Source organism: Equus caballus, chromosome 10 (genome assembly GCF_041296265.1).
Source record: "Equus caballus isolate H_3958 breed thoroughbred chromosome 10, TB-T2T, whole genome shotgun sequence".
NCBI classification, from domain to species: Eukaryota; Metazoa; Chordata; class Mammalia; order Perissodactyla; family Equidae; genus Equus; species Equus caballus.
The window spans coordinates 18,371,825-18,443,913 of NC_091693.1; the positions used below are offsets into that span (position 1 = coordinate 18,371,825).

Below are 72,089 nucleotides of genomic sequence, written 5' to 3' on the forward strand. Positions count from 1 at the left end.
AATAATGCTTGAAATCAGGGAGAGTGATGCCGCCAGCTTCGTTCTTCTTTCTCAAGGTTGCTTGGTCTATTCAGGGTCTTTGGTGATTTCATGTAAATTTAGGAAATTTTCTACTTCCAAAAAGATACCATTACAATTTTTATAAGAATTGAATTGAATCTGTAGATTACTTTGGATACAATGAGCATTTTCACAGTATTAACACTTCCAACCCAAAAACACAAGATATCTTTCCATTAATTTGTGTCTTCTCAATTTCTTTCATCAATGTCTTATAGTTTTCAGTATGTAAGTCTTTCACCTCCTTGGTTAAGTTGTTCCAAAGTATTTTATTCCTTTTGATGTGATTGTAAATGGGATTGCTTTCTTAATTTCTCTTTCAAGTGCTTCCTTGTTAGTGAATAGATACACAACTGTTTGGTAGTAGGGTAATGCTGGCTTCATAAAATGAGTTTTGGAGTGTTCTCCCCTCTTCAATGTTATCAAAGTTTAAAGGAATTGGTTTTAATTCTTTTAAAAATATTTGCTAGAATTTACCAGGAAATCATCTGGTCCTAGGCTTTTCTTTGTTGGGAGATTTTTGATTTCTGATTCAATCTCATTACCTGTTATTGATTATTCAGATTTCCTATTCCTTCATGATTCAGTCTTTCTGGTTGTACGTTTCTAGGAATTTATCCATTTCTTGTAGGTTATCCAAATTGTTACTGTATAATTTTTCATAGTAGTCTTTTATGATCCTTTGTATTTCTGTGGCAACAGCTGCATTGACTATCCTGTAATCTTTTATTTATTGGAGACTGTTCTGTTTTTTCTTAGTCTAGCTAAAGTTTGGTCGATTTTATCTTTTTAAAAAACTACCTCTTAATTTTGTTAATCTCTCCTGTTGCTTCTTGTGTCCATTTCATTTTTTTCTCTTTGTGATCTTTGCTATTTCCTTCCTTCTGCTAAATTTGAGCTTAGTATGTTCTTCTCATTCTTGTTCCTTGAGATGTGAATTTGAATTTTGTATCTGAGATCTTTTTTCCTTAATGTACACATGTATATCTATAATATTCCCTCTTAAAACTACTTTTGCTGCAACCCATAAGTTTTGATATGTTGTGCTTCCATTTTTCTTTGTTTCATGGTGTTTTTTTATTTCTGTTTTAATTTCCTCTGACTCAATGGCTGTTCTTTCCTCCAGGACTCACTTTATTTACTCATAAAGTCTAACTTAGACTAGTTCTCTCATGACAAAAGTGGTAAATCCTCTCAGCATTTTGTCTGAAAATGTCTTTCTTTTATGCTCATTCTTGAAAGATAGCATCACTAGGTAGAATTCTCAGTTGATAATAAACTTCCTGCTAGACTTTGGAGTTGAAAAAGCCTCAGGGATGGGAGACAGACATTAAAAATTATAAAAGAGTTAGTATATTGGAGATAGATTGAGAAGACTTGTCTCAGAAGAATATAATGTAAAATATAGAGAAAAACAGTTTTCAAGAAAACATGCCTGACACTTCCTGAATGGATACAATCTCAGTTTAAAAAACCACACCTAACCTCACAAAGAATTATTACAAATTAATCTTTGCCTAGTCTCTAGGAAAACTGTAGTAGAAAAAAGGAGAAGAATCTGAAATCAGAGGAAAGATAGATGATATCCAATGGAACAATAATTACAACAGCAACATGAAGGGAAGAAGACGGAAAACTATCTTCAAGGGCTGTGGAAAAGACACATCAAGCAAATTTATAAACACTAAAAAGATTAGAGGCAGCAAGAATACCATTCTTAAGGCCACATGGCTCTCTAGACAGGATTTTCTTAGAGACCCTTGAAAACTGGTACAGAGCCTGCTCCAAAGGAACAAGGCTTATTACAGGGTAAATGCATGAAGTTGGAGAATAGTTTTACATCTTTACTCTCATTCATTCAGCAAACAGTTAGGACAGGCCTAAATGTGCCAGACATTGTGCTATTAACTGTGCCCAAAGAGTGAACATAATAGATGGATTTTTGCTTTCATAGAGCTTGTAAAATACCTCTTCTTCCTACCTCCCCAATATGTAGTGGTATATGGATCCTGGTTTGATCACATTCATGGCTGGATGTCCATGAAAGGGAAGGAGAACTTCCTGATAGTGAGTTATGAAGAGCTGAAACAGGTAACTATGGTCCTTATGGTTAGCATGCAACCTCACAACCTCTCACCATCATCTTCACTCCTCTAACTTCCCTCCATTACTCTGTGTCTCTATTATACCTTCTCAGTCAAAGTTTAGCCTTGCAAAAGGTCATTAGGAGTTAGAACAGCTCCCTGTCTTCATTGCCCTGCGTCTGGTTGACACCGCAGAACCTCCATACTCTCTTTCTCCATATGTTCTGCTTTGTTTCATCTTACAGCATTTAAAGGTGTTTTTCCAGATGCACAATGGTTTGTGCTCACACTGGCAATGGTTCTAAAGTTTCGAGGTGTAGGACGCAAGATGCTGCTGATAACCTAGTGCTGGGAGGGGATTGAAGAAGAAGATAGGTTCAGGTGAGAAAAGTGTCATTCCAGAGATATGTCCAATTGCCTGACACCCAAGATTTACTGATAGAAGAAACTAAGTCATGAGATCAGTCTGTGTAATTATTCTGACAGGTCAAGTACTAGATTGAACAGTGATGGGCAGGAGAAGCAGTCAGATGATGCTCGAAACCAGGAAGGCGTATTAAACCATTGGAAGAAGAACTTTACCCATTAATGGTGTCCCAGAGAAAATGAAAAATAATGTAAACACAGGGTTTTGCTTCTGAGAAAAAATTATTTCCCATCCTCTTCCTCTGGCTACTTTTGTCCAATCCTCTGTGACCTCCATGTGAATTTCATTTTCATCAGGAAGCCTTCTGTAACAAGTTTAACTCCCTCAGGTACATTACACTTCAGTAATTATGCTTTCAAGCCACAAAATAAACCTGTATTGGAGTAATTTCTACAGTTGTGTGTCTTCTGCTTAGATCATTATGAGGGCTCATGGGATAAAGAAACATTTTAAAGCATTATATCTCTAAGAAGAAGGTCTATGACTCAAAGCAAAGCTTTCTGGTTATAAATCATTGCTTTTAATAATCTCCAAGGATCATGAGTCAAGTACTAATTACTGAGATGATATTGTGAAACTCTGTGTTATTCAAATGTTAGTTATGTAAAACGGTAAGAATTGATGGCACGGCCAGGATTTGAAGTCAATCCCATTGATCTTTGTCAAATTCTCCCCGAACCTCTCCTCAGTTAATCCTGATCATAATTGTCTAGAAGCCTTTCTGCAAGTCTCTTCAGAAAACTCAGGCCCTGTATTTAGTGTTAAGGCGTCCTGAAGCCAACTATACTGGGAAACCATGTGGATCCTGCATCGTTCTACCCTTGGTGCTCCTCCCTCTTTAAGTTTTCCCTTACTTCCTCCTAGTCACAACCAACCAATAGCTTCTTGCTTCTTAGATTGTTCCTGTCTTTCACCCCTGCCCCTTCTCCTCACATTGTTGTTTCTTCCTTCTCACCTCCTTTTCTATGTTCTCTCCCTTTCATGTCCTCTTTCTTGTTTTTTTTTTTTCTTCTAGGACACCAGAAGCATCGTAGAGAAGATCTGCCAATTCCTGGGCAAGAAATTAGAACCAGAAGAACTGAACTCCGTCCTCAAGAATAGCTCCTTTCAGGGCTGGCCCCGTGGCCGAGTGGTTAAGTCTGTGCGCTCCGCTACAGGCGGCCCAGTGTTTCGTTGGTTCGAATCCTGGGCACGGACATGGCACTGCTCATCAAGCCACGCTGAGGCGGCGTCCCACATGCCACAGCTACAAGGACCCACAACGAAGAATATACAACTATGTACTGGGGGGCTTTGGGGAGAAAAAGGAAAAAGTAAAATCTTTAAAAAAAAAAAAAAAAAAGAATAGCTCCTTTCAGGTCATGAAAGAAAACAAGATGTCCAATTATTCCCTCCTGCGTGGTCAGACTTTAGATGAGAAGAAAGGATCAATTATGAGAAAAGGTAGTAAGAAAATGCTGTGCCTTCCCAATATATCAGAATATATGGCGGACATACTGGTGATAACAGCAGGGCACTAACAGGTGGGACTAGGCAGTGTTTGAATTCATCAAGTCTAGTTGTTCACCATTCAGAGAGCTCCTCATGTGCCCTTATCACAAAGTCTCTTTTCACAGCATTGATGTGGGCTTCAGGCACTTGGAGGACGTTGACTAGGCTGCAGTGGTCATCTGACTTTTGAGAGGTCATTCAGATTCTCTCTCCTCAGAATTTGACATGGGGCATATTCATTCCACAAACACTGACCAGGCTAATTCACTACTCCTGCCAACTTGCCAGCTGGGATTGACCTGGGAAGTGAGGGCAGGATTGGAGATGGTCATGTTGGTGCTACCGCACTGGTGATTTAGCACAGAGAACTATCCTGAACAAAGAACTATATAAAGAATGAGTCAACTGAGGAAAAGAGAGGAGAGACTTTTCACTTAGCTGAGAGCCTGTCTTGCTATCAGACGATATCAGACCCTCTGTGAGGAAAGATTAATGGTGTCCGTATCCTTGGGCACAAGATGAATGAAGAGTGTCTACTGAATGGAATAGGAGCTTAATTTCCCAGAACGCCATAGTTCAAATACATCCAGGATGGTGATTCATGGAAGGAAGAAATTAAATTACTCAAAAGACCTCAATCAGGAGGCAGTTGCCACCGAGGGCAGGGGGGTTGGTTGGCCCCTCCACCCCAGTCGGCCAGGAGATCAGACCATCAACACCAAGAGGCTCATTTTTGACACTTAAAATCTTATGGAAGTTGTCTTGCTAGGGTTTGGAATTGCTTGGCACCTGTGATCTCTTTTTGCTTTCTGAGTTCTCCCTATTGGAACTGGAATATATATCCTATGCTCCTCCTACCATTGTATTTTGGAAGTAGGTAATTTGTTTGTTTCCCAGGTTCACAGCTGGAGAAGAATCTTGCCTCAGGATGAATCCTACCTCGATTCTGACCCATGCCTGATTTACATGATATTTAGCTGACTTTTGGGCTTAAAGTCGACATTAGAATGGGTTTGGACTTCCAGGCAGTTGGGATCCGTGGACGTATTTTACGTGTGAAAAGGACATGAATTGGTGTGTGGGGGCCAAAAGAAGAAGTATTATAGCCTGAATTATGTTTCCTCAAAATTCACATGTTGATTTCCTAATGCCTTGTTCCTCAGAATGTAACTGTATTTGGCAATAAGGTCTTTAACAATGTGATTAAGTCAAGGTGAGGTCTATAGGTTCCCCCTATTCCATAAAATGGTGTCTTTATAAGAAGAGAAAATTGGGACACAGGAACATGCTCACACAAAGAGAAGATCCTGTGAAGACAGCCATCTACACGCCAAGGAGAGAAGCCTGCAGAAGAAACCAATGCTGCTGACACCTGGATCCTGGACTTCTAAGCTCCAGATTGTGAGAAGATAAATTTGTGTCATTTATAAAATAATATCTCTAGCAATCCTGGCCTTTGACGCTTTACTAAACTTGAAGTAAACTGAATACCTAGCATAGAGAGATTGTCTATTCTTAGATTTCCTTTTATGCATCAGGGTTTGGCAGATTTTAAATTTTATATTTATGTACAATGCTTGTGAGAAATTGCTAAAAGGACAAAAGATGGTTGTTTAAGAGAGAAAGGCAATGGGAATTAACAACATAGATTTTTGGTAGGGATAAAATAGAGCGGATGCAATCAAATTTGGTGCATAATTCAATGACTACACCTTCCATTTCTTTTTGTCTAGGATGACTCCTCTGAAGGCAACCATACTGGATTTTAACCTTTCCAAATTACTCATGGATTTATTATATACCATAGAGAGTTGGGAGGAATAGATACAGTAATGATAAGAACAGTTAAAGCTACAGTGTGATTATTATTGCTAAGCTGGTGGTCTGACTCCACACGTGGCTTGTAATTGAGTCATCATGACAATCTCATGGGCTACTATTTTCCTCAGAAAAGTATAATAACTGATGCAGCTAGTAAGACACATATCCCTTTGATAGACGATCTCTGATGCTGGAGACTAAACATAACTTCCATGGGTAGGACTTCAATATTCTAGGACCAAGGAGACTAAGAATGGTTGAGTGGGTGAAAGAAAGAAAAAGAAAGCAAGAAAGAAAGGGATGGAAAGGAATAATATCCTGCTTCTGTGTCCCACATCTGATCTGTGTCCTTTCTTTCATCTGAAAGGCACATACAGGCCAAAGATTAATTTTTAAATAACTTATATCAATTATAATTCAATAATTTGTTATATAAATTATGACATAATGAAAAACCATATAAAATATTGGCTGTCTTTGGTCAAGGGCTATTCTGTTCCACCTACTTTCACGATGTTTGGGGTACTTTCGTGCTCAGGAAACAAGAAAAAGACTTTTATTGTCCCTCAAGGGCTACACTTAGGAGAGTCCTGGATGTTGAAGTCGCCATTACTGGAGATCGATCTGATTTTTAGGTAAAAGCAATAGTTTTCCCTAATCGACTGTGGTTATTATTATCCTTGATGATTTTCATTCTAAAGGATGATGACTGACAGGGGTTAGACGTTCTATGACTTTTGTTGAACAGAAGGAAGAATTAATTTTAAAAACAATATAATAATTAATTAAAGAAGTGTGGTATAAAGTGTAGTAAGCAACAAGCTGCTGACACTTTGGCCTCCCTGTTATGACATATCTAAACATATTACATGTCAGAATACGAGAATCATTGAAGTAGAGCTGTTAACACTAGAACAGTGAGCATCCTAAGGATAACCTGGAGCTCTAATGGACTTTACTCAAAACTTGACCTCGTTCAGCCATTATTAATACCTTGGAGCCTCACAGAATTTAGTTAAAGATGTCTTCATACCCAAGATGTTATGGGCCAAATTGTGTCCCCCCAAAATCCATATGTGAAGCACTAACGTCTAGTAACTCAGAAGGCGAGTATATTTGGACCGAGGGTCTTTACCGAAATAGTTAAGTTAAAATGACGTCATTAGAGTGGACCAGAATCCAACAGGACCGGGATCTTTAAAAGAAGAGGAAATTTGGACATGGACACATGCAGAGGAATGACGATGTGAACACATAAAAGAAGATCCCCATTTATAAGCCGAGGAGAGAGGCGTGGAACAGTTCTTTCCTCACAGCCTCAGAAGAAACCAACTCTGTCATAACCTTGCTCTTACTTCTGGTCCCCAGAATGGTGAGAAAATACATTTCTGGTGTCACAGCCTCCCAGTCTATGTTACCTGGTTACAGTAGCCCCCCCAAAACTGACACACAAGAGTTTGGGTGGATTCTTAAGAGACGAGGACTAAGGAGAGACATAAACAGAAATTGACATCAAAAAGTTTTCTAGCATTTTGAAAATGAGTGGAATGTAGAACTTGAGGACCCTTCATAGAATCATTCAATTCTCTCATCTGGACTGATGTTGAATAGGGGGCTGCCATATTGAATTCATAGGGACTCTGCTGCCTCCAGAGCTCTTTCTGGCTTCTCAAAGTCAGATGTGTTACGGATGATTCAGGAGCCTAAGAAATCAATAACCATAAAAATTGGTCTAAATATGAAGATAATGATGAGCATGACAGTAACAGTGGATGTCTATAGGGTACTAACTATTCATTAGACATTCTACTATATCATTTCTATGCATATATGTTACCAGTATATAATTCATTTTTAGGGATTAATTTATACATAATTATATATTATTCTCTTAGATCATAATTTAATGAATGTATTATTTGTTTAATATCGTAATATAACACAAGTGTTAATTTCTATGACATAGAAATAATAATATGATTGTACCATTAACAGGATGGCTTCTACTGATAAAATCTTTGGCTTCAAATCCACATCCTGCACTTTCTGACTGGGTAACTCTCTGAGTCTTTTTTTCCTCATCTGTAAAATGGAGATAATAATAGCACATGCCTCATTCTTTTAGTCATCCTTTCAACAAATATTTGAGTACATACTATGTGTCTATGACTCTTTGAAACACTAAGTCTTTGGCAATTTAAAAAGAAAAGCCTGTGACTTTCTAAAGCTTGCATATATTGGAAATACATGCCACACACACAAGGGAAATACATAGAGGAAATCATACACGATAAGTGTTATAAGTAAAATACAGCAAGGATGGGGCTTACAGATTTAAACTGGGTGGTGGGAGAGAACCTCACTGACAAGATGCATTGGAGTAAAGATGTCAAAGAAGGAAACAAGAAGACCATGAATGTGTCTGAGAGAACAGCCTTCCAGGAAGAAGGAGCAGGAAATGCAAATAGCCTCAGGAAGAGGAATGTCTGAGACAGAATCCGAAAACTCAATGTGAGGGGGTAGAGTGAGCAAGTGGGTGGTCATAGGAGATGGAGTCAGAGAAATGACGGGAGCAAACCACCTGAAGCCATGAGCCCTTTCACTGAGTGAATCCGGAAGTCCTCAGAGAATCTCAGCTGGAAGGGACATGACCTGGATTAGGTTCTCAAGGAACAAAGATGGCTGCCATGCTGAGATTAATTTATAGAGGAGAAAGACCAAAAACAGAGAGACTAGTGATAAAGCTAATACAATAACCCAGATGAGATGAGATTTTGGCTTGGGCCAAGGCGGTAGAAAGAGAGGTGGTGAGGACTGGCCAGATTCTGGATGTATCAGAGGCACAGGATTGCTGGTGATTGTATACAGGGTGTGTTCGGAGAGAGGAGGACAGAGAAAACCTTTCCGAGGCAGGTGGAAGTGTAAATGGGTATGATTGGCAGGGAGTATAAAAGCCTGCTGATGAGCCATTGCTCATAATGCTCGACTAGCTACAATTTCCATGTCAAATGGACAGAGGGAATAGATCCAGGAGGAGATGTGTTGGGCACCTGAGACCTAGTCCCAGATCTGATCTGAGTCTCTATTTCATGTTTGTAGGCACTTCCGGGGACTGGAAAAATCACTTCACGGTGGCCCAAGCTGAAGCTTTTGATAAAATATTTCAGGACAAAATGGCAGATCTTCCTCGAGAGTTGTTCCCGTGGCAATAATGTTCAGAAACTTCTAAATCTTATATGAATTTGATCTTTGTTTCCTGTCCTTGTACACGTGTATGACTCGAGTAATTGCATTGTTACCTCCATGTCTTGTCCCTGCTTTTCTGCCTCTGAAGGTGGAGCATCTCTCCCACCCACCCAGGGGCCCCAGCTCTTGAGCGGAGCTGTGTTGGTGCCCCCTGGTGGCTGAGATGCATCACAACAGGTATGTGGACACCCCGTCTCTCCCAGTCTCACGGGTGCCCTTGAATGAACCACATCTTCCATCAGACCCAACTGTCTCTCTAGGCACGCTGTTTGCTGTAACAACAATTGAAAACTGCACTAGTTTAAGGTTATTTCCTTGCATGCATTTTATTTAGAGGACTTTCAGGTAAAAAGTCACACAAAAATCATTTTTTCACTACCAAAATTACGGGCAAATACTGTATTCATTTAGTCTAAAAACAACCACCATTAAAAATCTTTGTTTTTATGGTACTTAACTTGTTTAGATGGATTTCTGTGAAAAGGACAGTCAGATACAGTAATTTTGAATTTTCTTTTAGTGAAATAAAAGCCTGCTGTGGTCTTAATAATGACAGCATCTATTACCTCTCTGAATGCTTCTACTCCTCAGCGGAGATGTGAGTGAGAGCGGTTCTCCAGCTTTGCCCTTTGGAATCTCCTGGGAGCTTTAAGACATACGGGTGCCAGGGTGTCACCCCCACAGACACGGCTTAAATGGACTGGTGAATAGGAATGTGAAAACTCCCAGGGGCTGTAATGGGTGGCAAAGTCTGAGAACCGCGACCTAGAGCCGTGGTTTTCAAAGTGTGGTTCGCAGACCAGCAGCATCAGCATCCTTTTGGAACTGAGAAATGTGAAGTCTCAGGCCCCACTCAGATGTGCTGAATCAGAGCCCAGGAACCTGCGATGACGCAGGGTGTGGACACCCAGAGGCCTCCCTGAGGTGAGCATCCTGCAGGGAACTGATTAGGCCCTAGTGGCCTGGGAGTTTGGGGAGCCAGGGAACTCATCTGGTTGGATGGAGGTGTCCTGTGAGCAGACTCCCCGTTAAGAAAGGTGAGGTGTCACACGCCCCACCTTCCCTCTAGCCAGGCTGAGGAGCCAGCACACCTGGGTCTCAGGTGATGATTCTGCCTGATTCAAATAGTGCTCCCTCCATTTCCCTGCTCAGAGACTCAGTTTGTCACTGCTGGAAACATGGGTCACCTCTTCTATTTTCTCCAATGCCATGTTTTCATCCTAGAAACAGAACTCCATAGAAACTAAAACCAAAAACTGTGACCACTCTCTGCCCTTCTCTCCAGACCCCTGGACAATGGTTCTACACTTTGTATCTTTTCTTCCACGCCTTGTTCATCCTGGACAATGGAAGATGCTGTATCTGTGGGCCCGAATATATCCCAAGCTATTTTCTGGAAATCTCAAAAAGGGTTTCTTCTTGACCTATTGATTCAGGGACCCCATCTGTTTGTTCTGGCAAATGGCCCCTCAGTCCAGATCTCTCCAGACTTCTGTTGGTCTTCCTTCTCCCCTCTCTCCAATCCTCACAAGGCAAAGACACTTCCACCCTCACCACCTCCATCTGCCTCCCAGAGCACCCAGGACAGAATTAAGCTTGAGCTTCACCTGTTTGTTGAAGGTACAGTGAACTCCCTTCACATACACCCTGAGTCCTTTTCCTGCATGTGCTGTGACTGAGTCTAAAAGCTTCACCATCTCCAGAGTAAAACACACAGTAGATTCTTATCTTTACCACAATGCCATGGGTACCAATGGACCCACAAGGGTCACCATGGAAACCACCAAGGATGGCTCACACTGGATCACAGGGATCGCCATGGGTCCCAACAGATCACCGGTGTTAACCATAGTCATACAATTGATGGTGCAACAGTTTTGTTTGTTTCTTTGCCATAGCTAAACAAATAAGGAGAGAGTCTTGCTCTGGTGCTATCCTGGGGGACACAGACATGGGGAAGTTTCAAGACCTGCTCTCAGGAAGTCGCCACCTCCCTCCTTCCTGAGCTGAGCAGAAGTCCAGATGCCTCCGCTGGGGATGGTCAGGACACAGCCCAGGATTGTGGGGAGAGGTGGGGCAGAGCTTCCTAGGTGATGGTAAAGATTCTCGATTCAGAAGGAGGTGGGGGTGCTGACACTGCCTGGGTAAGAGGTGAGATGGAATTGAGAAGATGAGGAGGGAGGAATCCTGTGCTCCTTAATCCATCACTTTCTATTCAGACAGTCAGGCAAATGCAAACCCCGTGTCCATTCAGTCAGCAAATTAACCCATTTACCATTCACTGGTGGCCCTTTGGTACCTGGAGGTCCTCAGGGGTACCATCCTCTTGACCCCTGCTCAGGGTCTGAGTCTGAATCGTAGCTCCAGAATGTCCGCAGGATGCCCAGAGGGACTCCTCCACCTCAGCTCCCTCTCCTGAGATAGATGGAATATTAGACTCCTCCCTGCACCCCCCCCCCCCCCACAGTGTCAGGGTCTGAGTGGGGTGGGGTTCCAGTGCTTGGTGTGTGTCCATCCTTACCAGGGTCTGTCAGATAAGCAGGAGGGGCTTTCATTATATCCTGGCTGTCCGTCTCCTCCTTCCCCCCAGCATTCCCCCCCACAGCCTGTGACTTGAGTGACCCCCTCCCACATATGATCGAATTCTCTCTGGTCTGCTGAGACTGGCCTGGCTAAAAGGATCAGAGCATTTGCTAAATAGGACCAGGACACGATCAGAAACCTGCTGTGGGGACACCAAGGTGACAGGACGGCCACCAGAGGGCAGCAGAGGAAGTGGGAGACTGGAGACAGAGGGGCAGTGAGAAGGGGGGAGGGGTCCCCTACAGTGTTGGGCTCTGTGGATACCAAAGGAGGGAATACACTCGCTGTCTCTGCAGGAAACAGTGCTTACGAGATGACCGTGAACTTTGCTAATGTTCAAATCGTCAAGCCCAATGTCCACATAAATTATTAGAATTTAAGAAATGGAGCCAGGTCCCTAGATACAAAATTAATATATGAACTGAATTCTTTATATAGCATAGACAAATTTTAAAATAAAATCAGAATACCATCTAAAATATCAAGCAATAATAAAGGTGAGGTACTAGACAGAAACCTACGGAAAGATGTACAGAAGACTTACGTGGTTCAATAGTAACACTTCCTAGAGAGCCTTGTAAACAGACAAATGAATGAATAAGTAAGTAGTAGACTTACGTTGGAAAGCTCAGTGTTGTAAAGATATCAATTAATCCCAAACCACTTATGGATTTAATGAGATCCCAATTAAATTGCTAATGAGGCAGGCCCTTTAGAAAGCTCTCAGGCAGCTTCCACCAAAGCAAAACACACACCACGAGCAGCAATTCCACTGCTAGACCTCGCATCTCACAGAAATGCCCACATGTCCTAAATAATGGGTTGGGGGCACTCACAGCACCCTGACACGTGATGGCTGCACAGTGAACAGCAAACACCCCTCTTCAAGTTGGATAAATGGAGGTGTATCCATGCTGCAGAGGAGTAGACAGCTGTGAAGACCAACCCGCCCCCGCTTCCCACACCCACGTGGGGGCCTGTGCAGACTGGTGACAACCTAGTCCCTTTGGAGCCCTGGGGCTTCTGCAGGACTTTTCAGGGACAGAATCCTTCATAAATTATGGAACCGCTCAGTGTCCAAGTTGTTCTCATCGTCAAAGTCATCTCTCTCTTGGGACCCACTCATGGAGCATGGGAACGGTCCTTGAAGGGGTCTTGGAGTGAGAGGAGCATTATGAAATCAAGGATTACAACACGGTCTGAAGACAAGTCTGAGGGATAGCACTCAGGAGGCTGAGCAGGGCCGAGGGCTAGAGCAGCTGGGACCATGACCTGGGCACCCTGCACAAGGTCACCAAGCCTGGCCAGGGCTGCACGCCACTGGGTCCTGCTGCTGGGAACATTCCTACAGCACTAGTGTAACCATGGGACCAGTTTCAACTGACCCCATCTTATCAACAGAATGCTGTTTTCCAGGAGCAGTGAGCCAAAAAGCTGCAAGTCATGTGGCCAGAGCATGCCCAGAGAGAAAATTGTGACCTGAAATAGCACCTGGAACCAAAGAGTCTCCCCCTACAGAACCAAAGGACAGGAACACGACTAGCACTGGAAAGCCAGACTCTCATCAGAAATGAGGGTCCATCGCGTGGGAAGATCCAGGTAAAGTCATTTCCACACATGACCATAAATGTTCAAAGACCCCCAATCAGAACCTGCCCCACCAGCATTTCTGCACACCAGCCTCTTCTCCCTAACGTCTCAAATTTGACCCAAGCCTGAATCAGGCGGATGGATTTGACAGCCTTGCCTCTTGTCTCCTTGCCTGTTGACCTCACAATCAAGCCTTTTCTTTTCTTAAATCCCAGTGCCACAATTGCTGGTGTTTGGGGTGCATCAGGTAGCATGCCCTTACTTGGCAACATGGGGCTGAGTAGGGGTGCTCAGAGAGCCCAGGGCCCACAGGGGCAGGGGCACGGGCTAGGGCTCCAGAGCTCATGGGCACAGCATGTGCTCCCCAGCATGGCCACCAGAGCAGTCATTGCAGACTAGAGCCTTTCCCAAGGTTCTTCAACCACACCTCCCCGGGAGGAAACAGGGAGGAAGACACACAGGGGACAGGGAGGAGGGGTGCAGTCTCAACACTGTTGCTTTGTAATCTGGGTTTTAGGTACTTCATTAGATGGTCTTAATGTGAGCTGACTGAAGCCCACAGGGACATGACACAATCCTAGATGTTTCTCTAAGTTCTCCTCCAGTAAAGAGTCTATATATTTGGTAGGCACCTCCCTTTTGTTTGTTGCATGAACATGTGAAGCCATGACCCTTAGAGTCTCACTGGGAAATAGAAGGGTGGGGCCAATGAAATAACGAAGAGTGTTCTGGATTTTCTGAGTGGGGGATACGAGAATTCTCTTAGCCAAGTCCCTAAAACTTGAAAGGACTTAATAAATTCTCAGAACGTTAATGATTAAATGGCAAGTGAGAACTGGATCCTGTAGTCCACTTATCGTTTAGTATGAATTCAACCCAACCTCTGTGGGAATTTAAAGTTTAAGAGAGGGAGCCGGCTCCATGGCCGAGTGGTTAAGTTCACATGCTCTGCTGTGGCGGCCCAGGGTTCAGATCCTGGGCGCGGACATGGCACTGCTCGTCAGGCCACGTTGAGGCGGTGTCCCACATCCCACAACTAGAAGGACCTGCAACTAAGATATACAACTTTGTACAGGGGGGGTTTGCGGAGAATAAGCAGAAAAAAAAAAAGAAAAAAAGATTGGCAACAGTTGTTAGCCCAGTTGCCAATCCACTAAAAAAAAAAAAGGAAGATTGGCAACAGTTGTTAGCCCAGGTGCCAATCTTTAAATATAAAATAAAATAAAATAAAATAAAATAAAATAAAATAAAAAGTTTAAGAGAGATTATTCTGTGTATATTTCCCAAGAACAAAGATATTTCCTATATAACCACAGTAAAATTATAGAAATCAGGAAATTTAGCATGAATTTAATATTATTATCTAAGCCAAATTGTATATTCAAATGTGGCCAATGGTCCTAACAATATAACAACAGCGTTTTTGTGGTTCAGAATCCACTCCAGGACTTAGTACACATGTTCCTTTAATCGGGAACTTAGCCTCAACTTTTCTTTCTGTTCATAAGAATTTCACAATTTGAAGAGTATCAGCCCATTATTTTGTAGAATATCCTTCCATTGGAGCTTATACAATGTGCACTCAGGAATACAAAGGACCAAGAGTGAAGAGTTGGTGTCAAGATGGCGGTGTAGGCGGACTCTGAACTCACCTCCTCCCATGAACACAACCAAACTACAACTAGTCTTGAAATAATTACCCCTGAGAGAGAACTGAAAACTGGATAAAAAGAACACCTGCAATAAGGGACAGTCCTGACTGAGGTGGAAAAGGCAGAGATTTATACTGGAGAGAGAAAAGCCACCTTCATGAGCTGCTTCCCTTCATGGCCTGGAAGAAGCAACACTAAGGTATGCAGACATTCCTGGAGGAGCGGGGAAGCTGAGCAGGAGAGAACGTTACCACTATAGGCATCCTTTAGATTCAGCACAGTTGAGAGGAGTGTCATAATATCCGGCTTTGCTGGCTATTAAATATAACAGGGAATAAACCCAGAAAAGCTATTGGACATTAGCAGAAAACGCCCAGCTCCTAAAGGGGTCATACACAAAATCACCCATCTCAGAAAGCAACCTAAAATGACCAGAAAGAAAGGAGAACAGTCCTTTGGTGAAAAGAGACTCACTTGATAGGCTATGGGTGCATCTTGGTGAGAGGTGAGACCTCACCAGGGACTGAGACATTGGCGGCAGCCGTTATTGTGGCCTAATACAGGTGTACTGACGCAGATGTTGGCAGACACCGTTGGAGTTCTTCCCTGGCCTGTTAGCCCAGGGACAACCCTGCCCAGTAGAGCACTGATTTAATCCAGCTCAGCCAGTGTAGGCAGCCTGCCCTAGGTACTAGCCCCACCCAACAGCAAACCCTCGGGCAGCTTGTCAGCCTGCACAGACTGGGTACCTGGATCCTCTGCAGGGAGGCAGTGGGTCTGCCTTTGTGGGGCAGGGCATGCATGAGAGGTGGGTGAAGTGGGTGCGGCACTGGTGGAGTGGGTGGGGGCCTCTGCAGCAGGGTGAGTGGGTGTGCTCCAGGGGATTGGGACATGTGCATGGGCCAGGGCTGTGTTGGTGGTGTATATGGATCTGTGGGCTGTGGGGCTTATCAGAGACAGAAGACTAGCTACATCCCACCCCACCTTCCAAAGCCTGAGACAACTGGGTGCTCCCATGCCTGGGGCCAGCCCCACTCAGCTGCAATCCTGAGAGACATGAAAACAGCTTTGCAGGCTGTGGGTTTACAGCAGTTATAAGCCCCTGAACCCAGCAACCAGTCATGCTGGGGGCCTACTCGCTTAACAGAGAAACTGCAACAGGAATGTGCTACTAGACCTTGCAGCCAACCCTGCTGGGGCGTCCCAGGCCCAGTAAAGTGACTGACAGGTCCACAGAAGCCACACACAGCTTAACTCCACAACCAGCCACTCAGGGGGACAGCCCACACTCCCAGGGCACCTGCAGCAAGATCAAACTTGACACAACAGAAGGACACATGTAGCCCACACAGGGGTCTCTCCTGGAACATTTGGAACTGGTGACAAGAGGGAGTACACTGCAGGGCCTCAAAAGACATCTCTTATATAAGGCAAATTCTCCAAGACCAGAAGACGTAGCTGACCCACCTAATACATAGATAGAAGAACAGAGAAAGAGGCAAAACAAGGAGATAAAGGAAGACATTCCAAGCAAGGGAACAGGACAAAACCGCAGAAAAAGAACTAAATGAAACAAAAATTTAAAATCTACCTAATAAAGAATTCAAACAAAAAGTCATAATGATGCTCTCTGATCTTGGGATAAGACTGGAAGAACACACTGAGAACATCAATGAAGGATTGGAAAATATACAAAAGAAACAATCACAAATGAAGAACACAATACTGGAAAGGCAAAATTCACTCAAGGCACTCAACAGCAGAGTAGATGATACAGAAGAATGGATCAGTGAGCTGGACAAAAGACTAGAGAAAATCACCCAAGCTGAACAGATAAAGGAAAAAAAGAACTAAAAAGAATGAGAATCGTCTAAGGAAACTCTGGGACAACATCAAGTCCACTAACATTCGTAATATAGGTGTCCCAGAAGGAGAAGAGAGAGACAAAGGGGAAGAGAACCTATTTGAAGAAATAATAACTGAAAACTTTCCTAACCTAAAGAAGGAAACAGACATCCAAGTACAGGAAGCACAGAGAAGACCAAATAAGACAAACCCAAAGAGGCCCACACCATGACACCTTATAATTAAAACGTCTAAAATTAAAGATAAAAAGAGAATCCTAAAAGCTACAAGTGAAAGGCAACATGTGACATACAAAGGCAACACCATATGGCTATCAGCTGACTTCTGAGCAGAAGCTTTACAGGCTGGAGAGAACGGCATGAAATATTTAAAGTGCCAAAAGGAAAAAACTTGCAGCTAAGAATGCTCTACCTGGCAAGGTTATCACTTAGAATGGAAGGAGAGGTAAAGCCCAAACAGGCAAAAACGAAAGGAGTTGATCACTAAGAAACCAGTTTTAGAAGAAATGCTAAAGGGAATTATTAAGTGGGAAAGAGAAGACCACAAATAGGAATAAGAAAATTATCCAAAAAAGAGGCAAGAAAATCACTTGCAAAGGCAAAAATACAGTAAAGATAGCATAGCAACCGCCTATGAAGATAAGATGGAGGTCAAAAGAAAAAGTGTTAACATTACCTATTTCAATGATAAGACAATAAGGGATACATACATGCAAAATAAGAGGTTTGATATGATGTCAAAAATATAAAGTGTGGAAGGAGGGGAGCAAAGAGTAGAGCATTTAGACAGAGGTCAAACTAAAGGGACCATCAACTCAATACAGATTGCTATATGCCTAGATTATTATATATGAACCTCACGGTAATCACAAACCAGAAACCTACAATAAATACACAAGTAATTAAGAGAAAGGAACCCAAACATCATACTAAAAGAAGCCATCAAACCACAAGGGAAGACAGCAAGAGAAGAAGAAAGGAAAAGAGAAGAACTACTAAAACAGAACAGAAAAAAATAACAAAGTGGCAATAAGTACATCCTTATCAATAGCTACTTTAAATGTCATTGGACTAAAGGCTCCAATCAAAAGACATACAGTGGCCGATTGGATAAACAAACAAGACTCATATATATGCTGCATATACTTCACACTTCAGAACTAAGGACACTCAAAAACTGACAGTAAAGGGATGGGAAAAGATACTCCAAGCAATTGGCAAAGAATAGAAAGCTGGGGTAGCAATATTTACATCAGGCAAAATAGACTTTAAAACAAAAATTGTAACAAGACACAAAGAAGGACACTACATAATGAGAAAGGGAACAATCCAACAACAGCATATAACACTTGTAAATATCTATGCACCCAACATAGGAGCCCCTAAATATAGAAGCAATTATTAACAGACATAAAAGGAGAAATAGAAAGTAACACAATAATAGTAGGGGATTTAACACTCCACTCACACCAATGGATAGATCATCCAAACAGAAGATCAATAAGGAAACATTGGCCTTAAATGATGCAATAGACCAGATGGATTTAGTAGATGTGCATACAACATTCCATCCAAAAACCACAGAATACACATTATTTTCAAATGCACACGGAAAATTCTCCAAGGCTGATCACATATTAGGCCACAAAACAACTCTCAATAAATTTTAGGAAGATTGAAATAATAACAAGAATCTTTTCAGACCATGAAGGTGTGAAACTAGAAGTCAACTAAAGGAAGAAAATCAGAAAACCACAAATATGTGAAGATTAAACGGAATGCTACTGAACAACAATTGGATCAATGAACAAATCAAGGAGAAAGCAAAAGATACCTGGAGACAAAAGAAAATGAAAGTACAACATGCCAAAATCCATGGGTTTCAGCAAAAGTGGTCTGAGGCAAGTTTATACTAACTCAGGCCTAACTCAACAAACAAGAAAAATCCCAAACAAACGGTCTAACAGTGCAGCTAAAGGAACTGAAGAGAAGAACAAACAAAGCCCAAAATCAGTAGAAGGAAGGAAAATCAGAGCAGAAATCAATGAAATAGAGACTAAAACAACAATAGAAAAAATACAAGAAAGCAAGAGCTGGTTCTTTGCAAAGATAAACAAAATTGACAAACCTCTAGCTACACTCACCAAGAAAAAAAGAGAAAAGGCTCAAGTAAATAAAATCAGAAATGAAAGAGGAGAAATTCCAATGGACATCTCAGAAATACAAAAGATAATAAGAGAATACGATGATAAGCTATACGCCAACAAATTGGATAATCTAGAAGAAATGGACAAACTCTTAGAATCATACAACCTTCTAAAACTGAGTCAAGAAGAAATAGAGAAATGGAATAGGCCAATCACCAGTAAAGAAATCATAACAGAAATCGAAAACCTCCCAAAAACTGAAAGTCCAGGACCTGATGGCTTCCTTGGTGAATTCTAACAAAGATTCAGAGTTAATACCTATCCTTCTCAAACTTTTCCAAAAAATTGAAGAGGAGGGGAAGCTTCCTAACTCAGTCTATTAGGCCAACATTACCCTGATACCAAAACCAGACAAGGACACCACAAAAAAAGAAAATTACAGGCCAATATAACTGATGAACATCAATGCAAAAATCCTGAACAAAATACTCGCAAATCGAATACAACAATACATTAAGATCATACAGCATGAACAAGTGGGACTTATTCCAGGGATGCAGGGATGGTTCAACATCCACAAATCAATCAACATGATACACCACATTAACAAAATGAAGAATAAGAATCACATGATCATTTCAACTGATGCAGAGAAAGCATTTGACAAGATACAGCATCCATTTATGATAAAAACTCTAAATAAAATGAGTATAGAAGGAAAATACCTCAACATATATGACAAACCCACAGCTAATATCATTCTTAATGGAGAAAAACTGAAAGGTATCCCTCTAAGAACAGTAACCAGACAAGGATGCCCACTTTCACCACTCTTATTTAACATAGTATTTGAAGTCTTAGCCAGAGCAATCAGGCAAGAAAAAGAAATAAGAGGGATCCAAATTGTAAAGGAAGAAGGGAAACTGTCACTATTTCCAGGTGACATGATATTATATAATAGAAAATCCTAAAGAATTCACCAAAAAATGTTTTAGAAATTATGAATGAATATGGTCAAGATGCAGGATACAAAATCAACATACAAAAATCAGTTGTGTTTCTATACGCTAACAATGATTTAGCAGAAAGAAAAATTAAGAATACAATGCCATTTACAATTGCAGCAAAAGAATAAAATATCTAGGGATAAACTTAATCAAAGAAGTGAAATATCTGTACACTGAAAACTATAAAACATTGTTGAATGAAATTGAGGAAGACAAAAAAATGGAAAGATGTTCGGTGCTCTTGGATTGGAAGAATTAACATAGTTAAAATGTCCATACTTCCTAAAGCAATCTACATATTCAACGCAATCCCTATCAAAGTTCCCACAACAATTTTCACAGAAATAGAACAAAGAACCCTAAAATTTATATGGAACAACAAAAGACCCCGAATAACCAAAGGAATCCTGAGAAAAAAACACAGCTGGAGGTATCACACTCCCAGATTTCAAAATATACTACAAAGCCATAGTAACCATAACAGCATGGTACTGGCACAAAAACAGACACACAGATCAACGGAACAGAATCAAGAGCCCAGAAATAAACCTACACATCTACAGACAGCTAATTTTTGACAAGGGAGCCAAGAGCATACAATGGAGAAAGGAAAGTCTCTTCAATAAATGGTGTTGGGAAAACTAGACAGCCACATGCGAAAGAATGAAAGTAGACCATTATCTTACACCATACACAAAAATTAACTCAAAATGGATTGAATGTAAGACTTGAATGTAAGACCTGAAGCCATTATACTTCTAGAAGAAAACATAGGCAGTACACTCTTCAACATTGGTCTTAGCAGCATATTTTCAAGTACCATCTATGACAGGGCAAGGGAAACAATAGAAAAAATAAACAAATGGGACTACATCAAACCAAAAATCTTCTGACAGCAAAGGAAACCATCAACAATATGAAAAGACAACCTAACAATTGGGAGAAGATATTTGCAAACCATATATCTGATAAGGGGCTAATATCCAAAATTACAAAGAACTCATACATCTCAACAACAAAAAAACTAAGAACCCCATTAAAAAATGGGCAAGAGGTCTGAGCAGATTTCTCCAAAGAAGACAGATGGCCAACAGGCACATGAAAAGATGTTCAACATCATTAACGATCAGGGAAATGCAAATCAAAACTACAATGAGATAATCATCTCACTCCAGTCAGAATGGCTATAATTAAGGGAGCAACAAGTGTTGGAGAGGATGTGGAAAGAAGGGAACACTCATACACTGCTGGTGGGAGAGCAAAGTGGTGCAGCCATTATGGAAAATAGTACGGAGATTCCTCAAAAAATTAAGAGTAGATCTATCATATGATCCAGCTATTCTACTGCTGGGTATTTATCCAAAGAACTTGAAAACACAAATGCATAAAGATACATTCCCTCGCCCCCCCCGCCCCCGACCCCTGGTTCATCACAGCATTATTCACAATAGCCAAGACTTGGAAGCATCCTAGGTGCCCATCGAGGGACAAATGGATAAAGAAGGTGTGGTATATATACACGATGGAATACTACTCAGCCATAAGAAATGATGAAATCCAGCCATTTGCGGCAACATGGATGGGACTCGAGGGTGTTATGCTAAGTGAAATAGGTCAGAGGGAGAAAGTCAAATACCATATGAGCTCATTCGTAAGTAGAAGATAAAAACAACGACAACAAACACATAGAAACAAACATTGGTTTGGTGGTTATCAGAGGGAAAGGGGAGAGCGAGGAGAGCAAAAGGGGTGACAGGGCACATGTGTGTGGTAATGGATTCTACTGAGTCTTTGGGTGGTGAAAGTGTGGTAATCTACACACAAATCAAATTACATGATGATGTACACCTGAAATTTATATGATATTATAAACCAATGTTACCACAATAAAAATAATGATAAAAGTAATAAAACAAAATAAAAAGACCCAGAGTTCATGTTGCAAATATGCCCACATAGAAAGGGGGGACAGTAAACACACAGTAGAGAAATCTGACAAATGTTGCCTCAGCCACGTGATCAAGGTCAACATCAACAGTGATAGTCACGTGGACTGCAAGTACCCCTGAAATGTTGTGCTGAAAATGGTGTTTTATTTCCATGATCTTCCTCCTCAAAACCCATAAGCCCAGTCTAATCATGAGAAAAACCCCATCAAACCCCAAAAGAGAAACTTCGCTGAAATACCTGACCAGTGCTCCTAGAAACTGTTAACGTCATGAAAAACAAAGAAAGTCTGAGAAACTGTCTCAGCCAAGAGGAGCCTGAGGAGACATGACGACTCAGTGTGATGTGGCCTCTGGATGGGATCCTGGCACGAAGAAAGGACATTAGGGAAAAACGAAGGAAATCCTGATAAATAGGGACTATGGGAACTCTCTCTACTGTCTTTGCAATTTCTCTAAAATTCTAAAACTGTTCTAAAAATTAAAGCTTATGAAAAATGTTTTTAAAATTTGCCCGCATTTCTACATGATTGGGCTTGTTATTGAATTCCTGGTGCCCTTTCATGAATTCAAGCTCAGATTACCCCAGAATGTCTTGGAATAACTTCATGGTTGCTCAATACGATCGACCTTTGGACTCTCTATCAAGATCCACTTTTCTTTATCAGCAGGCACCTCCTCAATAAACTGGGAGAGATTAAGAATTGTTTCAGCTTTGTGTAAAAGCTGGTCTCCCAGAAGCTGCCACAACCTCCAACAGCGGCTACAGCTGAAACTCGAACACCTGGAACAAAGAGCTCATCACAATGTCAGATGGGTATGTGTGGTTTGAAGGGATACCTTTCCCTTCCATGGGTTACAAACCAGAAGTCCTGAGAGAAGCACGGGAGAGTTTTGCGTTGAAGGATGAAGATGTCTTGATACTGACTTACCCCAAATCAGGTAAGGAAGCTGGATCAGATGCTGGGGCAGGGTCTGGCCATGTGCCTCATTCACTCAGTAGACCAGTGGAGTGATTTTCGTATGTCAGACAATGAGTGATGCTCTGGGGGAATAGAGCTGGGCCCTGACGCCATTTACATTCAGACAAAAGGCTTCCTCCAGGCAGTTACACAGTAAGATGAGTGTCCAGAAGGGTAATCTCAGGTATCAGGGGAACCAACCGGAGAGACTCCTAAGGCAAAGTCTGGTGTTTGTACAGAGGAGTGGAGGAGGATGACAAGTGAAGAAATAGGAAAAAAAAAATGTAATTATGAGATAATAGATACGTTAATTAGCTTGATTGTAGTCATCATTTCACAATGTATACACAGTTTTTCTTTGCGAGTTATACCTCAATAAAACTGGGGACGGACTAATAAAGCAACTGTCACCGCCAAAAAAAAAGCAGAAGAAAAAGCATCTAAATTGAGATGAAACAATGAATGTGAAACTATTTAGTGAAAAGGGGTATTTTCAGGTAAAGATATCAGCATGGACAATGGTCAGGAAGTGGAAAAGAGCCTGGAAAATTCAAGGGGCTGAAAGGATGTGGATCACATTATATGAGGGGAGATGGGGTGAGGGACTGAAAATGGGGCAAGCACTGAGGCTGAAGACATTGGAAGTGTCCTGGTGGTGAAAAGTCAAGGGCAGTGGGAGTAGGTTAAAAGGATTTAAGCAAATAGCCAAAATTTAGAAGCAACCGAAACACCACTGACAGATGAATGGATAAACAACATGTAGTATATACACATAATGGAATATTTTTCAGCCTTAAAAATGAAGTCCTGACACACGCTACAACGTGGTGAACTGTGAGGACATTGTGATGAGTGAAATAAGCAAGGCACAGAAGGACAAATATGGCATGATTTCACTTCAGTGAGGTGTCCAGAGAAATCAACTTATCAAATTAGAAAGTAGAATGGTGGTAGCCAAGGACTGGAGGGAGGGGAAACTGGAGAGCTGTTGCTGAGTGGGGACAGAGTTTCAGTTCTTCAAGATGGTTGCACCACAACGGGAATTTACTTCACACTGCTGAACTGTGCACTTGAAAATGGTTAAGATGGTGCACTTTATGTTGTGTATGTTTTATCACAATTTTTTGAAAAGTCAGGTTAAAATGAGTGACCATCATTTTTCCTTCTTTATCCAGGAACAAACTGGTTGATTGAAATTGTCTGCCTGGTTTACTCCAAGGGGGATCCCAAGTGGATACAATCTGTGCCCATTTTGAAACGCTCACCCTGGGTAGAAGTTGAGTATGGGTATAATTTACTTAAGGATAAGGAAGGCCCCCGCCTCATCACCTCCCACCTCCCCATCCAGCTCATCCCAAAGTCTCTCTTCAACTCCAAGGCCAAGGTCAGTGTTCAATGGTCAAGATAAGTTTGATGAATGCTTTCCAAACACTAATGTACCTGGGAATCCCCTGGAGATTTCGTTGAAATGCAGCCTCATTCAGTAGATCTGGGGTGGGCCTGAGATCCTGCATTGGGTGTTCCAGGGTCCATACTTGAGTACAAGGGTATAGACCCCTCCGCAGGTTATACCACCCAGATTTAAACCAGAGGCAAAGTGAAATGATAATGCCAGAATCTTAGAAAACCACGTTTTACACCCAACCTTAATTTATAACTGTGTTGTACACAAGATAACCCCACTCTGTGGCTCTAAAAATAATTAGCCAATCTTCATTAAGTAAATGCCTTCCACCACTTGGGTAGAAGCACCAGACATCGAGTTGCCCAGGTGGGAAGCAGCCCATTCATAAATCAATGCCTAAATCCAGGGAGATTGTTCTGGCACCGTGTCTGGTTTTTCTAACCACTATGTCTCCCCATATACAACTAACTATTGAGCTCGGCAGCCACACGAACCTCTCATGGTGCCGACAGATGGTGCCCAGGAGGGACCATGTACACCCAGGATCTAGCATATCTCAGACTGTTTTTAGAAACAGATGTTCCTGGAAGCTGCTCATTGGTTTGAGATTTTTTTTTTTAAGTTTTATGCCTAAATTAGATTGTGAAGCTTAGAATAATTGTTTCCTTTCTTGCAAATTTCCCAATGTGTTGCAGCACAGTGAAGTTTGTTTTTTAACCCATCACTTCCCAAGCTTGTTTATAATACACTCATTTATCTGTGTCGTATGGGTGTTTGTCAAATCCCTGCATGGGGAAACTGAGGCCTAGAGAGACCTGGGGCCCAGAACAATGTCACTAAGAAAGTTGGTGAAGAATCCAGAGTGTAAGTCAGATGTTCAAATGCCATGTGCTCTTCCATGTGTGTGTCCATGTCTGTGCACTAATTGTAAGTGTTAGCTTGTTCATCTTTACATGTGTACACAACTGGGTTAACTCCTTGCAGGACATTTGTTCTTGTCAAAAATGTGCATAAAATATTTGGTCCATAAGACATTTAGTCCATGCCCAAAGTGCTTGCCATTTATTCCTGTCCAAGACATCCATGAGCATATTCGGTCTCTGCCCAATGTTTTGGGCATAGACCAAATATCAAGGACCTTTGGGTGTGGGGACCCAATGTCTCCATGGACATTTTGAACAGGATCAGATATGACCAAATATCAAGCAGTTTGTTGTGGACCCCATGTCTTATGGAAGCTTTGCACGGGACCAAATATCTGCTAAGCAGGTAACTACCTTCCAGATCCAGATTTAGAACATTTCCACTCCCCGAGAAAATTCCCTCATGCGCCTCTCCAGTCAATGCCCACCCACAGAAGTGACCGCTCGCCTGACTTCTAACTCTATAGATGAGTTTTGCTAGTTCTTGTATTTCATAAAAATAGACTTATACCCTAAGAAGGCCTGCTGTGTATCTATGAATATAGCTCAGTTTATTCATCCATCTCCTGTGTATCTATGAATGTAGCTCAGTTTATTCATCCATCTCCTGTGTATCTATGAATGTAGCTCAGTTTATTAATCCATCTCCTATGTATCTATGAATGTAGCTCAGTTTATTCATCCATCTCCTGTGTATCTATGAATGTAGCTCAGTTTATTAATCCATCTCCTGTGTATCTATGAATATAGCTCAGTTTATTCATCCATCTCCTGTGTATCTACAAATGTAGCTCAGTTTATTAATCCGTCTCCTATGTATCTATGAATATAGCTCAGTTTATTCATCCATCTCCTATGTATCTATGAATATAGCTCAGTTTATTCATCCATCTCCTATGTATCTATGAATATAGCTCAGTTTATTAATCCATCTCCTATGTATCTATGAATGTAGCTCAGTTTATTCATCCATCTCCTGTGTATCTATGAATGTAGCTCAGTTTATTAATCCATCTCCTATGTATCTATGAATATAGCTCAGTTTATTCATCCATCTCCTGTGTATCTATGAATGTAGCTCAGTTTATTAATCCATCTCCTATGTATCTATGAATGTAGCTCAGTTTATTAATCCATCTCCTATGTATCTATGAATGTAGCTCAGTTTATTCATCCATCTCCTATGTATCTATGAATGTAGCTCAGTTTATTAATCCATCTCCTATGTATCTATGAATGTAGCTCAGTTTATTCATCCATCTCCTGTGTATCTATGAATGTAGCTCAGTTTATTAATCCATCTCCTATGTATCTATGAATGCAGCTCAGTTTATTAATCCGTCCCCTAGGAGTGATCTTACAATCATACTCCAGAAATATAATAGCACTCACCTTTTAAAACCTTTAGTTGCTTCCCATTCTGAGTAGACTATGATATCCAACAGAGAAACGACAATGCTTTCCTCTTCCGCTTTTATATTCTTAGCATTACTCCAGTGACTGGTTCATAGGAAATTAAAAATCTACAGTTGGTTAATGAATGCAGTAACCAACTTGTTAAAGGAATGCATTGATACTTAGGGATTTTCTAAGAATTGATATTTCTCCATTGTTATGAAGATCAAGAAGGATGGGAAATGGCTGTATTAATTTTTTGCTATTCCGTTTTTCTCTTTCAGGTGATTTATCTCATCAGAAATCCCAGAGATGTTCTCACGTCTGGTTATTTTTTCTTTGGGGCTTCAGCTTTTGCTAAGAAACCACAGTCAATGGAGGAATATTTTGGATGGTTCATCAAAGGAAATGGTGAGTGAATGTAAAATACGGAAGCTGGGGCATTGTCAGAGGCCTTTAACAGACCTCATTTTACACCCGACCTGAGATCTCTACACCTCAGCATCCTAGGGCTATAAGGCTCCATCACCATTGGATCCCAAGTTTTCAAATTCCACACTCTCTCCTGCACAGCAGCAAAACCCCAGCCCGTCTCTCAGCTTGCCCCGTCATCAACCATGCTAGCCATCTTCTCAGTCTCCAGGGCCTGTCTAATGCTAACAGGGAGGACTCATATTCTTCTCTTCTCTCCCAATTTGTGACTTTCTGTTTTTTGTTTTGTTTTGTTTTTGAGGAAGATTGGCCCTGAGCTAACAACCAGCACTAATCTTCCTCTTTTTGCTCAGGAGGATTGGTCCTGAGCTAACACCTGTGCCCATCTTCCTCTATTTTATATGTGGGACACTTGCTACAGCTTGGCTTAATAAGCGGTGAGTAGGTCCTCGCCCAGGACCCAAACCGGCAAACCCTGGGGCACCAAAGTGGAGCACATGAACTTAACTGCTGTGGCACCGGGCTGGCCCCTGTGATGTTCTGGAACACAGCTTTTCATTGGCTTCCTGGCCAACACGATGCTGACTTTACACCACATTTTAGATGCATCTGTCTAAAACTCCCTTAACCCTCTTGTCCTATCTGTCTCAAAAATGTATGCATTGGGGTCGGCCCAATGGCCTAGTAGTTAAGTTCTGAGAACTATGATTTAGCAGCCCGAGTTCAGTTCCAGGCGCAGAATTACACCACTCATTGACAGCCACGCTACAGTGCTGACCACATACAAAATAGAGGAAGGTTGGCACAGATGATAGCTCAGGGCAAAACAAAAAAAGATATGCATGCATTGCTCTAGGATCTCTATACTTTTAATTATGCAGAACTTCTAGACATTCTCGGATGCTTCAAATTTTGCAGTTTTTCTCTAGACTATATGATGAGTGTCTTATCATAGCTGTGATATAGCTCCTTAGCTTGAGCTGTGTTTCTCTAACAGCCCATAGACCTCTTCACTGGAGAGAGCCATGGAGACCTCCAGTTCAGTGTCTTCAAAACTGAACACATTTCCCACTCCCCCATGCCCCTCACCACTTTCCTTTATCTATTTATTATCCAAGTCCCACAACCTTGATTATTTCCTCCTTCGAGTCTCTGCTGAAATGTCTCTGTATTTGTGGCAGTCTTCCTTTTCAATACTATACATCAGAGCATCCTCCCCGTCTCTATTATCTTCTCTCTTTTTGTTCTTAGCATTCATCATCAATGAGTATGTATTCTATTTAGTTTTTTTGCATGCGTCTCCCAACTAAAATGTAAGCTTTTGGAGTTGTTCCTTCTTGGCATCAGGTTCTAGAGCGGTGCTCGCCACATAATAGCAGCTAATACACCTTTGCCAAATAAGGAATGTTTATTTGCCACCCCTTCCATTGGTGCTGTATTAATCAGAGCCACTGTTACTTTTCACCTGGATTCATGTAACAGACTCGTTGTTGGTGTCCACACCTCATGCTCTTTGACCCTTTGGGCTATGTTGCAATCATCTGTTAGACATTGAACGATTCACATTTCCCGAATTGTTTGCCCGCACCATAAAGTCCAACTGGCAGTGCAAAGACCGGCAGTTGTAGCTCTCGTTGAGCTGATCCTGGCTGAACTCTTCAGTCCTCTGCCCTACTTTCCTTCGGTTTACTCTTTCAGAAAAAAGGGCAAGAGTGAAATCCTGTGGTGGAAGCCCGGACATGAAGAAAACAACTCCCTCATCGATGTTACATTAGATCCTGCCATTTGGTGCATAGAGTAGTCTGAATTGTGCTTCCACTGTCACAGGAATCCAGGAAAGTCCAATCAATATTGGCGGGTGATGAAGATATATCCTGTAAACCTCACCACTGCCTCAATATCTTGCTTTCTGTCCCTTAACACTCACACAGAGGCCTCATCTTATCCAGTCAAGAACCACCAACACTGAAATCTTTTTTGTTATCAACTAATATCTATATCCTGACTTTTCTGCAGCCCTGTAGAAGGCCAGTCCAAACCTTTCCCCATACCAATGAAGAAAGTCTGGGAATTTAAGTCCCAGGAAATATTGTCCTTAGACCCAAGCAACAGGAGACCCTGCTCTGGACCCCGAATCTTAGAGCAGAGCTCTGGATCATACACATTAACCAAGCGTTAGGGGGTCCCCTGCTCTGGACACATTGCCTTCCCAGCAAGGTAAAGTCTATTGGATTCCTAGAGCTTGCAACCCTTTCATCACCCATGCTCTGGGAACCTTGAACCCTAGAATTTCCATGCAAAAGACCCCACGCATGTTCTCATTGCCTGTGTGGTCCTCTCCTCTCCTCTGGGTCCTATCTGTCAAAGCATCATGATTACTGCTAGATTAGGCTTAGCCAAGGGGACAATCAAAATGAATGAACCATAATTGCTGTTTGCAAGCATCGCCGACGCCATTAGTTGGTCAATTCTTCCCCTAAGCCTTTGGATGTCCAAAGTTAGAAATTAAATGAGGTGTTTCAGCTTTAAGTCTGATCAGAATAATGCTTCTCCGGCACACATGTGCGTGACTTTCTTTGTGGTTTATACACCTGAGTGCAGAACTGCTAAGGCATAGCAAATATGAATTTTCAATTTAAAAAATAATATCAAACCATTTTCCAGAGTGGTTGTGTCAACTTATACTCCCAGAAAGAGCCTATGAGCGTTCCTGTGACTCCGTATCCTCAGTGACTCTTGTTATTGTCGTTATTTTTGTGATTGTCATTATAGGAATTGTACAGAATAATTAGTGGAGAATTGGCATATTTTCTTTGTTTATCTCTTCATTTATAGACATTGTTTATCCCTCCTTTTATCTAAAGGTCTTTGAATGACTTACTGGTCTTTTATAACATTTTTCTTTAAGGAACTTGGAACTCTTTTTGAGATGTATTTCATTTCTTCCACATTAATGACATCTTAAAATTACATTTTCCGGTTGTTTGTGCCTGATTTGGGGATGAAACTGATTTTGAGTATTGATTCAATATTTGCCAGTCTGAATGCAGGTTCTCTTTGAGTTTCCATGAAGTATAAATATAACCTTTAAGTAATTACTATTATCCTCATTACTAATACACATATGTTGTCTTTATTTTTTCCTCTCTTATCTCATTGGCCAGGGCTCTGGGACAATGCTGAATAGAAGTGATGATAGGGGTAACACCTACCTTGTTCTTAATTTTAAAGACAATTATTTTAAAATGTTATATTTTGGGGCCGGCCTGGTGGCATAGTGGTTAACTTCACACACTCCACTTTGGCAGCCGGGTATTCAAAGGTTCAGATCCCAGGCACGGACCTACACATTGCCCATCACGCCATGCTGGGGCAGTGTCCTGCATACAAAATAGAGGAAGATTGGCACAGATGTTAGCCCAGTGACAATCTTCCCTAAGCAGAAAGAGGAAGATTGGTAATACATGTTAGCTCAGGGCCAATCTTCCTCATCAAAAAATAAATAAACAAATAAAATGTCATATTTTAACTCCATTGAGAAATAATTGAGAAATATAACTGTATGAATTTAAAAGTTGTTATTTGATATACCTATGTATGGTGTAATGATTATCAAGAATAAGATAATTAACACATCCATCACCTCACATAGTTAAATCTTTGTGTGGTGAGACTACTTAAATGTACTCTCAGCAACTTACAAGGACATAATACCAAGTTAAGTATAGTTACCATACTACACATGGAACCATCAGAAATTCTTCTTCTTATAACTGAAAATTGGTAGCCTTGCACCTTTCTCTCTCCATTTCCGTCTCCCCACATCTCCTGGCAACCACTGTTCTATTCTCTGTTTCTAGGAAATCTGTTTGTTTTGTATTATGCATTTAAGTGATACCATATAGTGTTTGTCTTTCTCTGTCTGACTTATTTCAAGTAGCATCATGCCCCCCAGTTCATCCATGTTGTCACAAATCATTTTTATTTTTATTATTTTTATTGTTTATTTTTATATCTGAATAGTATTCCTATACATATATATGTCATAATCATGATCCATTCATCCATCGCAGTACATTTAATTTGTTTACATATGTTAATTATCGTAAATAATGCTGAAATGAACATAGATGTGCAGATGTATCTTCAAGACACTGATTTCAACCCTTCAGATATATACCCAGGAGTGGGATTGCGGGATCAATGGTAGTTCTATTTTCAAACTTTTGAGGAACCCTCATACTATTTTCCTAATGGTTGTACCAACTTACACTCCCACCACCAGGGTATAAAGGATTCTCATTTCTCCACATCCTCAACAATGTTTATTTATTGTCTTTTTGATAACAGCCATCTTAACAAGTGTGCTGTGAAATCTCACTGTGGCTTTGATTTGCCTTTCCTTGATAATTAGTGACATTGAGCACCTTTTTCTATACCTACAAGCCATTTGTGTGTCTTCTTTGGAAGAACATCTATTCAGGTCCTTGCCCTTTTTTAATTGGGCTATTTGACTTTGCTATTGAGTTGTATTAGTTCTTTATATTTTGGAGATTAACTTCTTATCAGATGTACGGTTTGCAACTATTTTTACCATTCTGTAGGTTGTCTTTTCAAATTACTGATGGTTTCCATTGTTGTGCAGAAGCTTTTTAGTTTAACGTAGTCCCACTTGTTTATTTTAGCTTTTGTTGCCTGTGCTTTTGGTGTCTTAGCCAAGAAATCATTATCAAGCCAATGTCAAGGGTCTTTTCCTTATGTTTTCTTCTAGGAGTTTTATGGTTTCGGGTCTTACATTTCAGTCTTTGATCAATGACAAGTTAATTTTTGTGAGTGGTGTAAAGTAGGGGTCCAGTTTCATTCTTTTTCATGTGGATATCCAGTTTTCCCAACAACATTTATTGAAGAAACTATTCTTTTCCCATTGTGTGTTCTGGGTGCCCTTGTCAAAAATTGGTTGACTATATATATGTGGGTTTACTTCTGGGCTCTTTATTCTGTTCTGCTGGTCTATGTGCCTGTTTTGATTCCAGTACCATGCTGTTTTGATTACTGTAGCTTTGTAATAATCCTTCAAATCAGGGAGTGTGATGCCGCCAGCTTCGTTCTTCTTTCTCAAGGTTGCTTGGTCTATTTGGGATCTTTGGTGATTTCATACAAATTTTAGGAAATTTTCTACTTCTGAAAAGATACCATTACAATTTTGATAAGAATTGAATTGAATCTGTAGATTACTTTGGATACAATGAACATTTTCACAATATTAACACTTTCAACCCAAGAACACAGGATATCTTTCCATTAATGTGTCTTCTCGATTTCCTTCACCAATGTCTTACAGTTTTCAGCATGTAAGTTTTTCACCCCCTTGGTTAAATTTATTTCAAAGTATTTTATTCCTTTTGATGTTATTGTAAATGAGATTGTTTTCTTAATTTCTCTTTCATATGTTTCATTGTTAGCAAATAGAAACACAACTGTTTTCTGTAAGTTGATTTTGTTATTAGAACTTTAGTAAATTCAATTATTAGTTCTACCAGGTTTTGGAGAGAGTCTTTAGGATTTTTTGTAGATAAGATCATGTCAGCTGAAAATAAAGTTAATTTTGCTTCTTTCTTTCTGATTTGGATTTTTTCTTTCCTAATTGCTGTGACTGGGATTTCTAGAACTCTATTGGATAGAAATGGTGAGAGGGGACATCCTTGCGTTTCTCCTGATCTTAGAGGAAATTCTTTTAAATTTTCACCATTGAGTATAGTATTAGCTATGGGCTTCTCCTATATGACCTTTATTATGATGAGCAACGTTCCTTTTATACCTGATTTATTGAGAGTTTTTAATCATGAGAATGTTGAATTTTGTCAAATGCTTTTTCTGTATCTACTGCAATTCTCATAGGATTTTAATCCTTCGTTCTGTTAATGTGGTGTATCACATTAATGATTAGCATATATTAAAACATCCTTGCATCCCATAGTGTCTGATCATATTAATGTGCTCTTAAATTCAGCTTGCTGATATTTTGATGAGGATTTTTGCATCTATATTCATCCAGAATATTGGTCTGCTGCCTTCTTTTCTTATAGTGTCCTTATCTGGCTTTGGAAACAGGGTAATGTTGGCCTGCTAAAATGAGTTTGGGAGTGTTCTACCCTCTCCAATTTTATTGAAGTTTAAGGGAATTGGTTTTAATTCTTTTCAACATATTTCCTAGAATTTACAAGGAAACCATCTGGTCCTGGGCTTTTCTTTGTTGGGAGATTTTTGATTTCTGATTCAATATCATTACCAGTTATTGCACTATTCAGATTTTCTATTCCTTCGTGATTCAGTCTTGCTGGTTGAATGTTTCTAGGAATTTATCCATTTCTTCCAGGTTATGCAAATTGTTAGCATATAATTGATCACAGTAGTCTTTTGTGATCCTTTGTATTTCTGTGGCAACAGATGCAATGACTCTCCTGTCATCTTTTATTTATGTGAGACTGTTCTGTTTTTTTTTAGTCTAGATAAAGGTTATTCAATTTTATCTTTTTAAAAAACAAGCCCTTAATTTTGTTCATCTGTTCCATTGCTTCTTGTCTCCATTTCGTTCTTTTTTCTTGCTGTGATCTTTGTTATTTCCTTCCTTCTGCTAGCTTTGAGCTTGGGATGTTCTTCTCATTCTTGTTCCTGAGGTGTGAAGCTAAATTTTTTATCTGAGATCTTTTTGCCTTAATGTACAAGTTTATAGCTATCAGAGTTCCTCTTAAAACTACTTTTGCTGCAACCCATAAGTTTTGATATGTTGTGCTTCCATTTTTCTTTGTTGTGTGGTATTTTTTTATTTCTGTTTTAATTTCCTCCTTGACTCATTGGCTTTTCTTTTATCCTGAATTTACTTTATTTACTCATAAAGTATAACTTAGACTAGCTCTCTCATAACAAAAGTGGTAAATCTTCTCAGCATTTTGTCTGAAAATGTCTTTCTTTCATGCTCATTCTTGAAAGATAGTATAACTAAGTAGAACTCTCAGTTCATAATTAACTTCCTGCAGGACATGAGAGTTGAGACAGGCTCAGGTATGGGAGACAGACATTAAAAATTTTGAACTGGTTAGTCTACTGGGGATAGAGTGAGAAGACTTGTCTCACTAGAATATAATGTAAAATATAGAGAAAACAAATTTTCAAGGAAACATGCCTGAAAATTTCCTGAATTGATGTAATCTCAGTTTAAAGAACCACACCTAACCTCACAAAGAATTATTACAAGTTAATCTTTGCCTAGTTTCTAGGAAAGTTGTAGTAGCAAATAGTAGATAAAATCTGAAACCAGGAGAAAGACAGATGATATCCAAAGAAACAATAATTACAATAGCAACGTGAAGGGAAGAAGACAGAAAAATATCTTTAAGGGCTCTGGAAAAGACCCATTAAACAAAAATTCTAAACACCGAACAGATTAGTGGCAGGAAGAACACCATTCCTAAGGCCACATGGCTCTCCAGACAGGATCTTCTTAGAGACCCTTGAAAACTGGTACACAGCCTGCTCCAAAGGAACAAGGCTCGTTACAGGGTAAATGCATGATGTTGGATAATATTTAACCATCTTTACTCTCATTCATTCAGCAAATAGGTAGGATGGACCTAAATGTGCCAGATATTGTGCTGTTAACTGTGCCCAAAAGAGTGAACATAATAGATGTACCCTTGCTTTCATCAAGTTTGTAAATACCCCCTCTTTCTACCTCCCCAATATGCAGTGCCATATGGATCCTGGTTCGACCACACTCGTGGCTGGATGTCCATAAGAGGGAAGGAGAACTTCCTGATACTGAGTTATGAAGAGCTGAAACGGGTAACTGTGGTCCTTATGGTTAGCACACACCTCTCACCACCATCTCCACTCCTCTAACTTCCCTCCCTTCCTCTGTGTCTCTATTCCACCTTCTCAGTCAAAGTTGAGCCTTGTGAAGGGTCATTAGGAGTGAGAAAAGCTCCCTGTCTTCATTGCCCTGCTTCTGGTTGACACTGCCCAAGCTCAATGCTCTCCTTCTCCATATGTTCTGCTTTGTTTCATCTTACAACATTTAAAGGAGCTTTTTCACAAATACAATGGCTTTTGCTCACACTGGCAATGGTTCTAAAGTTTCGAGGGGTAGGATACAAGATGCCGCTGATAACCTAGTGGTGGGAGGGCACTGAAGAAGAAGACGGGTTTAGTGAAAAAAGTGTCCTTACAGAGATGTCTCCAACTGCCTGACACCCAAGATTTACTGATAGAAGAAAACTAAGTCATGAAATCAGTCTGTGTAGTTATTCTGACAGGCCAAGTACTAGACTGAACAGTAACGGGCAGGAGAAGCGGTCAGATGATGCTCGAAACCAGGAAGGGGGATTAAACCATTGCAAGAAGAACTTTACCTATTAATGCTGTCCCAGAGAAAAGAAAAGATGATGTAAACACATGCTTTTGCTTCTGAGAAAGAATTAGTTTCCATCCTCTTCTTCTGGCTACTCTGTCCAATCCCCTGTGACCTCCACATGAATTTCATTTTCACTGAGAAGGCTTCTGTAACAAGTTTAACTCCCTCAGGTACATTACACTCCAGTAATTATGCTTTCAAGCTACAAAATAAACCTGTATTGGAGGAATTTCTACAGTTGAGTGTCTTCTGCTTAGATCATTAAGAGGGCGCATGGGATAAAGAAACATTTTCAAGCATTATATCTCTTAGAAGACGGTCTATGACTCAAAGCAAAGTTTTTTGTTTATAAGACATTTTTTAATAATCTCCAAGGATCATGAGTCAAGTACTAATTACTGAGATGATATTGTGAACCTCTGTGTGTTATTCAAATGTTAGTTATATAAAATGGTAAGAATTGATGGCACAGCCAAGATTTGAAGTCAATCTCTTTGATCTTTGTCAAGTTCTCCCTGAACCTCTCTTCAATTAATCCTCATCATAATTGTCTAGAAGCCTTTCTACAAGTCTCTTCAGAAATCACCGGGCCTGTATTTAGTTTTAAGGTATCCTGAAGTCAATTATCCTGGGAAATCCATGTGGATCCTGCATCTTTCTACCCTTGGTGCTCCTTCCTCTTTACATTTTCCCTTCCTTCCTCCTAGTTGCAACCAATCAATCGCTTCCTGCTTCTCACGTTGTTCTTCTCTTCCTCCCTCCTCTCCTCCTTCTCGTCACATTGTTGTTTCCTCATTCTTACTTCCTTGTGCATGTTCTTTCTATTTCATATCCTCTCTCTTGTTTTTACTTCTCCTAGGACACAAGAAGCATCGTAGAGATGATAAGCCAATTCCTGGGCAAGAAATTAGAACCAGAAGAACTGAACTCCGTCCTGAAGAATAGCTCCTTTCAGGTCATGAAAGAAAACAACATGTCCAATTTTTCCCTCCTGCGTGGTCAGTTTTTAGATGAGAAGAATGGAATACTACTGAGAAAAGGTAAAAGAAAATGCTCTGACTTCAAAATATATCAGAATATGTGGAGGACATACTGGTGATAACAGCAGAGCACTAACAGTTGGGACTAAGGAATGTTTGAATTTATCAAGTCTAATTGCTCATCCTCCAAAGAAGTTCTCAGGTGCCATTATCACAAAGTCTCTTTTCACAGCATTGATGTGGGCTTCAGGCAATGGTAGGACGTTGACTAGGCTGCCGTGGTCATCTGACTTATGAGAGGTCTTCAGATTCTCTCTCCTCAGAATTTGACACGGGGCATGTCCATTACACAAACACTGACCAGGCTAATTCACTACTCCTGCCAACTTGCCAGCTGGGATTGCCCTGGGAAATGAGGACAGGATTGGAGATGGTCATGTTGGTGTTACCGCACTGGTGATTTAGCACAGGGAACTATCCTGAACAAAGAAATACATGCAGAATGAGTCAACTGAGGAAAGGAGAGGCGAGACTTTTTTTTTGCATGTCAGGATATCAGAATCTTTGAAGTATAGTTGTTAACACTAGAACAGTGAAGGTCTTAAGGATGACCTCAAGCTCTAATGGGCTTTGTGCAAACTTGACTCATTCCGCCATTGCTAATACCTTGGTGCCTCACAGAATGTGTTTAAAGATGTCTTCATATCCAAAATGTTACGGGCCGAATTGTGTCCCCCCAAAATCCATATGTGAAGCACTAACCTCTAGCAACTCAGAAGGTGAGTATATTTGGGGACAGGGTCTTTACTGAAATAATTAAGTTAAAATGAGGTCACTAGAGTGGGCCACAATCCAATATGACTGAGGCCTTTAAAAGAAGAGGAAATTTGGACATGGACACACGCAGAGGAATGAGGACGGGAAGACATAAAGGAGGACAGCCATTTATGAGCCGAGGAGAGAGGCCTGGAACAGCTCTCTCCTTCGCAGCCTCAGAAGGAACCGACTCTGTCAAAACCTTGACCTCTGACTTCCGGCCTCCAGAACTGTGAGAAAATGCATTTCTGTTGTTAAGCTGCCCAGTGTGTGGTGCCTGGTTAGCAGCCCCGGAAAACGAACACACAAGAGTTTGGGGAGATTTCTAAGAGCCGAGGACTAAGGAGAGACATGAACAGAAAGCAACATCAAAAAGTTTTCCAGGATTTCCAATGCAAATCAAAACTACACTAAGATATCACCTTACACCCGTTAGATTGGCAAAAACATCCAAAACCAAGAGCGACAAATGTTGGAGAGGTTGTGGAGAAAAAGGTACCCTCATACACTGTTGGTGGGAATGCAAACTGGTACAGCCACTATGGAAAACAGTATGGAGATTTCTCAAAAAGTTAAAAATAGAAATACCCTATGACCCAGCCATCCCTTTACAGGGTATCTATCCTAAGAACCTGAAATCAGAGATATCAAGAGTCCGTTGCACCCCTATGTTCATCGCAGCATTATTTACAATAGCCAAGATGTGGAACCAACCTACATGCCCAGAAACTGATGATTGGATAAAGAAGATGTGGTATATATACACAATGGAATACTACTCAGCCATAAAAAAGGACAAAATTGGCCCATTCACAGCAACGTGGATGGACCTCGAGGGTATTATGTTAAGCGAAATAAGCCAGTCAGAGAAAGACGATCTCTATATGACTCCACTCATAGGTGGAAGTTAGTATATTGATAAGGAGATCTGATTGGTGGTTACTAGGGAAAAGGGGGGTGGGGGGAGGGCACAGAGGGGGAAGTGGTGTACCCACAACATCACTAACAAAAATGTACAACTGAAATCTCACAAGGTTGTAATCTATCATAACATTAAAAAAAAAAAGTTTTCCAAGATGAGCAGGATTTAGAACTTGAGGCCCCTTCATAGAAACATTAGATTCTCTCATCTGGACTGATATTTAATAGGGGGCCGCCATATTGAATTTACAGGGATTCTGGTGCCTCAAGAGCTCTTTCTAACTTGTCAAATTGAGAGGAGTATAATGGATACATGAGCCTAAGAAATCAATAATAATAAAAATTGTCCTAATAATGAAGATAATGATGAGCATGAGAGTAACAGTGGATGTTTCTAGGGCACCAATTATTTATTGGTCATTCTGTTATATCACTTCTATGCATATAAGTTAAGAATATGTAATTTACCTTTTTATGTATTAATTTATATACAGTATATTATTCTCATATATTTATTTAATGTATTAATTTTGTAATATATTAATATAATACATAAATAGTAATGTGTATGACATAGAAATAATAATATAATTATATCATTAATAGTATGGCTTCTGGTGATAAAATCTTTGGCTTCAAATCCACATCCATCACTTTCTGACTGTGTAACTCTCCAAATCCTTTTTTCCCTCATCAGTAAAATGGAGATAATAATAGCACATTCCTCATTCTTTTAGTCTTCTTTTCAACAAATGTTTGGTACAAACTATGTGTCTGTGACTCTCTGAAACACTCAGTCTTTGGCAATTTAAAAAGAAAAGCATGTGACTTTCTAAACGTTACATATATTGGAGATTCTTGCCACACACACGCACAGGAAATACATAGAGCAAATCATATGTGATAAGTGTTATGAAACAAAATACAGCAAGGAAGGGGATTTACAGTTTTAAACTGGGTGGTGGGAGAGAACCTCACTGGATGTTGAGTTGGAATAAAGATGTCAAAGAAGCAAACCAGGAAGACATGGATGTGTCTGAGAGAACAGCCTTCCAGGAAGAAAAGGCTGGAAATGCACACAGCCTGAGGGGGCGGAATGTGTGAGGCAGAATCAGAAGACTCCGTAAGGGAGTAGAGTGAGCAAGTGGATGGTCATAGGAGATGACAGTCAGACAATGACAGGGAACAAATCACCTGAAGCCATGAGCCCTCTCACTGGGTGAAACCAGAAGTCCTTGGAGAACCTGAGCAGGAAGGGACATGATCCGGCTTAGGTTCTCAAGGAATCAAGATGGCTGCCATGCTGAGCTTAACTTATAAAGGAGAAAGATCAAAAACAGAGAGACTAGTCATAGATCTAACACAATAATCCATGTGAGACATGATGTTGGCTTGGGCCAAGGTGGTAGAAATGGAGGTGGTGAGAAGTGGCCAGATCCAGGATGTATCAGAGGATATGGCCACAGTTTTGCTGATGAATTGTATAGAGGATTTGTTGGGAGAGAGGAGAATATAGAAAATTGTTTCCAGGCCAGTGGAAGTGTCATGGGTATGATTTCCAGGCAGTATAAAGGCCCACCATTGAGCCATCGGTCATTCTGCTCTATTGGCTACAATTTCCGTGTCAACTGGAGGAGATGTGTTGGGGACCTGCGACTTACACCCAGATCTGATCTGAGTCTCTATTTCATGTTTGTAGGCATTACTGGGGACTGGAAAAATCACTTCACGGTGGCCCAAGCTGAAGCCTTTGATAGAATATTCCAGGAGAAGATGGCAGATCTTCCTCGAGAGTTGTTCCCATGGGAATAGTGTTCAAAATCTTCTATATCTTACATCAGTCTTAATATTTGTTTCCTGTCCTTGTATATGTGCATGACTAGAGATAATTGCATAAAACCTGAATTTCATCCTGGAGCCTTGAATTGTCAAATCCTTGCATCTTTGAGGACCTGACTGTGAAGAATCACTATGGGACCCTTGATTCACTTTGTGGCATACCAGCTCTTAAAAAAATGTTTCTAACATTTCAAACCTACAGAATGATACAGAAATAATATATTACCCAAAATTGTGTCAAAATTTTTTAATAAAATAAAGAAGCAGTTAAGGCTGCTTCTCTCTCGATTGCTTGTACCTCCACAATTTATTAATATTCTGACCTTAATGTATATGATTCCCAAAATAGAATTATTCTCTAGCTATGTGGTGTTTGACCATAAATAATATATGGTACTTATGGAGGCTTTTAAAACTTAGATAAGTGGCTTACTGTATAATGCATTCATCAACTTAAATTTTCACTCAGTATTTTCTATTTGACTTTCATCCATGTTGATTATATAATTGGTTCAGTATTTCTTATCGAGAGTTGTAACATAATTTAGTGATCAATTATCCTGTGGATGCACTTGGGTTTCTCCCCACCAGTTTTCCCCTATTTAAATCACTGTCTTGGCCTAACATATGATCGATCCTGGAAAACATTGCAGGTGCACTTGAGAAGAATGTGCATTCTGCTGCTTTTGGATGCAATATTCTGTCAATATCTGTTAAGTCCCTCTGGGCTAATATATACTGTAATTTCAACATTTCCATGCTGATTTTCTGTCTGGTTGATATATCCATTGTTGAAAATGAGATATTGAAATCCCCTATCATTATTGTACTACTGTCTATTTCTCCCTTCAGATGTGTCAATATTTGCTTTATACATTTAGGTTCTCCTGCATTGGGTGCATAAATATTTACAAATGTTATATCTTGTTGGATTGACCACATTATTGTTATATTATGACCTCCCTTGTCTCTTATTACAGTCGGTCTTAAGGCTGTTTTGCCCATATAAGTATAGTTAGCCCTGCTTTCTTTTGGTTTCCGTTTTTTTTTTTTTTTTTTAAGATTGGCTCTTGAGCTGCTAACAGCTGTTACCAATCTTTTTATTTCTTCCCTCTTCTTCTCCCCAAAGCCCCCCAGTGCATAGCTGTATGTTGTAGTTGTGAGTGCCTCTGGAATGCCACCTCAACATGGCCTGGCAAACGGTGGCATGTCTGCACCCAGGATCCGAATCAGTGAGCCCCCTGCTGCTGAAGTGGAGCCTGTGAACTTAACCACTCGGCCACGGGGCTGGCACCTAAAGTCATAATAAATTTAACAAGATTTAAATCATATAAAGCCTCCTTTGTGAACACAATGGTATAAAACTAAAATCAACTACAAGAAAAACAAGAAAATTTACAAATATGTGGAGATTAAACAACATGTTACTGAGCACTCTGTGGGTCAAAGAAGAAATCAGGGGGCCAGCCCTGTGGCCGAGTGGTTAAGTTCACACACTCCACTTCTGCAGCAGGAGGTTCACTAGTTCGGATCTCGGGTGCAGACCTACACACCGCTCATCAAGCCATGCTGTGGAGGCGTCCCACATAGAAGAACTAGAATGACCTACAACCAGCACATACAACTATGTGCTGGGGCTTTGGGGAGAAAAAGAAAAAAAAGGAAGATTGGCAACAGATGTTAGCTCAGGGCCAATCTTCCTTACAAAAAAAAAAAAAAAAAAAAGAAGAAGAAGAAATCAAAAAAATAAAAAAAAATCTAGAGATGAATAAAATTGGAAATCCAATATATCAAATCTTATTGGATGCAGCAAAAGCAGTTCCAAGAAGGAAGTGTATACCTATAAAGGTCTACATTAAGAAATAAGATCTCAACTAAACAACCTAACTTTGCTCCTCAAGAAACTAGAGAAACAAGAACAACTAAGCCCACAGTTAGTAAAAGGAAGCAAATAACAAAGACCAGAGTGGATAAATTAAAAATGGACTAAAAGTTTTGGCCAATAAAAAAGATCAAAGAAACTAAAATCTGGTTGTTTGAAAAGAGAAACACAATAGACAAACCTTTAGCTAGACTCACCAGGAAAAAAAAAAGAGAATTCAAGTCAGTAAAATTAGAAATGAAGGAAGAAACATTACAAGTGATACCACTGAACTACAAAGGATCGTAAGAGACTACTGTGAACAGTGAAATGCCAACAAACTGGACAACCTAGAAGAAACTGATAAGTTCCTAGAAGCATACAACCTACTAAGATTGAATCATGAATCTAGAGATAATCTGAACACATTAAGTACTAGTAAGGAGCTTAATCTATAATCAAAAATCTCCCAATAAACAAAGTCCAGGACCAGATGGCCTCATTCATGGGTTCTACCAAACATTTAAAGAGAATTAATACCAGCCCTCCTCAAATTCTTTAAAAAAATTGAAGAGTAGGGAACACTCCCAAACTCATTTGATGAGGCCAGCATTATCCTGATATGAAAACCAGACAAGGGCACTTCAAGAAAAGAAAATTAAAGGCTAATATCACTGCTGTACATAGATGCAAAATTCCTCAACAAATATTAGCAAACCCAATTCAGCAGTGCATTAAAATGATCATACCCAATGATCATGTGATTTACTCCAGGAATACAAGTGTGGTTCAACATCCACAAATCAACCAATGCGATATGTCACATCGACAAAATGAAGGATAAAAATCGTATGCTCATCTCAATAGATGCAGAAAAAGCATTGACAAAATTCAAAATCAATTCATGATAAAAACTCTCAACAAATTGGGTATAGATGGAATTTAGCTCGACATAATAAAGGCCATATATGACAAACCCACAGCTAACATCACATTCAATGGCGAAAAGCTGAAATGTTTCCCCTAAGATCAGGAAGAAGACAAAGATGCCCAATCTCACCCCTTTTATTCCACATAGTGCTGGAAGCTGTAGCCATGGAAATCAGACGAGAAAAAGAAAGAAAAGGCATCCAAACTGGAAAGGAAGAAGTAAAACTGTCTCCTTGCAGATGACGTCATATTAAATACAGAAAACCCTGAAACTCAACCAAAAAAAACTGTTAGAACTAATTAACAAATTCAGGACATTTGCAGGATATAAAAACAACACACAAAAATCAGTTGTGCTTCTATACACTAACAATGAACTATCAGAAAGAGAAATTAAGAGAGCAGTCACTTTTTCAGTTTCTCTAAAAGAAGAAAATACCTAGGAATAAATTCAACCAAGGCAGTGAAAATGGAAACATATCCCATGCTCACAGATTGGAAGAATTAATATTGTTAAAATGCCCAAACTGCCCAGAGCAACCTACAGATTCAATGCAATCCATACCAAAATTCCAATGATATTTTTCACAGAAATAGGACAAACAATTCTAAAATTTCTTTGAAACCTCAAAAGACCCTGAATAGGCAAAGCAATCTTGACTAAGAAGAACAAAGGTGGAGGTATCATACTTCCTGCTTTCAAACTACATTACAAAGCTATAGTAATCAAACTAGTATGATATTGGCATGGAAACACACACATCGGATCAATGGAACAGGACAGAGAGCCCAGAAATAAGCCTGAGCATCTAAGGCCAATTAAATGATGACACAGGAGTCAAGAATATACAATGGGAAAATGATAATTTCTTCAATAAATTGTGTGCAAGGATATGGAGAAATTGGAACCTTTGTACACTGCTGGTGGGCATGTAAGTTGGTGCAGCCACTTAAAGGAAACAGTTTGGAGGGTCCTCCAAAAATTAAAAATAGAACTACTATATGATCCAGCTTTCCCACTCCTGGTTATTTATCCAAAAGAAGTGAAATCATGACCTCAAAGAGATGTTGGCACTCCCATGTTCAATGCAGCATTATTCTCAATAGGCAAGGCATGGAAACAACCTAAATGCCCAACCACAAGTGAGTAGCTAAAGAAAATGTGGTCTAAACAAACAATGCAATATTACTGAGCCTTAAAGAAGAAGGAAATCCTGCCATTTGCAACGTGAATGAACCTGGAGGACGTTAAGCTAAGTGATATATGCGAGACACAGAAGAACAAATACTGCATGATCCTACTCATATGAGGTATCTCAAATAGCCAAACTCATAGAAAGAGAGCGTAGAATGGTAATTGCCAGAGATCAAGGGAGGAAAGGAAATGGCGCATTTCTGTTCAATGGGTGTCAAGTTTCAGTTACATGAGATGAATAAGTTCTAGAGATTTGCTGTACAATATTGTGCCTAGAACAAAAAACAAAACTGTATTGTGCATTTACTAATTTGTTAAGAGGGTAGATCTCATGTTAAATGTCCTTACCACAGCAAAACATTAATTAATTAGTTAAAAATAAGATGACATTCTTTAAAAAAAGAAAGAAAGAACAAAAAGATGAAGAAAAGTCTCAAATCAGTGATCTAAACTTCTACTCCAAGAAGGTAGAAAAAGAAGGGCCAAGCAAACCCAAAGTGAGGAGATGGAAAGAAATAATAAAGATAAGAGCAGAAATCAGTAAAATTGAAAACAGAAAGCAATAGAGAAATCAATGAAACAAAAGCTGGTACTTTGAAAAGAAATGAACTTGACAAAACTCTATCAAGAAATATTGAGAAAGAAAAGACACAGTTATCGACATCAGGAATGTAAGAGGAGAAATTACCAGAACCCACAGACGTTTAGAAGATAATAAGGGAGTTCTAAGAACAACCATGTCCATAAAATCAACAGTTTCTATTAAATGGGCCAATTTCTCAAAAAACAGAAACTGCTAGATGTCACCCAAGATGAAACAGATAGCCTGACTAGTCCTATAACTAATAAAGAAATTGGATTCATACTTTAATACCTTCTGAAAAAGAAATCTCCAGACCTGGTTGATTTTATCAGTGAATTCTACCAAGTCCTTAGGGAAAAATAAGACCAATTCTATACATTTTGTTCCAGAATGGAGAAGAGGAGTGATCACGTCTCAACTCGTTTTCTGAGACCAGCACTATCCTGACACTAATAACACAAGACACTACCAAGAAAGAAAACTACAGACCAAGATTGTTTACAAGCACAAATGCAGAAATTTTCAACTAAATTTTTTTTTAAAAATCGCTTCCAGTAATATATACAAAGAATAAGTAATTCACGATTCATATAGGATTTCTCCCAAGAGGGCAAGGCTGACTCAACATCCAAAAATCAATCAGTGTAATCCATCATACCACCAGACTAAAGTAGAAAAGTCACATAAACTTGTCAACTCATGCAGAAAAATCATTTAGCAGAATTCAACACACATTCTTGATAAAAACTTTCATCAGACTAAGAATAGAAGGAACTTCCTGTCCCTAATAAATGCATCCACAAACTCCTACAGCTAACACCCTCCTTCATACTGAACGCATCCTTCCCAAAGTTGGAAACCAGGCAGTGATGTTCACGGTCACCACCTGTATTCACCCATATCCTGTTAGTCTGAGTCAATGCAATAAGGCAGGAAAAGGAAAGAAAAGTCACACAGCTTGGAAAAGTAGAACTACAACTGTCCTTATTTGCAGACATCATAAGATCTACAACAACAAAAAAACCCAAACTCCTAGAGCTAGCAAGAGAATTTAGCAAGATTGTAGGATACAAGAGCGATATGCAAAAATTAATTGTGCTTCAATATAGTAGCACAGTATACTTGACAACTGAAATTTAAAAAAACATCTACTATAGCACCTCCTAAAATAAAACTTAGGCATAAATAAAATATAGACAGGAGCTGTATGCTGATAACCACAAAATATCGATGGACAAAGTCAAAGACGGTCTGAATATGTGAAGAAACATAACTATGTTTGTGGTTTGAAAACTCAGCGTAGTAAAGATGTCAGTTCTCCTCAAATCCAGCTAAAGGTTTCACCCAACCACAATCAAAATCCCAACAGGAATTTTTGAAAACCCCTACAGTACTCTTTGTAGATATAGACAAGATGACTGTAAAATTTGTATGGAAAGGTAAAGGAACTAAAATACCATAAACAATTCTGAAAAAGAAGAATAAAGTTGGAGGAGTTGTACTGCCCGTGTGTAAGACGTCCTGTGAAGCTACGGTAATCAATACAATGTGACACGAAGATAATGGAAGAGAATAGAGAACCCAAAAATAGACCCACGCAAATATGATCAATTGATGTTGAGGAAAGGTGTGAAACCGATTAAACTCAGAAAGGATATTCCTTTCAATACATAGTGATGTTACAAATGAACTTGAACCTAAGCTTCACACCTTATACAAAAATTTTTGTTCAAAAGGGATCATAAATCTAAATGTACATCATAAAAGTATAGTTTTTAGAAAAAATAGAAGAGAAAATCTCCGTGATCTGGAATTAGGTTACTAATTCTTAGACATGATATCAAATCACGATCCAAGAAAGGAAAATGAAAAATCAGACTTCATGAAAAGTTTTAAAGTTTTGCTCTGTGGATGACCCTGTTAAGAGGATGAAAAGACAACAGATGGGGAAAAATATCTGTCAAAATATATCTAGCAAAGAACTTGTTCCACAATAGAGCAGAATATACAAAGAACTCTCAAAATTCCACAGGAAGTGTTCTGCCACAAGCCCAGATGGCGGGATATCGTGCCAAGAGACGGAAGAAATGACCCAGAGACTGTGAATGAGACATATGGGTTTATCGGGACTTACTTACAGGGAGGGTGTCCAGTGGCGGCTGGCTGGACGGAAGTGTGCACCCGCAACTGCCCCCTAAGGGAAGCCTGCTTAAGTAGGCAGTGGAACAAGGCATGCATGCTGGCCAAAGGGCTGTCCTTGGTATGACCTTCGTTCCCAGCAGCAGTAGCTCACATCGAGGGGCTTTGTGTCCCCATAAGACCGATGCTCTTCACATGGTATAAGGGAGGATCCAGGCTGGCCAGGCTCAGATCGTTAGAAATCCCAGGAGCTGGGCTGCCTGCCCAGCAGGGAGCCAGCAGGACACATGGTTGCAATGGGCCTGGGGGTTTCTGCTGGGCAAACAAGGCCCAGGCCCTACAGTAAGAAAACAACCTTTTTTTTTCTAATGAACAAAAGATTTGAACACGCAGTTCACCAAAGAGAATATAAAGATGGCAAATAAGCACATGAGAAGCAGTTTAGCATCATTAGCCCCTAGGGAAATAAAAAATTAAAACCACAATAAGACACCAGTGCATACTTATCAGAATGACTAAAAGGAAAAGTACTCGTGTGACCTAGTGCTGGCAGGGGTGGAAGCAGCTGAACCCTCTTATGCAATGCTGGTGTCTCAGTCTGTCCCAGCTGCTATAATAAAACACCGTAGATAAGGTGTCTTATAAACCACAGAAATTGATTTCTCACAGTTCTGGAGGCTGGAAGTCCGAGATCAGGTCCCAGTGTGGTAGAAGAGGCCTCTCTTCTGGGTGGCAGATTTCTCAGACTTCTGTTTGTATCTGTTTGAACAGGGTGGAAGAGGGGGCTAGCTCTCTGGGGTCTCTCTTCTCAGGGCACCAATCCCACCCACCAGGGCTTCACCTCACTCTCATGACCTAAGCACCTCCCAAAGGCCCCACCTTCTAATGCCACCCTCTTGGGCTTTAGATTTTCACCATACGGATTGGGAGAAACGCAAACATTCAGACCACAGCACTGTTAGAAATGCAAAGTTGTTAAGTCACTCTGGAAAACAGGCAGTTTCTTATAAGGTTTTGTCCTCTTTATACATCAAGTCCCAGCAGCATTTTTGAGTCTGGTTTCCTTTCCTCATCATTATGCTATGAGCTTCCTACTCATGGTCAGTATTTCACTGGGCAAATGCACCAAAACTTATATTATCCATTATATTGTTGATGGGCATTTGGGAAGTTTCCAGCTTGGGCTTATGACCCTGGATGAACCTTTGAATGTGTCTTTTTGTGCGTCTCTTGTGTGTCTCTGTTGGGTAACAGAATGTTCATTTCTGTTGGGGAAACACTGAGGACTGGAATTGCTGGATCATAACTTGTGTGTGCATTAAGATTTAGTAGCTGCTGCCAACTGTTTAACAAAGAGTTGTTCCAATTTAGATTCCCACCAGCTGTGGTTCCTATTTCTTTAAAATTAGCATTTTCTAGCTATTTGGTTTTAGCCTTAAATTATACTAATGGAAACAAACATGATGTTGCCTCCATGTCTTGTCCCTGCTTTTCTCCCTCTGAAGGTGGAGCATCTCTCCCACCCACCCAGGGGCCGCAGCTCTGGAGCGGAGCTGTGTTGGTGCCCCCTGGTGGCCGAGATGCATCACAACAGGTATGTGGAGCCCTGTCTCTCCCAGGCTCACGGGTGCCCCCGAAATGAACCACACCTTTGATCTGACCCAGCTGTGTCTCTAGACACGTTGTTTACTGCAACAACAATTTTAAAATTGTACCGGGTTAGGCTTATTTCCTGTTAAGCATTTTATTGAGAGGAATTTCAGGTACAGAGTCAAAGAAATTTTTTTTTTTTTTTACCAGCAAAATTACTGGCAGGTACTACATTCAATTAGTATAAAAACGACAATGACCCAATGAAAACATTTTTTTTATGGCATTTGATTTATTTAGATGGATTTATGTAAAAGGGACAATCAGATACAGCCATTTTGAATTTTCTTTTAGTGAAATAATGGCTTAGTGTGGTCTTAATAATGACAGCATCTATGAACTGTCTGAGTCCATCACCTCCTCAGCAGAGATGTGGCTGAGAGCAGTTCTCCAGCTTTGCACTTTGGAATCCCCTGGGAGCTTTAGAACATACTGGTGCCCGGGTCCCATGCCTAGAGATGCCACTTAATCGGTCTGGGGAATAAGAATGTTAAAAGTCCCAGGGGCTCTAAGGGGTGACAGTGTTTGAGAACCTTACTTTAGAGCCGTGGTTCTCAAAGTGTGGTTCTGAGACCAGCAGCATCAGCATCACTTGGGAAGTGAGAAATGCAAAGTTTCAGGCCCCACCCAGATTTACTGAATTCGAGCCAGGGGTTGGGGGTCACAAAGGGTGTCAAAACCCAGATGCCTCCCTGAGTGGAGCACCCTGCAGGGACCCGACAGGCCCTGGCAGACTTGGAGTTTTGGGGAGCTAGGTAACTTGTCTGGTTGGATGAAGGTCTCGTGTGAGCAGACTCCACATTAAGACAGGTGAGGTGTCACGTGCCGCATGCTCCCTCTAGCCAGGCTGAGGAGCCAGCACACCTGAGTCTCCGGTGATGGTTCTGTCTGACTCCAACAGTGCTCCCTCCTCTGCAGCACTCACAGACTCAGTTTGTCACGGCTAGGAAGTGAGTCAGCTCTTCTAGCTTCTCTGATGCCATATTTTCACTGAAGAAATGGACCTCCATAGAAACTAAAACGAGAAAGTGTGATCATCTGTCTGAGAATTCCTTTAGATCCCTGGACAATAGTTACATTCTTTGTATCTTTTGTTCCACACTTTGTCCTGGACAACGGGACATCCTGTGTCTCTAGGCAAGAGCATATCCCATGCTGTTCCCTGGGTATCTCAAAATGGATTTCCTCTTCACCAATATATCCAGGGACCCCATCCATCCCTTATGGCAAATAGACCCCTTAGTCCTGATCTCTACCGATCTCTCCCAATTCTCTTTGACCTCCTTCTCTCCTTTTTCCAATCTTCACAAAGCAAAGCACCGCCATCTCCATCCCAGAGCACCTGAAACAAGATGAAGCTTGAACTTTACCTGTTTGTTGAAGGTACAAACGACTCTCTTCATATATATCCAAAGTCCTGTTCAGCCACTGTGCTGTGGCTGAGTCTAAAAGCTTCACTTTCTCCTGAGTGAAACAGTAGATTCTTATGTTTACTGTGATGCCATGGATACCAATGGACCTACCAGGATCACCACGGAAACCACCAAAGATGGATCATGATGGATCACAGGATCTTCATGGGTCCCAACAGATCACCAGTGTTGACCATAGTTATAGGATTGATGGTGCAACAGTTTTGTTGGTTTGTTTGTCTTTGCTACAGATAGGACAACAAAGAGAAATTCTTGCTCTGGTGCTAAACTGGGTCACAGAAATGGGGAATTCCCAAGACCTGCCCTTGGGAAGTCACTACCTCCCTCCTTCTTGCACTGAGCAGGAAGTCCAGATGCTGCCACTGAGGATGCTTGGGACACAGCCCGGGATAGTGAGGAGAGAGGGGCAGAGCTTCCTAGGTGATGGTAAAGATTCTCGATTCAGAAGGAGGTGGGGTTGCTGGGATTGCTTAAGTATGAGGTGAACTCGAATTGAGAAGATGAAGAAGGGAGGAATCCCATGCTACTTAATCCATTTACAGCCAGTCAGGACAAAAGCAAACTCAGTCTCCATTCCTTTATAAAAGTAATCTGTTTCCATTCACTGGTGGCCCTTTGGTGACTGGTGGTCCCCAGGGGCACTACCCTCCCACTCAGCTGCCCACGGTGTGAGTCTAAATTTTAGCTCCTACTCCACCCCTAGGAAGACCACAGAGAATCCCCCTACCTCAGCTCCTTCCCCTGGGATAGTCTGAAACATAGATTCTGCCCTGCCCTCCCCCACAATGTCAGGGTCTGACTGGGGTGGGGTTCCTGTGTTTTTTTTGTGTGTACATCACCACCGGCATCTGTAACCTAAGCAGATGGGGCTTTCATTACATCCTGGCTGTCTGTCTCCTCCCTCACCTCCTGCACTCCTTCCAGAGCCTGTCACATGTGTGATCCCTTCCCAAATCAGATCTAATTCTCTCTCTGGTCTTCTGAGGCAAACCCGGCCCAAGGGCCTTGGAGCATTTGCTAAATGGAACCAAGACAGGGTCAGAGACCCCACTGTGAGGACATCTGGCAGCCAAGGCACCCACAAGGCGGGTGGCAGAGGAAGCAGGAGACTGGAGACAGAGGGGCAGAGAGAAGGGTGTGTGGATACCAAAGGTGGGGATATACTCGCTGGCTCTGCAGGAAACAGTGCTTACAAGATGGCCATGAAGTTTACTAATGTTCAAATCGTCAAGCCCAAAACAATGTCCAGATACGTTATTAGAGTTAAAGAAGAATTGAGCCAGGTCTCTGTGTACAAAGTAAATATATCAACTGGATCCTCTATACAGGACACGCAGATTCTTTTATATTAATAATACCATCTAATATATTAGGAAATAATAAAGGTGAAACACTGTACATAAACCTTCTGAAAGGAGTACAGAAGACCTCTGTGGGTCAATAGTAACACTTCCTAGAGAGTCTTTGTAAACAACCAAATGAACGAATAAAGAGCTAGTAGACTTAGATTGGAAAGCTCAGTGTCGTAAGGATGTCAATTCATCCGAAGTCACTCATGAATTTAATGCAATTCCAATTAAATTCCCAACAAGGCTGGTCAAGACCCTTTAGAAAGCTCTCGGACAGCTTCCTTCAAAGCAAAATACACGCCGCAAGCAGAAATTTCACTGCTGGACACAGGGACCCACAGAAATGCCCACGTGCACCCTAAATAATGGGGTGAGGACACTCAGAGTAGCGTGACCTATGATGGCCGCACACTGAGCAAATGTCCCCTTCCACAGGTTGTGTGAATGGAGGTGTGTCCACACCGCAGAAGAGTAACCAGCTGCAAAGATCAACCTGCTTTGACTTCCCACAGCCACACGGTGGTGCATGCAGGTCAACAACACCATTGACCACTCTGGCCCTGCAGGATCTTCAGGAGTTTTGGAGGACAGAATCCTCTATAAATCCTGTAACCTCCCAGGGCCCAAGTCATTCTCATTGGCAGACTCATCCTCATCTTGGTACTGAAACATGGAGAGGGAAGAAGGTCCCTTGAAGGGGTGTTAGGGTGGGAGGAGTGCTGTGTAATCAGAGATTACACCTGGGTCTGACGAGGAGTCCAAGGCATAGGGGTCATGGGGCCAGGCTAGGACCAGGGCTGAGGCCAGGGCTGGTGAAACTGGCATAATGTCCTGGGCCCCTGCATAAGAACCCACCATGCCTGGCCAACGCTGAAGATGCTGGGTTCTGCTGATGGGAAGATTCTCGTAGTGCTGGTGTAAAGATGGGACCAGTTTAAACTGACCCCATCTTAGGAAAAGAATGCTAAAAGTTGTTTTATAGGATGAGTGATTCAGAAAACTGCAAGTCGTGTACCCAAAGCATGTGCAGAAAAGAATTCTTGACCTGAAATAACACCTGGAATCAAAGATTCTGTCCCGAGAGAACCAAAGGACAGGACATGACCAGGACTTGAAAGCCCCACTCTCCTCCAAAGCAAGGGGTCCGTTGATCTGGGAAGATCCTCATTTAAAACCCCTTTATGCAGCTTACCATAGAGGTTTAAGCCCTCCAACTGAAACTTGCCCTGCCAGAGTTTCCATGTACCAACCTGTTCTTCCAAACTTCTTCAATTTCACCCCAAATCATGAATCAGGGATACAGATTTGAAGGCCTTGCCTCCTGTCTCCTTGCCTGTTGAGCTTGCCATAACGTCTTTACTTTCTCAAAAGCTGGTGCCATAATTATTTTCTTTTTATTTACATTGGGTAGCAAGCCCTTGGTCTGGTAAAAACTTCTGGTGATCACCAAGGGACCAAGGTCTTGTGACCACCTGCCTGGGACTCTGCAGCCCCTGTGGGGTATGGTCCCTCCTCATAAACCCTAAGTGGCCACCTGGACTGATTCATCTAGAGGCTTGGCTGTCAGGTTCCTGCTCCACACAGTGGCACTCTGGGCCCCTCAATGCTTTATTTCATTTACTTTTTTAAAAAAGTTGAGTTCATAATAGTTTACAACATCGTGAAATTTCAGTTGTACATTATTACTTGTCCATCACCATGTATCTGCTCCCCTTCACCTCCTGTGCCCTTCCCCCAACTCCCTTCCCCCAGTAATCACTGAACTGTTCTCTTTGTCCATGTATTTGTTTATCTTTCACATCTGAGTGAAAATCATCTGGTGTTTATATTTCTCCATCTGGCTTATTTCGCTTAACATAATACCCTCCAGGTCCATCCATGTTGTTGCTAATGGGATGACTTTCTCTTTTTTTTATGACTGAGTAGTATTCCATTGTATCTACATACCATATCTTCTTTATCCAATCATCCGTCAATGGGCACTTGGGTTGCTTCCACATCTTGTCTATTGTGAATAATGCGGCAATGAACCTAGGGGTGAATAAATCTTGAATTGTTGATTTCAAGTTTGCATTCCCACCAGCAGTGTATGAGGGTTCCCTCTTCTCCACAACCTCTCCAACATTTGTTATTTTTTGTCTTGGTGATTATAGCCATTTTAACGGGTGTAAGTTGGTATCTTAGTATAGTTTTGATTTGCATTTCCCTGGTGATTATTGATGTGAGCATCTTTTCATGTGCCTATTGGCCGTCTGTATATCTTCTTTGGAGAAATGTCTGCTCGTATCCTCTGACTATTTTTTGATCGGGCTGTTTCTTTTTTGGTTGTTCAATTGTGTGAGTTCTTTATGTATAATGGAGATCAACCACTTGTCGGATACATGATTTTCAAATATTTTCTCCCAGTTGGTGGGTTGTCTTTTTGTTTTGATCCTGGTTTCCTTTCTTGCAGAAGCTCCTTAGTCTGATGAAGTCACACTTGTTTATTTTCTATTTTATTTCCCTTGTCCGAGAAGACATGATATCAATAAGATCCTTTTAAGATTGATGTCAAAGAGTGTACTACCTATATTTCCTTCCAGAAGTTTTATGGTTTCAGCTCTTACCTTCAAGTCTTTCATCTGTTTTGAATTAATTTTTGTGTATGGTGTAAGATAGTGATCTCCTTTCACTCCTTTGCATGTGGTCCCAGTTTTCCCAACACCATTTATTGAAGAGACTATCTTTTCTCCATTGTATGTTCTTAGTCCCTTTGTTGAAGATTAGCTGTCTGTAGATGTACAGTTTTATTTCTGGGATTTCAATTCTGTTCCACTGATCTGTGTGCCTGTTCCTGTACCCGTACCATGCTATTTTTATTACTATAGCTTTGTAGTACTTTTTTAAGTCAGGGATTGTGATGCCTCCAGCTTTGTTGTTTTTTCTCAGGATTCCTCTAGCTATTTGGGGTCTCCTGTTGCCCCATATGAATTTTAGGATTCTTTGTTCCATTCCTGTGAAGAATGTCACTGGGATTCTGACTGGGATTGCATTGAATCTGTAGATTGCTTTAGTCAATATGGACATTTTAACTATGTTTATTCTTCCATCCATGTGCGTGGAATACTTTTCCCTTACTTTACATCATCATCGATTTCTTTCAGTAACATCCTGTAGTTTTCAATGTATAAATCTTTCACCCCCTTGGTTAAATTTATTCCTAGATATTTTATTCTTTGAGTTGGGATTGTAAATGTGATTGTATTCTTGACTACTCTTCTGCTAGTTCATTATTAGTGTATAGAAATGCAACCAATTTTTGTAACTTGATATTGTACCCTGCAACTTTGCTGTAGTTGTTGATTATTTCTAATAGTTTTCTGATGGAGTCTTTAGAATTTTCTATATATAGAATCACGTCATCCACAAACAGCAAGAGTTTTACTTCCTCTCTTCCAATCTGGATACCTTTTATTTCTTTCTCTTGCCTAATTGCTCTGGCCCAAACCTCCAGTACTATGTTGAAAAAGAGTGGTGACAGTGGGCATGGTTGTCTTATTCCTGTTCTCAGAGGAATGGCATTCAGTTTTTCCCCAGTGAGTATGATGTTGGCTGTGAGTTTGTCATATATGGCCTATATTGTGTTGAGGTAATTTACTTCTATCCACATTCGTTAAGAGCTTTTATCACAAATGGCTGTTGGCTCTTGTCAAATGCTTTCTCTGTATCTATTGAGATGATCATGTGGTTTTTGTTTCTCATTTTGTTAATGTGGTATATCAAGTTGATTGATTTGCTGATGTTGAGCCATCCCTGTGTCCCTGGTGCAAATCCCACTTGATCATGGTGTATGATCTTTTTATGTATTGTTATATTTGGGTTGCCAAAATTTTGTTGAGAATGTTTGCATCTACGTTCATCAGCAATGTTGACCTGTAGTTCTCCTTTTTTGCGTTGTCCTTTTCAGGCTTTGGTATCAGGGTGATGTTGGCCTCATAGAATGTGTTAGGAAGTGTTCTGTCTTCCCTATTTTTTTGGAATAGTTTGAGAAGGATAGGTATTAATTCCTCTTTGAATGTTTGGTAGAAGTCACCAGGGAAGCCAAATGGTCCTGAAATTTTGATTTTTGGGATGTTTTTGACTATTATTTCAATCTCTCTACCTGTGATTGGTGTATTCAGATTATCTATTTCTTCTTGATTCACCTTTAGGAGGTAGTAACAGTCGAAGAATTTATCCATTTCAGGAGCTACTTCATAAAAAAGATGAAACTATAAACAAGAACCAATCAGAAATATTGGAGATGAAAAACACAATGGATAAGATAAAGCAGAATATAGGTTCCCTAAACAGTCGAGCTGATATCATCAAGGAATGAATCAGCATCAGTGATGACAGAAATATAGAAATGCTTCAGATGGAGGAGGAGAAAGAACTAAGACTAAAAAGAAATGAAGAAATTCTCAGAGACTTATCCAACTCAATTAGGAAATGCAATAGAAGGATTATAGGTGTTCCAGAGGGAGGAGAGAAGGAGAATGGAGCAGAGAGCTTGTTCAAAGAAATAGTAGTGGAGAACATGCCAAACCTGCAGAAGAAGATGGAAATCCACGTGAAAGAGGCCACTAGATCTCCTAACTTTGTCAATGCTAAAAGAGCTACTGTAAGACAAATAGTAGTGAATCTGGCAAAAGTGAATGACAAGGAAAAAATACTAAGAGCAGCAAGGCAGAAGAAAATGACTTACAAAGGAATCCCTATCAGGTTTTCAGCAGATTTCTCAGCAGAAATCTTACAGGCTAGGAGAGAGTGGAATGGTACATTCAAATCTTTGAAGGATGAAAACTTTCATCCAAGAATACTCTATCCAGAAAAAATATCCTTCAGATATTATGGAGAAATAAAAAGGTTCCCAGATAAACAAAAGCTAAGGGAGTTCATTGCCACAAGACCAACCTTATAAGAAATCCGAAAGAAGGCTCTCGTACCTGAAAAACAAAGAAGAAAAGGGTTACAAAGCCCTGAATAAGGAGATTAATAGGTAGATAAAATCAGAAAATTGGAGCTACCCAGAAAAACAGGTTAGCAAATACTCATGTAAAACATTAGACATAAAGAGAAGGAGAACACCAAAAACAAAGATAATCTTGTCATTTTAACCACAAACTCACAACACAAGATGAAATAAAATGTGACAAAAACAACTTAAGAGAGGAAGAGGAAAGGGACTGAATTGGCTTAGTTTAAGGAAATAAGAGGTCATTCCAAAAGGGACTATCTCATCTACAAGATTTTGCATACAGACATCATGGTAACCACTAAATGAAAAAATAGATCAGAGTAACAAACAATAAATAAGGAGAAAACTAAGAAATTCAGCATTAAAAAACACCTAACAGAATTGGTAGTCCAAAGTACACAGGATGAGAAGCAAAGGAAATACAGGAGAACCAGAAAATGAAAGATAAAATGGCAGCATTAAGCTCTCATATATCAATAATCAGTCTAAATGTAAATGGATTGAATTCTCCAATAGAAAGACACAGAGTGGTGAAATGGATTAAAGAACAAGACCCAACAATATGCTGCCTCAAGGAAACACATCTCAGCTCCAACGACAAACACAGGCTCAGAGTGAAGGGATGGAAAATGATGCTCCAAGCCAATGGCAAACAAAAGAAAGCAGGTGTTGCCATACTTATATCAGACAAAATAACCTTCAAGATAAGACAGGGGAAGAGAGACAAAGAAGGGCAGGATACAATGATGAAAAGGACGCTCCATCAAGAAGACATAACACTTATAAATATCTAGGAACTCAAAAGAGGAGTCCCAAAGTATATAAAGAAACTATTAACAAATCTAAAAGGACCTATGTAAAATAACAGAACAATAGGGGACCTCAACACTCCTCTCATATCAATGGCTAGATCATCCAGACAAAAAATCACCAAGGAAACAGTGGAATTAAATGAAAAGCTAGACCTTATGAACTTAATAGATATATATATATAGAACACTCCATCCAAAAACAGCAGAATACACATTCTTCTCAAGCGCACATGGAACATTCTCAAGGATAGACCATATGTTGGGAAAAAAGGTAAGCCTCAATAAATTTAAGAAGATTGAAATAATAACAAGCATCTTTTCTGACCACAATGCTATGAAACTATAAGAAAAAAATCTGAGAAAGGAAGAAAGATGTGGAGACTAAACAACATGATACTGAACAGCCAATGGATCATTGAAGAAATTAAAGCAGAAATCAAAAAATATCTAGAGAAATGAAAATGAAAACATCCCATACCAACTCATATGGGATGCAGCAAAAGCAGTCCGAAGAGGGAAATTCATCATGATACAGGCTCGCCTTAACAACCAAGAAAAATCCCAAATAAGCAATCTCAAACTACACCTAACTGAATTAGAAGAGGAAGAACAAGCAAAGCCCTAAGCCAGCAGAAGAAGGGAAATAATAAAAATCAGAGCAGAAATAAATGCGATTGAAACAAAAAAGCCAGAAGAAAGGATCCATGAAAGAGCTGGTTCTTTGAGAAGATAAACAAACCGACAAATCCCTAGCCAGACTTCCAAAGAAATAAAAGAGAGAAAGCTCAGATGAATAAAATCAGAAATGAAAGAGGAGAAACTTCAATGGATGCCACAGAAATACAGATGATTATAAGAGAATACTAGAAAATCTTTATGTCAACAAGTTGTACAATCTAGAAGAAATGGATGAATTCTTAGCCTCAGTGCTTTTTAAAACTTTTACAAAAGGAAACTTCTTCTGGATGAAGACATCTCTGTCTTTAAGTCTAAGAAGATTCTAAGTGAATAACTTTAAGAAAGCAAATGGTCCTTACCTTGTCTCTCTGGTTTGATCCCTTGGAAATAATAACTTTGGGTTGTATTCTGGGGAATCCTGGGGGACTGAGACTTGAACCATGGGACTGAACCACTCAAGATAATGAGAGATAGGATAAGTGTTCACTTGTGAGTTACTCCTGGCAACCTGGTTCTAAGTAACTCCTGATAATCAGGATCTCAGTTACTCCTGGTAATGTAGTGAGTATTCTAATTTACGTTACATGTAGAATTGTATTATAGGATAATTTTTGTTTAAGTTGAATTGGCTGTTTGGGGACTGAGTTTCTCAGTGACCATAACAAACTCTCTTTAGAAATTCACCTCATGAGAGTTTTCTGACTCCAAAGAAAAGAGGCCTTAACTTTCTATTCCCTCTGGTCCTTTGGGACATTCCCAGGTGACTGGGGATTTTATGGATGTGTCAGGGCATTATACAGGGTGTTATACAGATCCCCTCTTGAGGAACATATCTTATAGGGTTTTCTTTGTTTGTGGCAAAGCAATCAGCAGTGGCATCTTGTCCAGGGCTTACTCATCTGAACTTGGTTGGTGCCAAAACATGTAAGGGAGAAAGTTGACCCTTTGGTTATTCTTGAGGGAGCTGTTCCCACAAGCACACACTATCAGACCCTAAATGCTATCCTTTAGGAAGATCTTGATGTTGTGGTCACCTTGGACCAAGCCCCCTAATGGGGATAACTGTGAACAGCTGGCTAGATAACTGGGATAATTTAAAATTACAGTGGCCATTTTGGGCTCCTTTTGAGTGTCCAAAACTTGTTTGAAGAGCCAAGGAACAGACAAAACTTCAATCTCTAAAGAGTCAAGTGGGCCAACTTCTGGCACAATTGTTCAAAACCTAAAGATCCCTGAAGCCATAAATATTTGCAAAGAATAGCTGTTCTCCGCAGATGCAAAGGTCAAGGAAGGACAGTTACCATCAAGGCTACTTAGTTGTTTAAGCAATCAGAGTTATTGATAAAGGGGAATAGAACAAGGAGCGGGGGAGCAAACAACAAATCGGTACTTACAACATCCACACCACAATCAGCTGGGGAAGTCCCAATAGTTTGTATGGCAGGTGGGAGTGCCAACTGTCCGGGTCTAAGGCAAAGCCTCCTCTCCTCACTGAGAGCCCCAATTGTCCTATGCTTTTGACTCCCTTTTATTCTAATGTTTTCTGGGTTTTGACTCAGGGTTTCAGACATTTAGATACTTTGAGTTATTTCTTCTTGTTCCCATGGATGGGATGTTTTTTATCTTTTTGTTCCCATAGATGAGATGTTTCTATAAGTCCAGTCAGGTGCCTCTTGGGATGGCCCGCCCAGACAAGGAACATGATGCAGGACATTGTCTTAGTAACTTGTGCCTTGGGGTCAGTGTCGAAGTGGCCATATTTGGCCATGAGCTCTGGCACAGTCTTTCATGTAAGCCCCAGATCCCAGCGTCCCTGAAAGGTGGGTGGGAGGGGTCAATGAACTCTGTAGAATAGCAAAATGTTCCCAAGCTTGTTTTATGCCCTGAGGGCTAGGCATGATAATTGTCAGGTTAGACGTCCCAAAATATTGTCAGACAAAAATGTCATTGCACCCCATTTGTGGTCAGAGATGGTTGGACAGAAATGTGGGTTGCACTCCATTTGCAGTAAAGGGTCCCACAAAACTGCTATTGGCATCAGGGGAATTATATTGGCAATTAGAAGGAACACCCTGATTAGATAAGATCATTTAAGAAGTGCAGTTAAAAGCAAATCCATCAAAAGTCTAAAATAACTTTTTTGAAAGTTATGTGGCAAAAAGCTAATTAAAACTAAGTTATCAAAGGTACCTTAAAAAAAAAAAGCCTATTATATCTTGGCTTTATAGACACCTCATACTCTACTTTCAAAAGACAGCACAAAATGAGCCCCTCCCAGAGTTGAGACTCTCAGAGATTTTCTGGAAAACTACTATGTTATAACTTAGTGGAGTTGTTCAAGGCCATCAGATTTAGTTACTACTAATCCTGACTGAAACCTGACAAGATATACAAAAGGATTTAGCAAAGTAGGATTACAAATTTGGCCACATTGGAAGCTGTTATTCAGAGCCTTACAGGAATTTTTTAGGTCTTCTTCCACAAGTGAAAATAAAACTCAACACCCAGAGGGAAAGAAGCAGATTAGGGATAATGTAGTTGGACAAGCAGGTCAACCTATAATGTCATTTAAGTTACAACCCAATTTCAGAAAATTAAGATAAACTGTCCTCAACTTAAAAATCTCTGAAAAACTGGAAATGCAGGTCCACAGGAAGTTCAGATTCCTCCAATTTCCTTTACCTCAAACACCTTGTAATCTCTCCAGGAACTGGTATCTAGCCCATAACCAATTCCTAAGACTAAAGGGGAAAAAAAGCGCCTAGAAAAGCACTTGCACAAATCTAGCTTGAGTGACTCCTTCACTAAGGTTAGAAGAAAAAGCTTTTAAAATTTTGAATTAAATAATTCTTTCATAACTAATGAGCTTTGTATTACTGTACCTGAATCATGGTACTAATTTGAAGACAATGGTTGTGGAGTCTCTAGACATGTGTATCTTTATATATGTTGTATATGTGTGATATTTTTACCTCCAGATGGTATAATTTCCAAAAGAGCTCTATTCAATGTCCTTAACATAAGTGCCTATATAAATGTAGTAGAAACTAACACAAATGTTTTTCAAGTTAATATGATATAGCATAATCCTTGGCAAATGAAAGCTTCTTGAAGTTTGTTGGTTTGATTGAAATGGGAATGTGAGTTGTCAACATTGGATATGATGAAGACATACAGCCTTTATGCTACCAGGGTTTATTGGTCTCATAATCTCATGTTATCTCTGTCACAAAACTTATTATCAAAAATGATAGCTTACAAGATAGCTAGTTTTGTCTAATGTCTCAGGAAGATTTTTAGGCAATCTAACTAACTATTGGGAACAAGTCAACTAAACAGATGTGAAAAGATAAAAGTTTGGGGGTGAACTTTACGGTACATGTACTTAAAACTTCAAAACCTTTTGGTCACTTGAAACCTTGAAGTTTTACTAAATTAAGATAAATGATAAAATTTATTGAGTGTCTAAGTCATTTTCACATATGATAAGATATTAGATGTTAATTACTAAACATAGATTATCTACCTTTAGGTTTGTATTATAGAAAAACTGTAAAAATACTGGGTTTATTGATAAATATGTTTGCTGACATGCTGAGAAATTTTCTATGAGAAATCACATGTTTCTACCCAGAATTTGTGGATATGCCAAACCACAAGATGCCAATACATGAAAAATTAAGGAAAGTAAGATGTATGTTTTCAGTAAAGAAGGTTTAAAGAATGGAGATATTTTGTTTTGTTAAGAAAGATAAACTTGGGGCCAGCCTGGTGGTGCAGTGGTTAAGTTTGCACATTCTGCTTTGGTGACCTGGGGTTCACAAGCTCAGGTCCTGGGTGCAGACTTGCCACTACTCATCAAGCCATGCTGTGGTAGGCATCCCACAGACATAAAGTAGAGGAAGACAGGCATGGATGTTAGCTCAGGGCCAGTCTTCCACAGCAAAAAAAGAGAGGAGGATTGATGGCTGATGTTAGCTCAGGGTAATCTTCCTCAAAAAAAAAAAAAAGAAGCTAAAAGAATTTAAAAAAAAGAAAGATAAACTTGTCCTCAACTACTAGGAGGGAAGATGGGAGGCATGGGACAAGTTCTGAATGCCAAGAGAAACTTATAGAAGATTTGCAAAAGAGGAACCCTGAAGAAAGAGTTTTGTGCAGGGTCATATTGGCTATGATTAAATTGAATTTAATTTAATTAAGTGATTGAGTTTTAATTCAAAAGTAAGTTGATGCAAACTTAAAATTTGGTCTTTTTCTCTCTCTTAATGGGATGCTTTTCTTGAACTTTTAGTCCGTTCTTGAAAAAGAGATTATAAAAGGATTTTCTTTATATTTGAGTAAGTCTACCTAAGAGGCAGAAATTCTATGTTTTGTCAAAACAATTTCCTATGTTCAAAAAGGCTGAGGTGAAGTAATTTTTCTAGTGCCTGGAAATGCATACAAACATGAAATAGAGACTCAGATCAGACCTTGGGGGAGGTCTCAGGAGCCCAACACTTCTCCTGGATCTATTCCTTCTGTCCACTTTACATGGAAATTGTAGCTAATAGAGCACAATGGCCAATGGCTCATTGCTGGGCCTTTATACTGCCTAGCAATCATACCCACTTACATTTCCACCCACCTGGAAACAATTTCTTATATTGCCCACCCTCCCCACCCACCCCGTATACAGTCATCAGCCATACTGCAGCTGTATCTTCTGATGCATCTAGAATCTGGCCAATCCTCACAACATCTGTTTCTACCAACTTGGCCCAAGCCAGCATCATGTCTCACCTGGATTATTGTATTCGACATCAAATTACTCTCTCTGATTTTGATCTCCCTCCTTTATAAGCTAATGCTAGCATGACAGTTAACTTAATTCCCTGAGAAGCTAAATCAGATCACGTCCCTTCCAGCTCAAATTCTCCCAGGACTCCCTGTTTCACTCAGTGAAAGTTCCTCTGGCATCAGGGGATTTGGTCCTGTCGTTTCTGTGATTCCATCTCCTATGACCAGCCACTTGCTCACTCTACCCGCTCACATTGGGTCTTCTCATTCTGCCTCACACATTGCCCCTCATCAGTCTATGTGCGTTTCCGGCTCCTTCTTCCTGGAAGGTTGTCCTCTCAGACATGGCCACGTCTTCCTGGTTTGCTTCTTTGATGTCTCTGCTCCAGTGCGTCTTCTCAGTGAGGTTCTCTCCCACCACCCAGTATAAGACTGTAAGCCTCATTCTTGCTGCATTTTACTTCATAACACTTATCAAATATATACACTATATGCAATTCCTTTGTGTGTGCGCGTGATGTATCTCCAGTGTATGTAACTTTTAGAAAGTCATAAACTAAATTCTTTTTAAATTACCGAAGACTTAGTGTTTCAAAGAGTCATAGACACATAGTAGGTACTCAAATATTTGTTGAAAGGATGGCTAAAAGAATGAAGGACGTACTGTTATCTCCATTTTACCAATGAGGAAAATAAGACAGTGAGGTTACACAGTCAGAAAGTGATGTTTGTGGATTTGAAGCCAATTATTTTGACACCAGAAGCCATACTTTTAACCATACAATTGCATTATTATTTATTTTTAAGTCATATAAATTAATACTTATGTATTGTATTACTATATTAACTAAATTAATACATTAATCACATGACTATATAACTGAATAATATATACTTACATACAAATTAATAAATATAAATATAAAGTATATACTCTCAGCTTACACGTAGAGAAGTAATATAGCAGGTTGTCTAATGAATACTTGATGCCCTATAAAACATCCACTGTTACTGATGCTCATCATTATTTTCATTATTAGAACCATTTTTATTATGATTGATTTCTTAGGCTCATGTATCCATTACACTCTCTCACTTTGAGAAGCCAGAAAGAGCTCTTGAGGCACCAGAGTCTCTGTAAATTCAATATGGCGGCCCCCTTCCAACATCAATCCAGATGAGAGAATGCAGTGTTTCTATGCAGGGGCTTCAAGTTCTAAATCCTACCCATTCTCAAAATCCTACAAATCTTTCTGATGTAAGTTTCTGTTCATGTCTTTCCTGATTCTTTGTCTCTTGACAACTTCTTCAAACTTTTGTGTATTATTTTATGAGGGCTGTTGAGATCAGGCACTACAGGCTGGGTGCCTTAAACAACACAAATGGATTTTCTCATAGTTCTGGAGACCATAAGTCAGAGATCAAGGTGTTGACAGAGTTGATTCCTTCTGAGGCTGTGAGGAAATGATCTGTTCCAGGCCTCTCTCCTGGCTTATAAAAGCTGTCTTCCTCCTTTGTCTTCACAATGTCTTCCCAGCGTATGGATGATTGTCCAAATTTCCTCTCCTTTTAAGGACACCTGTCATGTTGGATTACATCCAGCTCCAATGAACTCATTTTAACTTAATTATCTCTGTGAAGACCTTATTTCCAAATATGGTCCCATTTTGAGGTATTGGATAAGTCTTCAACATACGGATCTTTGGGGGGATGCAATTCAGTCTACAACATCTTGGGTCTGAAGAGACATTTAAAATTTTCTGTTAAGTACTAATGTATAATTATGGCTGAACGATGTCAAGTTTTGGATAATGTTCATTAAAGCTTAGGTCATACTTACGATGTTTACTGTTATAGTATTAACAGTTATACTTCAACGATTGTGATATTCTGATCGGTAACCTGTTTGGATACGTCATGATTGGGTGGGCAAAGTGTCACCTGCACATTGGTTATTATACTTTAAACCAAATTTCTTTAATAAATTAATCTATTGGGTTTTTATTAGTTCTTTCATCTGTGTTTTCAACAAAAGTCATAGAATGTCTAATCCATGCCAGGTACTATCCTCTGGAATCAAAATCATCAAGGATGACGATAACCATAATTGGTAAGAGTAAACTATTGCTTTTATCTGAAAATCAGGTCACCACTAGGGGACAACTTTAGCAGCCAGGAGTCTCCTAGGTGTAGTTGGCATGTGTAATCCCGTAAAGACAATAAAAAGTATTTTTCAACATGCTACAACTAGAAGGACCCACAACAAAAATACACAGCTATGTACTTGGGGGATTTGGGGAGAAAAAGCAGAAAAAAAAAAGTGTTTTTCTTGTGTCCTGAGCCGAAAAGTGCCCCAACGTCATGAAAGTAGGCCAAATAGAACAGCCCTTGACCAAGAAGAACCACCATTTGATATGTCTTTTCAGCACACCATGACTGATATAATTATGTAATTGTAATGGATATAACGAATTTTAAAATTAACCACCGACATGCATGCATGCGCCTCCCAGATGAATGAAAGGATGCAGATCAGATCTGGGATAGAGAGGCAGGATATTATTTATTTTCTTCATCCTTTCCTTTCTTCCTTTATTTCTTTCTTTCACCCACCTATCCATTTTTAGTCTACTATGTAAATTTAGTCTCTAGCATCAGAGATGCAGTTTTCCATGGGACTCAAGTCTCATAGGTGCATCCGTTATCACATTTTTCTGAGGAATATCATACCACATGGGATTGTTGTGATGATTCCATTTATATATGGAGTCCAATCATCAGCTTATCAATAATAATCTCATGGTAGTTCTTAACTATTATCTTTATTATATCTATCATTTGGGGGGCACCCTCCCTTTTGCTTGTTGCATGAACATGTGAAGCAGTGGCCCTTAGGGTCGTTCACTGGGTAAGAGAAGGGCTGGGCCCATGAAATAACAATTGGTGTTCTGGATTCTCCATGTGGTGGATGTGAGAATTCCCCCAGCCCAGTCCCTGAAACCTGAAAGTACTTAATAAATTCTCAGTGTATTAACGATTAATTGGTAAAGGAGAGCTGGATCCCGTATTCCAATTTAGTTTAGTATGAATTCAATTCCCTGTCTGTGTGAGTTTAAAGCACCAGAGAGAATGTTCAGTGCATATTTCCTAGGAACACAGATATTTCCTATATAACCACAGTAAAATTATAGAAATCGGGGAATTTAGAATTGATGCATATTATTATCTAAGCCACATTGCATATTCAAATGTGGCCAGTTGTCCCAATGATATACTGGTAGCATTTTTGTGGTTCAGGATCCACTCCAGGTTTAGTGTACACGCTCCTTTACTCTGGAACACAGCCTCACCTTTTCTTTCTTTTCATAACGATTTCACAACTGGAATAGCACCAGCCCACTATTTTGTAGAATGTCCTTCAATTGGAGTTTATACAATGTGCACGCACGAATGCATTCCGGCCCAGAGCTCATGTTTTAAATATGCCCACATGGAAACCGGGGAGAGTAAACGTAGGAGGGAAACCTGACAAATGTGACCTCAGCCAGGTGGTCGAGGTCAACATCAACAGTCACCGCCACATGGATAGTGAGTTCCCCTGAAGTGTTGTGATGATAATGGGGTTTTACCTCTGTTATCTTTCTCCAGAAACCCATAAGCCTAGTGTAATCATGAGAAAAGCATCCAGCAAACCCCAAAAGAGAGACTTCACCAAAATACCTGACCAGCGCTCCTCAAAACTGTCAAGGTCATTAAAAACAAGGAAATTCTGAGAAAGTGTCAAGACCCAGGGGAACCTAAGGTGACATGATGACTCAGTGTGATGTGGTGTCTGGATGGGATCCTGAACAGAGAAAGGACATTAGGGAAAAACTAAGGATTAGAATAAATTCTGGACTATGGGAACTCTCTCTACTGTCTTTGCAATTTCTCTGTACACCTAAAACTGTTCTAAAAAAATAAAGCTTATGAAAAATATGTTTAAAATTTGCCACATTTCTACATTCTTGGGCTTGTTATTGAATTCCTGGTTCCCTATCATGAATTCAAACTATGATTACCACAGAATGTTCTTGGAATGACTTCACGATTGCTCAACATCATCAACTTTGGAACCGTCTATCGATATCCCCTTCTCTTTATCAGCAAAAAGTTCCTCAACAAACTGGGAGAGATTAATAATTGTTTCAGCTTTAGTATAAAAGCTTGTCTCCCAGCAGCTGCCACAACCTCCAACAGCGGCTGCACCTGAAACTCTAACACCTGGAACAAAGACCTCATCACAATGTCAGACAGGTATATGTGGTTTGAAGGGGTACCTTTCCCTACCATGGGTTTCACACCTGAACTCATGAGAGAAGCATGGGAGAGTTTTGTGTTTAAGGATGAAGATGTCTTGATACTGACTTACCCCAAATCAGGTAAGGAAGCTGGATCAGATGCTGAGACAAGCTGTGGCCATGTCCCTCATTCACTCAGCAAAAGAATGGAATGCTTTCTATATGCCAGACAATGTGCGATGCTGTGTGGGAGTAGAGCTGGGCCCTGATGCCATTTACATTCAGAGAAAAGGCTTCAGCCAGGCAGTTACACAGTAAGATAAGTGTCCAGGGGGTTAATCTAAGGTCTGGGGGAACCCACAGGAGTGAAGCTTAAGACAGAGCCAGGTTTTTTTATGGAGAGCGGAGAAGGATAACCACTGAAGTCCTCATAGAAGAAATAGAAAAAAAGGTAATTTTGTGAGGTGATGGATATGTTAATTAGGTTTATCGTTGTCGTCATTTCACAATGTATACATACATCAAATCATCACATTGTGCACCTTAAATCTATAATTTTTCTTTGCTAGTCATACCTCAATAAAACTGGGGAGGAATGAATAAAAAAGCAACTATCTTAGCCAAAAAAAAAAAGTAGAGGAAATTGCATCTAAGTTGAGATGAAACAATGAACGCTAATCTATTTAGTGAAAAAGAATAGTTTCAGGTAAAGGGATCAGCATGGACAATGGTCAAGAACTGGAAAAGACCTGGCAAATTCAAGGGAAGGAGAGGATGTGGGTTGTACTTCTATGAGGGGAGAGGCTAGAGGGACTGCAAACTGGGCCAAGACTGAGGCTGAAGACATTGGAAGTGTCCAGTGAAAAGCCAAGGGCGAGGGGAACAGGTTAAAAGGATTAAGCAAAGAGCCAAAAGGTAGAAGCAACCCAAATGCCCATTGACAGATGAATGGATAGACAAAATGTAGTGTATACACAGAATAGAATAGTTTTCAACCTTAGAAAAGACTGAAGTTCTAACACACAAAACAACGTGGGTGAACTGTGAGGACATTGCGTTGAGTGAAATAAGCCCATCACAGAAGGACAAATATGGCATGATTTCACTTTGATGAAGTATCCAGAGTAATGAACTTATTAAATCAGAAAATGGAATGTTGGTTGCCAGGGAGTGGAGGGAGGGGAAAATGGAGAATTGTTGCTGAGTGGGGACAGAGGTTCAGTTTTGCAAAATGGTTGCACAACAACGTGAATTTACTTCACACTGCTGAACTGCGCACTTGAAAATGGTTAAGATGGTGCACTTTATGCTGTGTATGTTTTATCACAACTTTTTGAAAAGTCAGATTAAAATGAGTGACCATCATTTTTCCTTCTTTATCCAGGAACAAACTGGTTGGTTGAAATTGTCTGCCTGATTTACTCCAAGGGGGATCCCAAGTGGATCCAATCTGTGCCCATTTGGGACCGCTCACCCTGGGTAGAAACTGAGTATGGGTATAATTCACTAAAGGATAAGGAAGGCCCCCGCCTCATCAGCTCCCACCTCCCCATCCAGCTCATCCCCAAGTCTCTCTTCAATTCCAAGGCCAAGGTCAGTGCTCAATGGTCAAGATAAGTTGATGAATGCTTTCCAAACTCTAATGTGCCTGGGAATGCCCTGGAGATCTGGTTGAAAGGCAGCCTCATCCAGTAGATCTGGGGTGGGCCTGAGATTCTGCAGTGGGTGTTCCAGGGTCCATACTTGAGTACAACGCTGTAGACCCCTCCGCAGGTTATACCACCCAGATTTAAACCAGAGGCAAAGTGAAATGATAATGCCAGAATCTTAGAAAACCACGTTTTACACCCAACCAGAATTTATAACTGTGTTATACACAAGATAACCCCACTCTGTGGCTCTAAAAATAATTAGCCAATCTTCATTAAGTAAATGCCTTCCACCACTTGGGTAGAAGCACCAGACATCGAGTTGCCCAGGTGGGAAGCAGCCCATTCATAAATCAATGCCTAAGTCCAGGGAGATTGTTGTGGCATCGTGTCTGGTTTTTCTAACCACTATGTCTCCCCATGTACAACTAACTATTGAGCTCGGCAGCCACACGAACCTCTCATGGTGCCAACAGATGGTACCCAGAAGGGACCATGGACATCCAGGAGCTAGCATATCTCAGACTGTTTTCAGAAACGTACTTTCCTGTAAGGTGCTCATTAGTTTGTGATTTTTTAGAAAAAAATTTGCTTAAATTAGATTGTGAAGCTTAGGGGCCGGACCAGTGGCACAGTGGTTAAGTGGGCATGTTCTGCTTTGGTGGCCCGGGATTCACTGGTTTGGATCCCAGGTGTGGACATGGAACCGCTGGGCAAGCCATGCTGTGGTGGCGTTCCACATATAAAGGAGAGGAAGATGGGCACAGATGTTAGTTCAGTGCTAGTCTTCCTCAGGAAAAAGAGAAGAATTGGCAGCAGATGTTAGATCAGTGCTAATCTTCCCTCCCCCCCCCCCAAAAAAAAAAGAAAAGAAAAAGAAACAATAGATTGTGAAGCTTAGAATAATATTCTCCTTGGAAATTTCACAATGTGTTGCAGCACAATGAAGTTTTGTTTTTAACCCATCACTTCCCAAGCTTGCTTATAATACACTCATTTATCTGTGTCTTATTGGTGTTTGTCAAATCCCTGCATGGGGAAACTGAGGCCTAGAGAGAGCTGGGGCCCAGAATACTGTCACTAAGAAAGTTGGTGAAGAATCCAGAGTGTAAGTCAGATGTTCAAATACCATGTGCTCTTGCGTGTGTGTGTCCATGTCTGTGCACTAATTGTAAGTATTAGCTTGTTCATCTTTACATATGTACACAACTGGGTTAACTCCTTGCAGGACATTTGTTCCTGCCAAAAATGTCCATAAAATATTTGGTCCATAAGACATTTAGTCCATGCCCAAAGGTCTGCACCATTTAGTCGTGTCCAAGACATCCATGAGCATATTTGGCCCATGCCCAATGCTTTTGGGCATAGACCAAATATCAAGGACCTTTGGGTGTGGGGACCCAATGTCTCCATGGACATTTTCAACAGGATCAGATATGACCAAATATCAAGCACTTTGTTGTGGACCCCATGTCTTATGGACACTTTGCATGGGACCAAATGCCTTCTAATTGGGTAACTACCCTCCAGATCCAGATTTAGAACATTTCCACTCCCCCAGGAAATTCCCTCCTGCGTCTCTCGAATCAATGCCCGCCCGCAGAAGTGACCGCTCCCCTGACTTCTGACTCTATCGTTGAGCTTAGCTAGTTCTTGTACTTCATGAAAATAGACATATACCCTGAGAAGGCCTGCTGTGTATCTATGAATATAGTAGTTTATTAATCATCTCCTAGTAGTGATCTTTAAGCTGTGCTCCAGAAATCTAAGAGCACTCACTTTTCAAACCTTCACTGGCTTCCCGTTCTGAGTGGACTACGATATTCAAGACAGAAACGACAATGCTTTCGTCTTCCACTGTGATATTCTTAATATTACTCTAGTGACTGGTTCGTAGGAACTTAAAAACATACATTTGGTTAATGAATGCAGTAACCAATTTCTTAAAAGATTGCATTGATACTTAGGCATTTTCTAAGAATTCCTTTTTCCCCATTTTTATGAAGTTCAAGAAGGATGGGAAATGGCAGTATTATTTTTTTGTTATTCCATTTTTCTCTTTCAGGTGATTTATCTCATCAGAAATCCCAGAGATGTTCTCATTTCTGGTTATTTTTTCTGGCGTACTTCATATTTTGTGAAGAAAGCAGAGTCACTGAAAGAGTATTTTGAATGGTTCATCAAAGGAAATGGTGAGTGAATGTAAAATATGGAATATGGGAGGTTGTCAGAGGCCTTTATCAGACCCCATCTTACACCCGACCTGAGATCTCTACAGCTGGGCATCCTGGGGCTACAAGGCTATGTCACCATTGGAACGTCAAATTTTCAAAGTCCACCTTCTCTCTCATAGAGCAGCAGAACCCCAGCCATCCTTGCAGCTTGCCCCGTCATAAACCATCCTAGGTATGTTGTGAGTCTCCACGCCTGTCTAATACTAACAGAGAGCAGCTGTATTCTTCTCCTCTCTCCTAATTTGTGACTTTCTGAAATACAGCTTTTCACTGCCTTTCTGGGCAACACAATCTTCACTTTCCACCATTTTTTAGATGCATCTTTCTACAACTGCCTTAATCCTCTTGTCCAATCTATCTCAAAAATGTATGCATTTAGGCCAGCCCTGTGGCCTAGTGGTGAGGTTTGGCATGCTCTGCTTCAGGTTCCAGAAACAGACTTACACCCATCATTGACAGCCATGCTGTGGTGGTGACCACATACAAAATAGAGGAAGATTGGCACAGATGTTAGCTCAGGGAGAATCTTCCTCAATGAAAAAGAGGAAGATTGGCAACAGATGTTAGCTCAGGGCAAAACAAACAAACAAACAAAAATACCCAACAGTATACTTTATCCTAAAATCTCTATAGTGTTATTTATGCAGAATTTCTAGACTTTCTCAGATGCCTGAAATTTTGCAATTTTCTGCAAAACTATTTGATGAGTCCCTTATCTCAGCTATGATATGTCTCCTTAGTTTCAGCCGTGTTTCTCTGACAGCCCACAGACATCTTCACTGGAGAGAGGCATAGATACCTCTAGTTCAGTATGTTCAAAACTGAACACATTTCCCCCATATTCCACACTGTTCCCACTGCCGGTTGATCTTAGGAAATAAATAAAACCACCCCTCACTCAGCATCAATAGGATTCTGTCCTCTTGCAAGTGTCTCCTGTTTTCCATCCCACTGCCCCATGCCCCTCACCATTTTCCTGTATCTATTTCTTATCCAAGTCCCACGACCTTGATTATTACCTTCCTTCTCATCTCTGCTGAAACGTCTCTGCATTTCTGGAAGTTTTCCTCTTCAATACTATACATAAGAGCATCCTACCCAGTATCTATTATCTTCTCTCTTTTTGTTCTTAGTACTCATCACCAATGAGTATCTAGTCTATTACTTTTTTTATTGCGTGCTTTTCCCAACTAAAACGTGAGCTCTTTGATTTCTTCCTTCTTGACCCAAGGTTCTAGAGTGGTGCTTGCCATATAGTAATCAGCTGATACGCCTGTGTTAAATAATAAATATTTATTTGCCACCCTTCCCTTGGTGGTTGATTGAGCAAACCCACTGTTACTTCTCACCTAGATTCACATAACAGACTCCATACTGGTGTCCACACCTCGTGTTCTCTGGCCCTTCTGGGCTATGTTGCAATCATCTGTTAGATATTGAACAGTTCACATTTCCTGAATTGTTTGCCCTTGGTATAAAGGCCAATCTTCAAGCACAGAGCAGTCGTCTTTCTTGTGGA

General features: G+C 40.3%; 2 protein-coding genes across 2 annotated transcripts in view; both read left to right on the top strand.

Annotated features, from left to right (window-relative positions):
* Positions 1–22,585: 22,585 nt before the first annotated feature.
* Positions 22,586–40,919, top strand: LOC100050329 (sulfotransferase 2A1). The gene is made up of 6 exons (XM_001487910.5): positions 22,586–22,861; positions 24,057–24,265; positions 26,889–27,015; positions 34,784–34,878; positions 36,306–36,486; positions 39,863–40,919. The coding sequence occupies exons 1-6, from the start codon at positions 22,726–22,728 to the stop codon at positions 39,973–39,975; spliced, it is 861 nt and encodes a 286-aa protein (XP_001487960.3). The 5' UTR covers positions 22,586–22,725; the 3' UTR covers positions 39,976–40,919.
* Positions 40,920–66,574: 25,655 nt separating this feature from the next.
* Positions 66,575–72,089, top strand: part of LOC100052993 (sulfotransferase 2A1) — an 18,947-nt gene continuing 13,432 nt past the window's right edge. The window contains exons 1-3 of the mRNA XM_001487980.5: positions 66,575–66,828; positions 68,072–68,280; positions 70,402–70,528. Of these exons, the coding sequence (XP_001488030.3) occupies positions 66,693–66,828; positions 68,072–68,280; positions 70,402–70,528 (472 nt within the window). The 5' untranslated portion in view covers positions 66,575–66,692. The remainder of the gene's footprint in view (positions 66,829–68,071; positions 68,281–70,401; positions 70,529–72,089) is intronic.

What these genes read in the sequence shown, in the direction of transcription:
- LOC100050329 (XM_001487910.5), top strand. Translation starts at nt 22,726, where the DNA reads ATGTCAGATGGGTATGTGTGGTTTGAAGGGATACCTTTCCCTTCCATG. An exon ending in ATGGTTCATCAAAGGAAATG is followed by an intron (nt 27,016 to 34,783) that starts GTGAGTGAATGT and finishes CCCAATATGCAG; the next exon opens with TGCCATATGGATCCTGGTTC. An exon ending in GTTATGAAGAGCTGAAACGG is followed by an intron (nt 34,879 to 36,305) that starts GTAACTGTGGTC and finishes TACTTCTCCTAG; the next exon opens with GACACAAGAAGCATCGTAGA.